Here is a 57,854-nt window from a genome sequence, read left to right on the forward strand (position 1 = left end):
GACGAGAGCGAGCGGGTGAGTGCATACCAGTTTGATAGCACAGAGAGCAACGCGGAGCCGTGGAGGAACTGGAGGATCGGGTGGAATGTGATTCAACAGAGCTGGGAAGATGAGGAGGAGCTGATGAGAGCGGTGAATTTGAGAGAGGAGCTATCTTTGGAGGAGCGTAGATGAGAGGAAGGAGGAGAGGGGAGGGCAGGGGAGGAGGAGGAGGAGGAAAAAGGAAAGTTCTCTGCTACAGCAGCGATTGCGCTGGAGGGGAAAGGGGAAGGTGCAGGCAGGAGGCTGAGCCTGCATGAGTGGCATGGGAGGACTATCATCCTGTTTATTGGGATAAGGATGGAGTGAATGGTTGTGGTGGTGATTGTGTGGTGCTGTGAATGGCAGCTGCGGCTGGTGGAGTTTGGTGAAAACGCACGATGGCAGAACCGAGAGATTCAGGAAGCGGCGTTTGAGCTGGTTAGGCGGTTCAAAACAGATAGCGCAGAAGCTGGTGAAGTGGATGTGGAGGTTGTGGAGAAGCTGAGTGCGCTAGCGCAGGTAAAGGAGGCGGTTGAGATAAAGCGGAAGATCAAAGCTGGAGGAAGTGGAAATGGAAGTGAAAGATGAAGAGAAAGGAGAAGATGAAGCAGAGTGGGGGCTGTGGAGAAATCTGCTGCGGCTGTGGTTTTTTTTCAAACATATTTATAATAAAGAATTTTAATTTTTATTTATTGATAATAATTCTCTCATGTTAATTATACACAGAACAACATATCATATGATTTTTTATGTTTTCATTTACAATTGATAAATTAAAAGGATAAAATTGTTTTATGAGAATTGCAAAAAAACAATAAAAAAATTATGATAATAATGTCAATTTTTTGTTAAAACTGATTCAACATGAAAAATATTTAAAGAAATAATCTTCATAAAAATGAAAATTAATAAAAATGTGAAAATAAAAAAAAAACTTCAAAAACAATAACAAGCGAATTGGAGAATATTGATGTAAATTTGCATTTAATGATATGACTTTTACCGAAGCTAAAAATAGTATAAAAAAAGAACAAGATTTGTAAAAGGTTTGTGGATATTCATTTTTTTCTGAACAATCAGATTTGTTTTGAATTATTGGTTATTTTTTATTATCAATTAAAATAAATATCAATTAATTTGTTTTTATCAAAAAAAATTATTCATTCATTCATATTTTTTCAATTATACAGTGAAAATTTTGCAAATAAGTATTTCAAAGAAAAAAGAATTCTCAAAAGAATCGTTTAAAGATTAATAATCAGAAAGTGAATTTAAAAATGAATTTTCAGAATAAAAATTACACACCTTTGACGTCCCTGTTTCACTTATAAAGCAATTTGAAGAAAATGAAAGATTTGAGTAAACAAAAAATATTTATTTAAATTTTCAACATCTATTTATTTTTGAAAAATATAAAGTTTTATTCCTTTTTCTGAAATAAAAATATAATTTCTATTTATATCATTTCTTTCAAAAACTTTTCTTTTTTTGTTTCTGATTTTTTCAAAATTTTATATTCTATTTCAAACCTTCCTGAGCTATTTTCGCAGCTGATTGGCGAAACGAGAAGTTTCCCTGTATCTTTCTTAAAAAACAAATATTTTTTCATACATTTTGTTTTCATTTCATTCCAGTTTGTTTCTTTTAATTCTTTGTGACAAAATAAATAAATAAATAAATAAATAAATAAATAATAAAAAAATGGACAAATAAGGTTTTTTTTTATTCTCATATGGGACAAAATATATGAATTCAGGAATTTTAATCGAAAAATTATGCACTTCTGATAAGTTTTTTGTTATCTGAAAATATGTTAAAAAATTGGTTCATTTTTTTGATATTCGTTAAAATTTACAAAACGTGATGTTTTGATATCAACGTTTCCCGTTAATAGACAAGAAAATCTCATTTATTTTGAAATCTGAGCTAGTTTAAAAAAGTTATGAGTGAAACAAATTTTCAACGCCTTGCCCAAAAAATGCTTGAAAGTCCGTATTTACACCCACATCTTCATGAAAATAAACTGTTTTATTAATTTTCAAAAAAATTAAAATTTGAAATATGTTATTTTTTCAATAAAAGTGAAGTCAAATAATAACATACATTTTCCTCAGCCTCCTTGAATTGTTTGAAACTCTTGTCACTTTCAATTTTTTTTTTTTAATGGAAAATATCCAAATAGCTTCACAAAATTCACAGACAAACTTTCATGAAAACATCTCAGAAAACCTTCTTCACAATCATTCACATTATTCAACTTCCAAAAAGAAAGAATTGTCTTGTTCATGATTTTTAAGTGGGAATGAAGATGGAAAATTTTTCAAAATTCTCCGATTCATGACTATTGAGGAAAAAAATGCTGTGCAGAATTTATGATAGGTTTTATGAATTTTTGAAAGCATTTAATAAAGTTGCGAGCTTTAATTTACAAGAATTTCTTTACAATTTCAGATCTTAAAAATTCAAATGGAAGTTTTTAGATATCGAAATAATTTTTGAGCATTATTTAAAAAATTAAACTCAATGCTAAGATAATCACTTTTGTCTCATATACTCAAAAACAACAGTTCAATAAAATCAAGATAATTGAATTATCAACAAAAATTCTTTATTCAAAAATAAATAAATAAAACAAAAGCCTCTTTGAAGCAAAAACTATCAAACACAAATTAGTGCACAATTCAACATCTTTGTTTCATTTTCTTTTAATTAAATTATTCAACATTCAGAAAAATTTGCACTCACAGGTTTTTTCTCATCAGCTTTTGGACCTTTCCCCTTCACTTTCACTTTTTCCTTTTTATCTTCAAGTTTCTTTTCTTTTTTCTTTGGAATTTCTCCTATTTCCTTTGCTAGTGCTTTCTTTTCTAAGCTGGTCTCTGAATTCAATTCGATCAGTTGTACTTCCAAGTTTGATTCTCTGTTCAAGCAATTCATTTCTGGTGAGAAATTTATCTCTTTTTCAACACATTTTGCTTCCTTCTTGACAAAACGCATAAAATCCATTACTGATGAATATACACAAATATAATTTACTGGTCTCACCATTTTTTGAATCCCTCGTAAACTTTTTATCATGCTATCACATATTTTCCCCAAGCATTTAACTTCAAAGAAATACGAATTGATAAACATTTTCAAGCGCTTTTCAAAAATTCTGACATTTTCCCACATCTTTCCCAATTTGATTGCGATAATCTTTTTCTCTTCTTCAAGTTCGATAACTTTCAGACCAACGGAACTTGTTGATTTTGAAGATCTCGTTCTAAACCTGCGCATTTTTCGTATCATTGATTTTTCCAACGATGAAGCATTTGCGTATCCTTCATCCTCCTCCTCCTCTTCGCTTTCCTCTTCTTCTATTGTTTCATCCTCATCTGAATCGTTGCTTGAGTGCTTTTTCTCAATAAATTCTTTCGTTTTGCCACTTTCAATTAAATTATTCTCGTCTTCCTTTGATCTTTCATCAATTTCATTGCATTTTTGTCCTCCATTTTCTTTCTCTAAAAGCTCTTTTAGATGTTCTGATAAAGCCATCCTGTATTTGGATACATCACAAATTTCTTCGATCTGATCCTTCAATTTCTTCACACACAAATAATAAAATACAGAAAATAAGCTCTTCCAACTCAGACAATCTTGTTTATTGATTGATTCCTGTTCAATCACATGAACCGAAGAAGAATTTTCCATTTCAGAAGAAGGAAGCACAACTTCAGATGAATGCGCTATCAATCGAAGCAAGCAGCAAAAACTCTTCTGTACAGGAGCAGAAAGAAAAGATGAGGAAGATACAAACGATGCAAAGAACAAATATGAAAAAAGTGCTCCAAAATCGGTCGGTAAATAAGAGTAACTGAACAGCTGAGATTGCTTCATAAACATAACGCCATCATGCCCTCTCTTTCTGTACAATGGCACAATCACAGAATTTTCATCAAGTGCAATTTGTTTCAAAACGCAATCTGAAGCAAATGTGCTTTCTTTTTCATTCAGAGAATAATGCACATCATCAAGGACATTATATCGATTAAGAAACACCAATCTCTTTTTTTGTCTGCAATAGAAATCACAAAGCAATACTGTTACAAATGGCATAATTCCTCTCAATTTACTATCAAAACGCAATGGTACAACAGTTGAGGATACGAACATTTTTAGGAACGGAAATGCGCAATAAAGAGGATGGACATCTAGTTCAGATGCTTTTTCCTCGTTTTGTTTTAATGAGAGAGAAGAGCAAGAGCGCACAAAACTAGATGAACTGGTTCTTGGTAGAGAATGCAACGAATTCAATTGTGAAGTTTCTGCCAAATCATCATTCGTTTTCGGATCTTTATCTGTGCTCACCTTTCTTTCCAGAAATCTTTTCAAGAACAATTCATCAAGATGGCATCCTTCAGCAAAAGCACTGTCTTTCACTTCTGATTTCTCCCGATCCGAGTCCTGTTTTGGCTTCATCGAGATTGATAAATAGTGTGTTGCAACCGCAGCAAATAGAAGCATTCCTTTTGTCATTGAGTTCAAAGTTGATTCAACACACTCATTTGAATTCTTGGATTTCAGTAATGACTCGTCCTTCTCTCCAGCTGAACGTGCATTTCCCTCATTTCCCACTGAATCTTTCTTTTCAATAGTTTGCATCAAGTTTTGTTTGTTTGCTAAATCTGATGCATTTTGAGTAGGCTGACCAACAATACCACTTGAAGGTTTGGAAGAAGGCTCAGAAGACTGCAAAAGATGTGTTGAAGAAAGAGGATCATCAGAAGTGCTGGAAAATATCGTTGTTGAAGAATGATCAGTCAAGAACTGTTGCACAGCAGTCGCCTGCTTATTAGAAACTTTTATTGCCTTCTTTTCAGATTCTTCTTCATTTTGAGGTTTTGTTTGAAGATCCATGCTTGTTTGAATAGGATCTTTGTGCTCATTAAACAATTCTAACTGTCTCAAAGCTTTTTCTTTCCTTTTCTCTTTTTTCTTTCTTTCTTTCTCTTCAATTTTAAACTTTTGATCTTGTATTATTTGCCCCAATTCTCCTTCTTTGCAGGAGTTGATTAAAGAACCTGTGTTGTAATTCCTTGCAACAAAAGATAAAACATCTATCTCTTTCTCAAAAACATCACTTGTAACAACACACGAACCGATATTTGAAATCTCCATGTTATCTTTAAGATTTTCATGCTCTTCTTTTTTATTAATTTCCAAATAGCTTCTCACAACATTATCAAATAACGTTCTCAGTAGATTTGTGGAAGCGTCACAGAACAAAGCTTGTCCAATCACCAATTCCGGTTCTTGTGGAGCGACTGATTGAGAGACAATTGCCTGGGAAGAGCTGTCTTCATCTGTCCATCTCTTGATCCTCTCGAAAAATTGAGAAGATGATGCTGACTCGGACGGGTCAATGCATGGAAGCTGAGAGATGCGCAGTGAGGGGCATCCATCGTAAAAGAAAGGTGGATTAAATTGAACATTTGATTGACTGGCTGAATTTGTTGTTTCAATCATCACAGGAATCACTGTCTTCTTCAAGGAAATGATTGGAGCTAGTTCTATCGACATCAACTTCTTTTGTTCATTTGATTCGTTCTCAAACTTTCCTTTCGTTTCATTTCCTTCGAAATCGAAATATTTCTCTGAATTAAAATCTTCCTTTGTAAGCGCTAATGTTGATAGATCTCTTTCTTCATCCAAATAATGAGCGATATTTATATCCCAGTCTCTGACCATGCACTGCTTCATCACAAGAGATATTTTCGCCGTTTCTTCAAATAGATATTTTGGATGAAGATACACACAACGCGAGCAGCTTGTGTTCGGAATGAAGGTTCTTTTAAGATTGCACTTCATCAAGTCAGATATTAATGATGTCACTTGACTTCTTGAGCTTGGCCGCAGATAGTCAAATAAATCTTTTCCAATCACTGCTTTTGTTCCAGCTTCGTTTGCATCAGGTATCTTTTGCTTATCACAGCTAGATGAGTTGAGCCTTTCTTTCTCCACAACCAACGCTTCATTCTCTAATCCAGCAAGAAGTGCATCCAACACAATTTCTGCTCCTCTGTTCCAAGCAGGAAGAATTGCAGAAATCAAAGAGAGAGCAGCTGTCCGGATAATTGTGGGATACATTGGCAGAGTTAAGTGCAGAAGTGCAGCAACGTCAATTCCACCAGGAAATTGAAGAGAAACAGCTGAATCCGATTCACATTTCGAACTGTACAAATCTACCTGCTGTTTTGAACCTGCCAATCCTGAGCCAATTGTTGTGTTGGCTGCATTCTTTGAAGGATTTGCCAAATATGGAGGATATTTTGGAACAAGCTCTGATTCCATTAAGAGTGGAGAATCATCTTTATGTGGCCCTTGTTCAGTTTTTGACTCACTGCTCTCTTCCTCTTCTTCCTCATCCCAATCTTCTTCCTTTTCTTCTTCATTCCCTTCTTTCGGTTCTTTGGACTCTTCTTTTTGAATATTGTCCGATGACTCGTTATTTCTCTCTCTCTCTTTCATTCTCTTTTCTTTTTCTATTTCGTCTCCATTTAGCAGCCACTGCGCAACAAACTTGTCTCGATCTTTCCCCAAATGCTGTTCTCGTTCCACATTCGCAAGAACTGCAGCCATCAAAATAGGAATAAGAGAATAGATGTGCAACGGAGAAGATGGCATCCAGCAAGAAGAAGCATATGTTGATATAAACTGATCCACAGAGTTTTTGCTGCTTTGTGTATTGATCTGCTTTCTCGTGTCTATCCCTTTCATCGCGAAAAAGCATTGCTTTTCTGAGCCATCAAGGAGCGATTGATTATTCTCAGATGAAGTTAGCAAACTGTGCGCAAGTGATTTCGTCAGTTGAGGAGGATCTGAAGATTGAATCGTGCTGAACAGGAGCCTCCGAACAGAATTGTGGAAAAGAAGGCAAAAACCATTTTCTGATCGATTCATTGCAGAGGAGCAAAGCGCACTTGCTGACGATTCACTTGAAGTTATATTAGTAGCATCATTACTTCTTTTGCTCGAACATTCATCTAACTGACTTGGAGAAAGATACAAATCCCTCACTCTTGTTGACAAGAGATGAGAAAGCCAGCGAAGAAGACGAGGCGGGAAGAGATTGAACAAGTCGTCTTCGCTCAGTGCAAGCCAATAGAAAGCTGTGTTTGGAAGAACTGTTTCCACATTAACATCCTTTTGCACTTTGATTTTTCCTTTCCCATCTCTGCCTGTTTCGGCTTCTTTCCTCTTCCGCATTTGATCTTCTGGTTCTTCTTTTGCGTTTTCTTCTTCTTTGTTCTCGATTTGATCTTTCTTATTCTGCTTCACAAGCGGAATTTCGAAATCAGCTGTCCATATTTTTCCCCTTTCCAAAGCACGCGGTTCAATCAATGCAGCAGAAAGCAAAGATATGATAATCGCAGGGTGGTACATGTTCAGCCTGCGAAGGCACAGCGAAAGAATTCCCCGCCGAACGAAATTCGACGTTTGTGCAGAAGCGTGGAAAAAGCGGAGCAAAGATGTTGTGGTGTGCGGATGGAAGAACAGAGAAGGCGCCGAATCATCTCCATTTTCAAACCATGCAGAGCTGTTGCAGAACACATCAGCTGCTCTTACTGAACCACCATTAATTTCATTTCCTTCCCTTCTGCTTCCGCACATTGCAGCAAACGACGAAGGATAAGTCATTTTGGCAATTGAGATTATTTCTCTCGTATTCATTGTGTTAACCATCACAAAGCGGGTGAAGCAGCGATCAGCCATCCACAGCACCCATCCGCTGTTGAATATGGTGCGAGAAGCAATTGAAGCAGAAGTCATGTTTGAGGAGTTGATATAAGATAAAATGACTGTCGTGCACAAATCAAGCACATTCCGCAGAAGTGTGTCTGTGAAAAATGGTGAGAATAGCGAATTCATATTCATCGAAGCCAACTGACTCCTCGAAGCTGCAACTGGATTTAATCCAAAGCCAGGTGATTCTGCCGCAATAGAAGCTGTTGAGGAGGAGGAAGAAGCAGAAGGAGCCTGCAACGAAAACATCGACCGAGTTTTTCCCACAACAGTTATGTCATGTGCTGCTGCATTCAATGCAATTATCAGGAACTGGTTTGGCAGCTGAATTGACTCTGCAAACTTGCCAAGTAGCGACTCATTCTCAAGCAGCGGATTTGCTATTTGTCCTGCTCCAAACCAAGGGAATGGCACAGGAGTGTTCAGAAACTGGAGAGAAAAGCTTCTTCCGCAAAGCGTTGTGAATAAGAAAGATGCCGGCCAAGGAGACACAACCAGGGGAGAAAACATGTGCTTGAAAGAAGGCTGGGCAAACAGCTGGGAAGCTAAGTCAGACACCATTTCAGAGGGTTTTTTGCTCAGGAATGCTATCATTGCATTTAGTTCGCTGTCGGAAAGACACGAAATAATTGGAGAGCCAACTTCTTCATCCAACAAGTCGTCTATTCGAATATCCTTTGATTTGATCTGCGATCGAGAAAGTGAACCCGATATTGCAGATTTCGTATCGTTCTTCTCATCTTCATCTCCATTTTTGCTTTCGGCCAATGGATCCTTAACTTCTTCCTTCTGCTTTCTGTTTCTGTCTCTTCTGGCCTTCATTCGTTTCAGCCGCTCAATCACTCTATAAGAAGGGGCGCGCCTGCTCAGCACAAACAAGTGATTCAGGAGTGAATATGCTGCCAACACAGAAAAATCATAGTCCTTCTTTGCTGCGATGCTGATGCGGTAGAAGATGAACTCGCACAGCCAGGCGACGAGTGAGACAGGGTAAATGAGCACATGCAGCACGAGGAAGAGGTCAGAGGAGTCAACCAGAAGGAAAGAGAGAAGGCGGATGATCGACTCTGCTTTGTGGATGTCCCTCAGCTCGCTGTTCAGCACAGGCGGCACAAAACACTGCAGAAGCTGCCGCTGCCCAGAAGTGATAGAGGAAGACGAAGAGTTCGGGGCAAATTGGGAAGAAGAAGAAGAAGAGGATGATGAGGAAGAGTAGGAGGAGGAGGATGAAAGAGAAGACGAAGCTCTGACTTTTGATCTTGGCGGAATATTCGCAGGCGAATTGTGCTGATTGATAAGATTTGTGTGTGGAATGCTTGCAGCAAGAGCAGGGCGAGGAAGAGAATTCATAATCTCCATCAGAATGGCTTGCTGTGCATAGCTGTCAATTGGCACCACTTTAAGTTGAATTGGTTGGTCTGAAGAAGAGGATGAGGATAAGGAAGAGGAAGAGGAAGCAGAAGAGGAAGACAAAGAAGATGAAGAGTGTGGAGATATCTTCCTTTGTGAATACGAATAAACAGACTGCCAAAACTTCTGCTCATCATTCAATTTCTGTGACATACTTCCCAACTGCGACGATAAAACAGAGCACAAACGCTGCAGAAGAGAAGAGGAGCTTTCAGGCTGACCAGAAAACGAAGAGAATGAAGATGACATGTTTGAAGAAGATATTGAAAGCATCGAAGACGAAAAGCAAGAAGTTGAACATTGAGGCTGCTTCAACAGATTTTTCAGGGTATCTGAGTTGAAGTCAGAGAGGAGAATTCTGGATTCTGAATCGACTTTCACTGGGAGCATTGAAGGAGCAGGCAGAGCAGATGGGGCATGAGCTGTCAAAGGAGGAGGAGAAGGCGTCATGTATGCTCCATATCCCATTCGCATCAGCAGATCGTTCTTTTTCTCGCCAAACACATCTTCAGCGATGGAGATCACGTTCCTGGCTTCGACCAGTTCGAGCTCAGGGAGAGCTGGCTGGTGTCTGTCAGGGAGGTGGGAATCAGGATAGGAATAGCCACTGGACAGAAGAGAATGCTGTGTGAATGCAACTTCTGAATCATGCTGGGTGGAAGTGAAGCAGTTGAGCGATTGAACCCAACGAGGATGAGTAATACGAGGAACGAGAAGAGAAAGAAGAGAAAGAGACAGAGTGAAAGAAGTTAAGGAAGGCAATAACTGTACAAACGAAGAAGAAGAAGAAGAATTCAAAGAATTGTTGACTTGTTCCACATAATCTAATTCATCTCTTTTACCTTCACTTTCATAAACAACACATTCATCATTCAGCTGGCTGTAGCAAAGACACCCACAAGCACACTCATTCTCACATCTACATTTAAAAGGCGCAAACGCATCATCTTCATCTGTCCGGCAGAAATATCGTTTTCTCCGCTTTTCTTTCCGCTTTTCCCGATCTCCCTCTCTGTGAATTGTGCCCAAAACAGGGAAAATCGATATTTCATCGTCCATTTTCGTGGTTGAACCGTCTTCTACGCCAATTTTGAGCTGTTCTTTCTTCCTTCTGTGCTCCTTTTTATCGTCTTTCTTCTTTCCTTTCCCTTTTTTCACTAGTTTTATTCTGTATTTCTTCGACTTTTTGTCTACATTCGAATTAACTGATTCATTGTCATTCTTTCCAAATACCACTCCAACATTCATTTCGCTCACTCTTCCTTTCTTCTCTTCTTCTGTCACTGTTAGTGTCCTCTTCACACCTTCCATCAGAGCAGCCACAGAAATCTCTTCTTCTTCTGGCAGCTTCAGCTCATGCTGTCTTCTTCCACAGCAGCAACAGAATGAGAAGTTGTTGTCATCCAAATTGCCTTTTTTCTTGTTCATTTCATTCTCTTTGTGCAAATTGATGCGCTTTTCCTTCAAGCGATTCAAAGCAGAATGAGCGAAAATCAGTTCGATGGCAGAGCAAGCGCTGTTGATGGAGGAATGGACAGCATCGTGAATGGCCATGCGGTGTAGAAGAAGCAGAATATTCGAACCGGATAAGGTTTCTTTGGAGGAAGAAGAGGAAGAAGAAGAGGAGGAGGAAGTTTCAGAAAGAGAAAGAGAGAATGGGAGTGAAGATGAAGAAGACGACGACGGCGATGACGATGATGAAATTGTCTGAGGTTGATGTTGAACGGCAGAAAACATGTTATTCTTTTCGCTATCCTGCAAAGAATATCTTCTTCTATTGCTTTTATCAAACAGTATTCTTTCAATTGAAAGCGGAGAAGGAGGAACAAGTTGAGCCAAACTCTGTTCAAACAGCGTTTCGATGTCAAAACACTTCAGAAGAGGCAAAAAGGCTGTGGGTGGATGAGTTACGCAACTTCTACGTTTAATTTTCTCCTTTTTGTGTGTTGTTTGAGGTTGAATGGTTTCGTTCTCTTTTTCTGTCTCTTTTTCATTCTCTTTATCTGCCTCAGTTTCTTTCTGTTCTCCACTTTCATTTTGTTCTTTGATTTCCTCTTTCTTATCTTCTTCTTCTTGTTCAATAATAACCTCCTCTTTCATCTTCTCCTGCTCATCATCCATTCCTTTATCTTTCACATCTTTCTCCTTCTCTTTCTCCTTCTCTTCCCCTTTCCCTTCCTCCACATATCCCCATCTCCACCGCTCAAACTCTGCCTGTTTCTCTGCTTCGTGTCTCGCATTCTCCACAAGGCAAAACGCACCTGCAGCAAAATCGGGGTCACAATAAGTGTAAACCTGTTCTTCCAAAAATTTGTCCATTTTGGATGAAGAAAGAGCAGATGATGTTTTGATTCGCTTGTTATGTCTTCGTTTGTCTTCGCTTTGTTTGTCAGTTGTGAATGATTCTGTGCTAACAACTGATGGAAGAGGTGATTTTGGTTCTGCTTCAGTTTGTGTTCGTGGTTGAATTTGTGGTTGTTGTTGTGGTTGCGTTATTGTTTGTGCTTGTGATTGGCTTTCATCAGCTTCTTTGCTTTGCTCTGTTGGTATTTGCATTCTGCTTCTTTCTTTCACTTCCTTTTGCAGCTTCATTCGCTCCATCTTCATAATTCTTGATTTTTCTCTTTCTCTTTCTTTCTCATTCGTCTTCTCTTTCTCCTTTTCTCTTTCCTTTTCTCTTTCTCTTCTCTTCCCTCTTTCTCTCACCTTCCCATTCTCCCTTTTCTCCTTCTTCTCCTCCCTTTCCCTTTCCTTCTCCTTCTCCCTCTCCTTCCTCCTCATCCAGCTCACTGAATCATCCACCACCAGCAGCCTCAGCAGCCTCGATGCTGCCTCTCTTGTTCTCCAGTGCTTCGAATCAATCACAACATGCACAATTTCTGCTCTGCATTGAGTAGCCAGCCGCAGACGGAGCGGAGGAGAAGAAGAAACAGCAGCAGCTGCTGCATAGAGATGGCTGATGACAGCAAGAGGGCTCTGTTTGTAGTCGGTGAGCGAGGCGAAGGAGCGGAAAACGAGGGAGAGAAGGGTTTGAGGGATGTCACAGAAGTTGGGGGAAATGGATGTGAAGGGAGAGAGTGAATTGGTAGAAGAAGAAGATGATGATGAAAGAGAAGAGAAGGTTGAAGAGGAAGAGGAAGAAGAAGAATATGGATAAAACAATGAAGAAGTTGCAGATGTCATCTTTAATCTATCATTCAGTGGAGAAAGCAGAGAATTGCTGCATTTCGACAGCAAAAACTGTCTTTTTGAGAGTCTCATTGGAATTCCCAGCCGAATTGCGTCTCTTTCGTGATGGGACGATTTCCGTGAGCTCATCGAAATGAGTTGCCAGAAGACAGAAAGATGAGGGAGAACAGCGTCAGACGGCTGGGACTGCTCCACATGGCGCAAAAGAGCAGAGAGGAAGGACTCCAAAATGGATGGAGGGTCGAATGGAGAGGAAGGAAGGGTGATGGTTGTGGTGGTTGAGGTTGTGATTGTGGATGTGGTTGTGGATGATGAAGTGGGTGAAGAGGAGGAGATGAAGGTTGGGAAAGAATAAGATGATGATGATGATGATGGAGAAGATAGGAAAGATGAATGATGTGAATGCAGAGAAGAGCTGATGGGAACAGAAATGCTCGAAAACCCTCCATTAACAGAGGGGCCAGAGAGCGAATAAACAGCAGCCGCGAGGAGAGGCGGGGAGACACCAGAAAGCATCGCAGAATGGAGAAATTGAGTGTTGTGGAACAAGTCGGTGATGGTGGACAAGAGGGTGACGGCAGGATAAGCAGCAGAGAGGGCTGTGTAGAAGGATGTGTGCTGCAGAGTGGAGGAGGCGCCAGGGATGAAGAGAGGGTAATATGAGGAAGAAGAAGAAGAGGAGGAGGAGGAGGAATGAGAAGGAGAAGATAGTTTTGTTGTGGAGGATGAGAAGGAAACTGGTGAAGAACGCAATCTGGATGAGAAAGGACGATGACGAGAGGAAGAAGAAGAGGAAGAGGAGGAAGAATAAGAAGTAACTCGAAAGAGAAGAGGAAATAGAGTTAAGCTTGCCAGAGCATACTGCGAATCCAACAAAAACGGTGCAGTTGGCCTCGGCAAGAGCGGTTTTTTCATTTCTTTTTCTCTCTTTTCGATGTTTTGAGGCAGAAAAGAGAGCTCAAATTCTTCTTCCACACCCAGTTTTGAAGGGTTTATTTCATCCAGTTCATTCATCAGCTCCTTTGAAGAAGGCTGCGGTAGAGAAAGCCACTCAAACAAGAAGTCTGTTTCCAAAGAAGAGAGATGAAAGAGATTTCGCAGAGAAGATAAGAGACTGAGTAAATGAGCGTCTCTTTTTGTGAGATTGTAAGGTGAGGAATGAGAAAAGGGCATTTTGAATGAACTGACAGAGGAAAAGGAAGCAGAGGAAAGAGATTCTTTGAGAGAAGATGAGGATGTGGCTGAGGGAATTGGAGAAGGTTGATGAATAATTGTACTTTCTTTATCGTTTTCATTGTCTTTTTCTTTTTCTTTTTCTTTTTCTTTTTCTTTTTCGTCTTCTTCTTCCTCTACACCATCCCATTCATCTTCTTCTCCATTGCTATTATTGCTATTATTGGTAATGTTATTTTCATTGTCTGCATCTTTGCTTTTGCTTTCTTCAATTTCTTCATCCGTTTTGTTTGTAATTGTTACTCCTTCCATCACATGAATGCTTTCAACTGCTTCTTCTGCTTCTTCATCATATTTTTCTATGTCTTTCATATCAGTTTCTTCTTGTTCTTCCTCTTCATCTTCATCTTCCTCCTCCTTCTCTTCTTCTTCCGTTTCCTCTTCATCACTAAATTCTTCATCTTCTGTTTCGCTTTCTTCGCTTGTTGATCTTCCACTTTCATATTGCAACATTTCATCTGCGTCCAATTCAACATTCTTCCTTTTCTTCTTCCCTTCTTCTCTTCTCTTTCTTCCTCTCCTTCCTCTCCTTCCTTCTTTCTCCACCCAAATCTCTTCTTCTCCTCTTTCTCCTCTTTCTTCTTCATCTTCCTCCACTTCCTCTCTAAATGCATGTGCCAATGTTCTTTCTTTGTATGTCAGGGCAATCAGCTGCTTTCCAGCAAGGCCAATAACACTACATACACACCCAATCATCGCTTCCCACGCATCTCTAACAGCAACAGAGTCAGAAGCAGCAAGAGAAGAGGAGGAAAGGAAAGAGGAAAGAGAAATGGGGTTGGTGGATTTTGGAGGGGGAGAAGACGAAGAAGAAGACGAAGAAGAGAAAGAAGAATTCAAAACAGCATCATTGACCAATTCTTTTGGAACCGCTTTTTCGATTTCTTCATCCAAAGGAGGCAGTTGTATTTCTGTTGACTTGCTTGTTGAATTAAACACATCTCCTGCTTTATCATCAAATGTTTTGTCGCTGTTATTCCCTCCTCTTTCTCCTCTTTCTCCTCTTCTGTCTTCTTCTCTTTTCTCTCCAAGTGTCTCTTTGAAGATTGTTTTCTCTCTCATTTTGTTCCATTCATTCAGGTTTGTCTTCACATACCCTGCCCACTCGTCGTTGAAACTGCGCTGCTGCATCGAATCTGAATGGAATGTCTGTGATTGTGATAGAGATTGTGATAAAGATTGAGATTGTGTTGGAATGGGATGGAAGAAGGAAGAAAAAGAAGGAGAAGAAGGAGAAAGAGAAGAAGAAGTGGAAGAGTATGTTTGAAGAGGAGATGGAGAAATAGAAGGAACAGAAGAAGAAGAAGAAGAAGCAGAAGAAGGCTGCGCTGAATTAACAGTCACCACAGCAGATGAGGCAGAAGGAGAGCCTGTCACAAACTCCTCTATTCTCTTTGGAAAAGAGAGAGAAAGCAGCAAAAGCGACGAAAACGAGCCGATTGAGGCGAAATCACGCAGAAGCAGGAAAAGAGCAGTGAGTCTAACAAAATGAACCTGGTTGGCTGGGACAATGAAAGAAAGCAAAGAAAGCAGGAATGAATGCAGCAAAGCAAGTGAGGCAGACAAGAAAGGGGTGGGAAGAAGCGAAAGGGAAGCGAAATAAGGCTGAAGGGGCATGGGAGGGAGAGGAGGGAAGAGAGAGGAAAAACCAATATCGTCGTATCTTCTTTTCGCTTTTCTTCTCTCTATCTCTGAGTTCAGCCCTTCAAACTCGTCGTTCTCCTGAAGCAAAGAGCTTATTGCATTCATCTTCCTGCTGAACCCTCTTGCTCCTCCTTTTGCTTCGTTTCTTCTTCTGTTTCTCTCTTTCCTCAGCTTCCATCGCAAGTCAAGCTCTTCAGACACACCAACAACAAGAAGAGTTTTCATTGCAGACAGCAAAACGCGATTGAAATACAACACAGCCATTTTATCGTCACATTCCAGATAGAAATAAGTGAGCCAGGGGAGTGGGAGTTTGGTGCTGGAGTGAGAAAAGGAAAGAGAAGAAGAAGAAGAAGAGGAGGAGGAAGAGGAAGAGGAAGTGGAAGGAGAAGAAGGAGATGTGTTAAACAAACCAGGAGAATTCAAACTGTTCAATCCAAAAGTCGATCCATAATGTTTCCCAAACGAAACATGCTGCTGAATCAACTGGAACACACACTCATTCAAAAAGAGCGAGGCAGAATTGACTGAAGACGTCAAAAATGACTCTAATTCTCTCATCCACACAACAAACAGAGGATGATTATTGTTCTTACTGCTAATATTGTTATTGATACTATTGCTGCTATTGCTGCTATTGCTATTGTTAACGGCATTGTTGTTGATGTTACTGCCATTTCCATTCTGGATGTAGCTGTCGAAGAGAAAGTGCATCCAGAGGCGGAGGAGGGAGCCAGCGTTGACAGTGGTGGAGGAAGGAAGGAGAATGGTGTGGGGAGAGAAAGAGGACAAAGCAGGAATAGCTGAAAGAGTTGGGGTGAGGGTGATGCCAGAAACGAAGCTGCGAGAGAAGGAAGAAGAAGAAGAAGAAGAGAAAGAAGCAGAGGATGAGATGCTGGGAGAGTAATAAATAGGAGCAGGAGAAGAGGAGGAAGAAAGGGAAGAGGTGGAAGGAGAAGAAGGGATGGGGCCGATGTGTGGGGAGGAGGCACGAAGAAGAGGAGAAGAATAACCAGAAGAAGAAGAAGAGGAAGAGGAAGAAGAAGAAGAGGAAGAAGAAGAAGAAGGAACAACAATATTAGTGTGGCTGTTGATGAAGAGGGAGAAAGTGTGTTTGTTGGAAGAGAGGGGAGAAGAGGTGAAAGCTAAAGGAAAGACAGGAATTGGCATTTGGTTGAGAGAAATGGATGATACAGAGGAGGAGGAGGAAGAAGAAGAAGAAATCAATGATGATGATGCTTCAGATGTTGATGAAGTTTGTATTTCTTCTTTGGATGCAATGTTAGACAAAGTAGAAGATTTTGCTGTTTCTTTGTTCTTTTTTGATGTATTTTCTGTTTTTGTTTCATTCTCTTTTGTTTCTTGATGTCCAATTGATGACTGTTCCTTTGCTTGATTGTCTGTATTCACTTCTGAATTCAAATTTCTCTCATTCTCATTCTCTTTCTTTGTAACATCTTTGCTTTCTCCCTTTCCTTCCTTTACTTTCTCCTCTCCTTTTCCTTCTTCTTCTTCTTCTTCTTCTTCTTCTTCTTCTTCTTCTTCCTCGCTTCCTCCTTCTCTCCAGCACATCAGCGCCATTTTCATTGCGATTCCGAACGAGACAAAGAAAGATTGGCTGTTCAGAAAGAGAGAATGAAGAAAAGCTTCGTTGCTTTTGTGGATGTTTGATAGAGTCGAAGGAAGAAGAAGAGATCTTCTTTGAGAAGAAGAAAGAGGATGATGAAGGAGAGAGAAGAAAGAGGATGAAGAAGAGTGAGAAGAAGGAGAAGGCGAAAGAGAAGGAGAAGAAGAAGGAGAAAGAGGAAGAGAAAGAGTCGAAGAAGAAAAGGAAGAAGACAACGAAGAAGTAGTTAGTGACATCGAAGACAAAGCAGAAGACGAAAGTGGATTTGAAGAAGATGAGGAAGAAGATAGAGAGGAAGGAAACATTGACTGAAAACGAAGATTGGGGGAATTATTCGAAGTGAGTGAAAGAGCGGGAGAGGAAAGATCAGAAAGATCATTAGAAGAAGCAAGAGCAGAAGAGGAAGAAGAGGAAGAGGAAGAAGAAGAAGAAGAAAGAGAAGAAGAGGTGCGAGGAAACTGATGTGCCAGTTTGCTTGGTGAATTGGAAGGAGACAGATTCAAAGAAAGCTTTCGGGCAGGCACAGGGACGAGAGGAGGACGTCTTTCTGTGTAATTGTCTTCATTGTTACCCCTTTCGTATTCTTCTCTTTCTCTTTCCTTCTCTTTCTCTCTTTCTCCACCTTCTCCTTCTCCTTCATCTTCTGAAGATGAAGCTGACACTGCCTTATCATATGCAATCTCATTGTATTCCATCTGATTGCTTTTCTCTTCATTTCTCGCTTGTTCTGGCTGCAAAGTCGCAAAAATCACTGGAACATTTGAATTTTCTGTGTTATTGTTCATTTTCTCAGTCATTTCGTTTTCTTTGGAGTCATCAACAGGATAAATACGATCATAGAACAAGAGATATGCACACGTTGTCTTTGCCACTTTAAACCTTTCCTTTTCTCTCTTCTCTCTTCTTCTTTCCTTTCTCTCCTTTTCTCTCTCCTTCTCTCTTTCTCTTTCTTCTTCTCTCCGATTCCTCTCCTTCTCCTTCCCTTTCACTTTCACAGAGCCAAAACATTCCTCTTCCAACACACTCACATCCTCCACAACACTCACTTTCTCATCGTCAAACCGGATCCAACGAAACGGCGCTTGCTTTTCTTTCACAAGAGAATAATAACGCCCTCCTTCTGCTTCTCCTTCGTGGCATATGATTCCACTCAGACGGAAGAGGAAGCTTTTTCGGGAGGCAGAAGAAGAAGAAGAAGAAGAAGAAGAAGAAGAAGAAGAAGAAGAGACAGGAATAGCTGTGGCGGAGAGCTTGTGTGGAGTTGAGGAAGCAGAAGAAATGAGAGAGAATGAAGGAGAAATAGAAAGAGAGGGAGAAGGAGATGGGGAAGGGGAAGGAGATGGAAGGGGAGAGAAAGAAGAAGAAGGATAAGGTGAAAGAGAAGGAGATGGAGAAGGCGGAAACGAAGGTGAAGAAGGCAAGTCACATTGCATAAGATAATCGCCTCTTCGTTTTGTACTCAGAAATTCATTGTTTTCTTCTTCATCTTCTTCTGAAAGCATTCCATTTGTTTCAGCAATCTTCTTCTCTTCTGAATAATCCCACATATCCAGCACTTCATCCTCCAGAGGAAACGCAAATGTGTCAAACAGCTTGTCCCTCGCCATCTTCTTCGGATCTTCCTGGAATCTCTTCAGGTGGAATATAAGTGTGTTGGGCAGTTTTCTGAACAAAGAACAGGCAGTTGTTATGTTTTCTGCTTTATCTCTTCTTCCACTTCCATTTCCATTTCCACTTTCTCCTTCTCTTTCTCTTCCACATTGCTGGCATTCAACAGCATTCTCACCTTTCATCTCTTCTTCTGCGCTCATCGCTCTCAACGACTGAACCAATGATGTGTGATATTTCACTTCAATCGGAAGAATTGTGAATCTCTTGCTTTGTGTGGTTACGTGCCTCTTCTGCTGGCAATGGGAATAAGTTACCATTTCTCCGCCAAATAGACGCTTGATAAGGTTGTCTGGAAGAGAAAGAGGAGACAAGAAAGAAGTGGCTAATGACGATGAAGAAGTAGAACGATTCATCGAATTCAGATGAAAACGCGAATTTTTCGACTTTAATGACAGCTTCTTCCCGCTTTCTCTTTCTTTTTCTGCCTCCAAATACAACTTCTGCTTCTCTTTCTCTTTCTCAACTGCTTTTTCCTGCTTTGCAATGCAATATGCTTCAATATCATCAAACAAAACATTCAGAAATTCATCAGCATCTATCTGTTTTGCAGGAGAAAGAAGGCTGCCATCAGAAGAATGGAGAATGGTGAACAAAAAGGAAGGATCTAAAAACGGGAAATGAGTCTCCTGAAGATGAGCAAACAGAGTTTGGAGAGAATGGAACACAGAAGATGTTTGAGAGGTTGAGATATTCTTGTTGCTATCCGATGTTAAAGAAGAAGAAGAAGAAGAAGATGATGATGATGATGATAATGAAGATGAAGGCAAAGAAAGAGCAGTTGTGGAAGAAGAAGACAAAGGAGAAGGTTTCTCAGTCTGACTTGAAGCAAAGATATCAGAGGAGGAAGAAGAAGAAGGCGAAGACGATATTAGAAGAGGAGAAGAAGAGCGAGTGAAGAGGCTTCGATGCTTCTCCAATGGTGTTGTAGCTGATATAATCATTTCTCTGTCTTGTTTGTCTCTTTCTCTTCTCTGCACATCCTGGAGAGTGAATGCGAAAAGTGAGAATCTGAATGGAAGATGCATAAACAGCTGCTGAATAACTGCATTGAAATAGCATGTTGCTCCCAAGTTGACAAGGCCAGCGTAGCCAATGGCCCATCGATTGTTGCACATTGGCAAAGAAGGAGAGCGTAAAGAAGAAGGTGAAAGCAAAGAAGAATTTGAAGAAGAATACGATGAAGATGAAGAAGATATGTTATTTTCCGTTTGTTGCTGATTATTGGAGTTAATTTCATTACCAAATGGATCTGAAGGAGGGATTCCAGTGATGACAGCAAGAAGAGAAGTAGCACTGAAATCAATGGCCGATTGAGTTGAGGTTGCAAAAATCGAATTTGTGCTGTTATTTTCTTGTGTGAAAGTGGATTTTATCATCTTTTGAAGTTCTTTTTGTGCTCTTTTGAAAGAGAAGAAATTATTTCCTGGGTCTGAATATGAGCCAATTTCATCTGCATCATCTTCTTCTTTGTTGATGTTGTTATTATCATAGCAATCTTCAATTCCACAATGAAACACTTGCTCAAACATCTTGTTGATTTTCTCTTTTGCAATGAAAGCACGTTGAGAATCCGATAAAGAATCAGAGGAAGAGGAAGAAGATGAATAGCAAGAAGATATATTGTATTCATTCTGACTCTTCCTTCTGAATTCTAGAATTCTCCCAAACGACTCCACCGATGTGTATCTTTGTGTGTTCTCCTTTTTCCTAACTTGCGCTTCTTTTTCACTCCAAACAGAATAGTTTTCGCTCAAAAGAGAAGAAAACGAATGACTTCTTGAAAGCGAAGAGGTCGGGGTGGAAGGAGCAAAAGGCAGCGATGTGGAAGCAGAGCGAGAAAGAGAAGGATAAGTGAAGGAATAATTCTTGTTGTATCTGTCTTTTCTGCTTCTCTGCTCTTCCCTTTTCTTCCTCGCCACAACATCTTCCTGCACTTTGCGCATCCACTTCAACGCTGAAGAAGGCAGAGTGATGCAAACTGTCGCCTCTCTCCTCTTCTTCATCTGCAAATCAGCACACAGAGAAATAAACAGCGACAGATTCTGCGAGCTTCCGCGGCACAGACAAAGAAGCAGAATAAACGCAGCATTTCGCGAAGATTCCATTCGACATTGAGGAGAAGAGAAAGAGCGTAGAGATGAATCGAGGGGTGCTGGCTCTGAAAGAGGAGAGGTTTGAAATAGAGAACGCAATGAAAAAGAAGAAGTTGCTGTTGATGACGAAAAGGATGTTGAAGGAGCATTTGAGAGATAGCGAACTTGGAATGAAGACGGGGCAGAGGAGAAAGAGTTTGGCAGATCAAAATTAGAAGATGAATGCGGAGGAAGTCCAATGGACGATCCAAACAAAGGAGAACCTTCCTTTCGTGGAGTGCTGTGAGCACTATCAACTTCATCAGACAAAGCGGATGACGATGAAGAAGAGGATGAAATCGATGAAAATCTCTTTCTCTCTTTTTCATCTGCGTTTTCTTCAGCATTCCAGCAGTTCTCGTCAGTGGATTTATCTTGCGCTTCTTCTTCTTCTTCTGTTCCTTTATCCTTTTGATTGCCTTCTCCAAATACCTCCTTTCTTTTTGTTCTTCTTTTATTTTCAGTATGAATTGAAGTGCTGTCTTCATCAGCATCAATCTCTGAATCAATTTCTGTGCCTTCTCCTTCATCAGTCGTTCCTCTTCCACTTTCCATCTCGTCTCTTCCATCAATCCCATCATTCCCTTCGTTCCCTTCATTCCCTTCGTTCTCCTCTTCACTCATCCATTCTCTGGTGCACACCTCTTCTTCTGGTGGAGACACACTCATCAGCATGTGGAAGAAGACATGGGAGATCAGAAAATGAGGAGATGAAACGCCAAGTTCTGTTTTGAACTTTGACGAAAGCTGAGCAAAAGGTGAATGCGATTTGGAAGAAGAAGCGGTTGTTTTATTTGCTTTCTGTGGAAGATTTGAATTGTCTTGTTGATTCAACAAAGAATTCATTGTAATATTGCTTTTGTCTTCATTCTCTGTTTTGCTATCCAATCGTTTTGAGTGCAATCCAATTAAATACACAATAAGATGAACAAGACGAATGAGGATGACATCTTTTCCTTCTTTTCTGTTTCGTATTGTGTGTCTTTGGAATGACTCGATTGTTGGGCGCTGCTTAATAATGCAGATGAGAATGTCAATAACATCCTCCAAATGAAGAAGAGTTATCTTTTCTTCCATCTGTTCTTTTTGAATGTTCTGTTTTTCATCATCAGTTTTTCCTTCTTCCTTTGTGATAGCATTGTGTTTCTCACAAGAAATCGTTAAGTCTCTTCTTTTAACTTCCCATTTTTGAGATGAAAGACTCAGAATATTACGAAAGACAAGGAAGAAAGCATCTGTTTGAGTTGAGGGCTTAATCATATCAAGGTTCTCCAAGCCAAATAGGAAGATTTGGGTAAGAGGATACAAAAGAGGAGGAAGTGATGAAGAAATTTCAGCTATTGAAGAAGATATTTGTGATTTTCTGTTTATTTGTTGTTCATCTGTTAAATCAGAATGAAGATGAATTTCTTCATTCATTTTTCCATTCATTTTTTCTTTTTCTTCCATTCGAGTTGCGAATTCACAGATAACAGCACCCCATTCAGCTCGAATTCTGCTTGAAACAGGCAAAAATATGAGTGTCAGAATGAAAGGATCAATAAAAGTTGATCCAAACAAAGCAGCAAAGAGATTTTCAGATGGATGCTGATTCAATGAAGATGTATCAGCCAATTCTATTTTTGTTCCATTTTCTGTTGAATTGTCCATTTCATTCTCTTTTTCAATTGCATTTGTTTCCTCTTCATGATCTTCAATTGAATTCAAGCAGAATGACAAGGAATGCACAAGTGACATGCAAATTAGCACTGCCTCTTCTGCTTCTGGTGTTTGCACATCAATAGACTCACACATCTGCTGCTGCTTATATGTCTGTTGTGGCAGTTGTTGTTGTATTGGTTTATTTCTTCTTCTTTCTTCTTTGTTTGTTTGAGAAGCAATGGAAAATGAGGGTGAAGCATCCATAAAAAACGCAGAGGAAATCAAAAGCCCGTTGTTCATTGGAACAACACGTTGAGTCTCTTCTTCGACTTCTCTCTGTGTTATGATTTGTGTTCCTTCGAATTCGCTCCTGTCTTTTTCTCCTTCCATTTCTCTTTCTCCTTCTCTTTCTCCTTCTCTTTCTTCTCCTTCTTCTTCAAAAGTATTCCTTGGAGTCAAAATATCTTCTGCAGTTACAGCAGAAGCTGAAGATGCCTGTGTTGAAGACAAATAAGTTTGATACGAATCAGAATGCATAGAAGTCATCTGGTTGATCATTCTTGTTATTTCTCCTTCGCTTCGAGGTGGCTGTGAATGCAAAATGTCAATTGGATCAAAAACAACCTTCGAATCAGTCAAAACTGGTTTGCTATTGTCATTTTTTCTTTCATTCAATATCTTCTTCTGCCAATCATTCATCATCTTCAAGCAAAGGGAAATGGAAGTGTTGCCTTTGAATAGCACACCCAGCTCGATCGCTGCTTGGATTGTCTGAGAAACAGAAAAGAGAACACAAAGAGACAAAAGACGGAAGATGAAGGAGACAAGAAAAGATGAATTGAAAGATGATGATGTTGATGATGTTGAGGAGGAGGAGAAGGAAGAAGAAGAAGAAGATCCATAAGAAGAATGAAGCTGTTTGAGAAGAATATTCAATAAGTCCATTCTGATTGATGTCTTCTTCTCTCTTTCATTTCCTAAAAATCCTTCTTTTTCTGCATTTTTTGAGTGAATTGTGGTATTATTGTAGTTCATACAGTCAAACCCATTCATTATTGATGCTCTTTTCTGAGAAGAAAATGAATGAGGAACGATAAGAATTGAAGAAATGGCACGAATCAATGAAAGAAAGAGAGAGGAACGAAGAGTTGGCGAAAGAGGAATAAACGGAGGAGCAAATATGGAAGACTCATATAATTGAGAAGAGAAAGAGGAGGTTAAAGAAGAAGAAGAGGAGGAGGAGGAAGAAGAAGAAGAAAATGAAGAAGGTACATTTGAATTAGAAGACACAGAAGAAGCAGAAGAGGTGCGAGAAAGAAGAGAGGCAGCGCTTCCAGAAAAGTCGAAAAGACACAGCACTTTCACCAGAGAAAGAAGCCCTCCATTTTCCACAAACCATTTTGCCCATTCACTTTGAGAGCGGAATGGAAGAGGAGAAGGAGAAGGAGAAGAGGGAGAAGAGGAAGAAGAAGAAGAAATAATGCAATTTGATGAAGAAGCAGAAGCTGAAGAAGAAGAAGAAGAAGATGATGATGATGAATACAAATAACAAGAAACTGAAGCATTTCTTTCTGAGTCAGGAAACAAATTCAATCTGTTCTCTATTGCTCTTAAAGCATAGAGCATTTGGTGTGGATGATGAATATCAAACAAAGAATTGAAAGTTTGATCGAAATAAATGGAAGGTTGGATTTTGGCTTTCTGAATAACATTCTTCTGCTCTTCTTCATCGGATATCTCTTCAATTTTCCCTTCTTTTTCATTATTTTCTTCTTTTTCTTCTTTTTCTTTTTCTTTTTCTTTTTCTTTAATTTCTTCTTTTCCTTCTTTTCCTTCTTTTTCATCTGAATTTTGGTCAAAACGAAGCATCGACTGAACAAAAGAGAGAGTCGGAAGGAAAGAAAGAATGCGCCAAGAAACAGCAGAAATTGCAGGGGACAAATCAAGTGACCCAAAGAGAAGGGTTTCTAAGGAAAGAGAAGAAGAAGAGGAAGAAGAGGAAGAAGAGGAAGAAGAGGAAGAAGAGGAAGAGGAAGAAGATGATGATGAAGGGATATTTGTTGATAAGTCAGCTAATTCTTTATCTGCAGTTATTTGTGATGGAGGCGGAAACAATACAGAAGCAGAAGAATCTTCAATTTTCTCTGTTTCTTCTCCTTCTCTTCTCATTTCAATCTTCACATTCTCCTTCTTCTCTTCATATTTTCCTTTAAATCCATTTGAAAAGCTATCAACTTCAACTTCAACAGAAGAGACAAGAGAAGATGGCTGGAGCATCTTTGGCACGGCAGAAAAGGGATAAATAGCAGAAATATGCGAAGAAGAAGGGTTTTTGTCAGAAAAAGGTGAATAATTGGATTGATTAATTGAAGAAGAAGAGGAGGAAGAAGAAGAAGAAGTGGAAGGTATAAACACGTCGCAATCAAAATGGATGATGATTGGCTTTGAAAGAGAAGAATGCGAAAGAGTTGGAGAAACAACAGAAGAAGAATGTTTGTCTTTTGATGATGAAAAAATAGTTGAAAGAGAGGAAGAAGACGAAGAAGAGTTTAATTTTCTCTTCTTGTCATTCAATTTGGATGAAGAAAAGATAAATCCTCTTTTCAATCCAAAGTTTCCTGCTTTTGTTGTCTCAATTTCTTCATTGTCTTCTTCGCCTTCTTCGCCTTCTTCTTTTCCATTTCGATAATTACCCTCATCTTTGTAGGCACCTTCTCCTTCTTCTCCTTCTCCTTCATCGTCTTCTTCTTCTCCATCATCTTCTCCATTTTCATCATCGTCTTCCTCTCCTTCACTTTGATGATTCCCTTCATTTTCATCTGTTTCCTCCATTTCTTCTCCAAATTCCTTCCCATTCTCAATCTCCTTCTCCATCTTCTCTTTCTTCTTCTCTTTCTTCTTCTTCCTCTTCCTCTCTTTCTTTGTTTCCACTCCAACCACATTAAACAAAGAGTTGCTTCTGTTCCTTCGAATTCTGATAAGCTCAGCATTTTCAATAGGAAAAGCAACATCTGCCAAAGATTCCGTCCATCGGGTGACATCTTTGCCATTCAGAGACAAGCGAAGGAGGGAGAAGGGAATAAGAGGAAGAGTGAAGGAGAAAAGAGAAGAAGAGGAGGAAGAGGAAGAAGAGACGGAAGAAGAGAAAGAGGAAAGTGAGGATGATGATGATGATGAATATGATATAATTGGTTCAATTGCATCATTCATTGATTTGAGAAGAGGTGTATTTAAAATAAAGTCATCGACATCTGCTTCAAATGGAATGGAAGGTGGAAGCGATATTTGCGAGAAACCAACTCTGTTATTTTCACCCTCATTTAAATTCTTATTGATTTCTTTGATTTCTTTTTCGACTTTGCTTGCTTTGTTATTAATAAGACTTTCTGAAATTTTATTGTTAACTTCACTTTCACAAATTGAATCTTTCATTTTAAATTCTTTCAGTTCAATTTCATAATTAGGACATAAAGAAAGCCTTTTAGCAATGCTGTATCGAATGCTCTGAATGCAGTCATTTTCATCACACAGGAAAATTAAAGTGGATGGATAATTAGATTGGGAATGAGATAAAGAAGAAGAGGAAGAAGAATTTAATGTGGAAGAAGGAGCTGACAGTAAGTTTTGAGAGTAATTTGATGATGATGATGATGAATTCATTCTCTTTAGCATTTCAGCTTCTTCTTTGCTATGTACATTTATATGCACAACCACCACAATCGTTTTGAAAGGCCCATGAAGAGAAGAACTAGAATCTTTCCTTCTGAACAATGAAAGTTGATTCTGATGAATACAATTGGCAGAGAAAAGTGTGTTTTGTTGTTGGATGTTTGAAGATTTGTTGAATAGATCGGAATTTGCATTGTTATTTTGGAAGTTATTAAGAGGATGTGGATGTCTCAATGAAGGATGGATGAAGCTGTTGAAGATGATGATGAAATCGAGCAGCATTTTCAGTGCATTCTCCGCTCGAACATACAAAAGAGGAGGGATTTTAGGCAAATATTGAGAAGATGGAGAAGAAGAAGAAGAAGAAGCAAAAACAGGATTTTCAACTGAATCGGTCTTAAATGAACTTTCATCAATTTTTGTTGAATTTCCATTTTTATTCGTTCTCTCTCTCATTTTCACTTCCTTCAGTAATGCTGATATTTCCTTCCCCACAAACTTGCACAATTTTGAGGCAGATTCATTGAACTGAATGCAAAACTGGTTGAAAAGAACAGACAAAACTTCAACTGGAACAGAAATGCTGCTTGGAATATTCAAAGTTTGTGTTCGGTTGTTTGAAATTGACTGAAAAGAAGAAGATTTCTGTGGGTCTTCTTTTTCCTTTGGATTGTTGTTCTCCTGTATTTCACGTTTAGAAACTTCTTTTATCTTCTCTCTCTTCTTTCTTCTTCTTTTCTCGCTTCCTTCTGTTTCTTTCCCTTCACTGTTCTCCTTTTCTTTCTCTTTCTCCTTCTCCTTCTTTATCTTCTCTATTGCATTCAGTGAGTAATTCCATATCATTGAAATTGTTGGTGTCTTGTTTGAATCCAGAGCTTGTGATGGAACGATTGGAAGAGACAAATAAGAAGGAAAAGAAAAGAATGGAAGAACTATGCTTGTATTTGTTTCGCTTCCGAATTGAGCTGAAGGAGAAAGATGTGAAGTTGACAATGAAGAAGAAGATGATGATGATGAAGCAGAAGCAGAAGTTGAATTCGAAAATGAAGAGATTTTCTCTTCTTTTTCAGAAGAACTATTCGATTCAAGCTGCAATTTTCTCATTTGGCTGCCAATTCTCCTTTCTCCAAGGTGTGTGATGAGCTGATTGATCAGATGAAGATTGTCAAATGCATTTGGAACAAGAAAAGACAGTATTGTTTCGCGAGAAAGAGAAGAAATGCATTTTAATTCGTCTTTTGTGGTTGGAAAAGTCGGAGGAAGAAGAGAAATAGAAGGGAAGATGGTGGTAACACGGGAAGAAGAAGAGGAAGAAGAGGAAGAAGAGGAAAATGAAAAAGATGATGTTGATGGAGTTTGCATTGTTATCTCCCACATAATTCTTTTTCCTTCGTGTTCAAGTCGTTCCAGCGCAAATATTTCAGAATCTATTTTTTCCAACATTTTCTTCTTTTCCAGTTCATCAACTTCATCTTCTTCCTGCTGCTTCTTCTTTCTTTCTTCTTCTTTCTTCTTCTCTTCTCTTCTCTTCTCTTCGTCTTTCTCAAGTTTCTCTCTCATAATCACAATCATGTTGTGTATATGAGCCAACTGTTCCTTCTTCTTTTTCGCTTTCTTCATTTTCTCTTCCATCTCTTCCTTTTCATCGCCACTTTCTGTGTTGCTCTGCTCTTCCTCTTCTTCTTCTTCACTTTCATCATCTTCATCTTCTCCATCTTCATCTTTCTCCTTCTCCTTCTCCTTCTCCTTCTCTTTACCTTTTTCCTTTTCCTTTTCTGCTTCTTTAACTTCATCCATCATCTTCTTCAGCTTCATTTCCTTTTTCTCCACTTTCACTTTCAATTTGTTCTCTTTCTTTTCCATTGAACTTATTCTCGTTTTGATTTCTTTCGTTCTTTCGTCTTTTTCCTTCTTTTCCTTTTCAATCACTTTTTCTTCTGCTTTTCTTGCTTCTTCCTTCTTATATCTCTTTTCTGCAAACATTTCCAAAATTTTCCTTCTCAATTTAAGCTTCTCATATTTCATTATTCTGACTTTGTACCAAAGTGTCTGGAACAAAAGATAAAGAGGAAGCGAAAGAGACAAAGCTGGCAAAGTTGACTGATGAGCAATTGACAATGTTGTTGTTGTTGTTGTTGTTTGTTGAGTTGATAATGAAGAGGAAGGAGATGAAGAGGAAGAAGAAGATGATGATGAGGATGAGGATGACGATGAGGATGACGATGAGGATGACGATGAGGATGACGATGAGGATGACGATGAGGATGACGATGAGGATGAGGATGACGATGACGATGAAAGAGAAAGATCTTTTGGTGAAAAAGTTGGAATAGACAATTGTTTTGAAGATGAAGATAAAGATGAAAAAGAAGAAAAAGAAGAAGAAGCAAAGATACTTGTGCTATTAGATTCAATTTCGGCATCATCTGAAAACAATGATTCTTCCTTTCGTTTGGATTTTTGTTCATTTTGCTTGTTTCCTTTGCTTTCTTCTCTTTCTTCTCTTTCTTCTCTTTCTTCACTTTCTTCACTTTCCTCATCATTTTCGCCCAGCATTTTCATCACTAATTCATCTGCTTTCAATCTTTTCACAGCAGAAGTGTCGATTCGAGAAACAAGAAAGGCATAAAACTGAGAAAGAACAAAAGGAGCATTGGGAGAGAAAAAGGAAGAAGAGGAAGAGGAAGAGGAAGAAGGTGATGATAATGTTGAAATGTTGTATGTTTTTGAAGAGTTCCAAAAGAAAGAGCTTAAATGTGACAGAAGAGGGGAACTGGAGTTTGATAGAAGCTCAGAAGTTGTTGAAGAAAGAGATAAACCAGACAATTTCTGGATCAAAGAAGAAAACTGAGAAGAAGAAGAAGTCAATGATGAAGTCGATGAAGAGGACGAAATTGAAGAAATTGCATTTTGCAGAGTTTCCTCGTTTGCTGTGTCCAAAAAAGAAGAAGGAGAAAGAGAAGGAAAGAAAAGCAGGTTGATTAGGAATAGCAAAGAAATCTGTCGCTCATTCGATGTGATTGCATTGTCAACAGTTGTGCGAAAGAAAGAAAGCAAACGAGAAAGTGTCAAAGAAAAGCATGAGCTTCGGATAAGATGAGACAAAAATGAGAGTCTTATTGCAATGTGTCTGGAATGCGAAAAGACAGAAAAGGACAATCTGTTAGCTGTCACTGTGATTGGAGAGGAAATTGGCTTAAGCTTGTTTTGAGGGGATGCTTGTCTCAGGGGAGAGGAGCGGGAAGATGGCATTGCAGAATTTGAGGGAGAATCATTAGCTGAGAGAGGATAAGGCAATGATTGCTTTTCAGACTCAATTGCAATATTTGTTCTTCTGCTTCTTCTTTCTCTTTCTTTCCCTCTTTCTTTTTCTTTTTCTTTTTCTCTCTCACTTTGCATTGTCAGTTTCTTTGCTGCTTTTTTGTGATACAACTCCATCTCCTTCAATAACAAATCTCCAATTCCATATTTCTTCTCCAAACAGCACATCATCTCATCAATCGTATTGAAATCATATTCACATTTTGCTTCTTCTTTCTTGTCTTTTGCTTCATCCGCTTTTCCTTTCTCCTTTTCCTTCTCTTTGTCTTTGTCTTTTCCCTTCCCTTTTCCTTTCCCTTTCTTCCCTTTCATCTTTTCTTTCTTCTCTTCATTCAGAATATAAAATAGCGCTTTTCCTGAAAAAGAGAAGGAAGAATAAGGTCTGAGATCAAGCATCGTCAGCAGCTTCTCCTTCTCTTCATTCACAAACCCTCTTCTCAGCATCAAAAGAACCTGTGGAAAAGAAGAAAAATTAGAAATAAACGACAAAAGCAAAGGAAGAGGAATATATTTCTCTCTCTCTGCAGCAGATGGGAAAATTAATATGAAGCAGATCAAATGGTGTACAAGTTGATCCAACAGGCCAGGGGCTAAATTGTGTGAGGAAAGGAACGAAAAGCAGTTTTGCTTGCGCCACTGCTGAAGTAACTGGCGATTTGATTGAGAAGAAGAAGAAGAAGAAGAAGAAGAAGAAGATTTTGTTTTCCTTTCTTTCTCTTTTCCTTTTTCTTCTTCTTCCTCTTCTTCCTCTTCCACTTTCTCAAACGGAGGGTCCACCACAAGCGACAAGACGAATTTAATTCCGTCTTCGATGATTGATTTTATCTTTGAATGAGCGTCCGAAGCAATCGCAGCCATCGCCAAGGGGTTTGTGAGTGCTTCAGAAAGGCTGCCGAGTTCGGGTTGCATTCGTGAATGGGCAGAGGAAGAGTTGGCAGTTGTCTGGGCAGAAAAGATGGGGGAAGAGAAAGAAGAAGAGAAAGAGGAAGAAGAGGAAGAGGAAGAAGAAGGTGTTTGTGTTTGTGTTTGTGTGATGTCTGGATAATACATTCTTTTCATTGCTTCGCGAATGATGGCGCAGAGCAATGAAAAGCAGGAAAGATCTGAAAGGAGTGGAGTGAATGAGGAAGAAAACTGATGAAATGGCTGTGAAAGAGAAAGAGAAGAAGAAGAAGAAGAAATATAAGGAGAAGAAGAAGGAGAGGAAGAAACAGAAGTTGAATGATGATCAGAAATTTCATCGTATTTGTGAATGAGACGAAAGGGAAAGGGGAATGGAGAAGAAGAAGAAGAGGAAGAAGAAGGGAAATTCAATGGAAACGAGAGATTTGAAGCATTTTTTGTTGATTTTTCTGAAATTTCAGCAATTTTCAGGAAATCCTGCAGTTGAATTGCAAGTTGTGTGGAACCAGAAAGACGAAAGCGTCGAACTCTCATCTTTTTTGAGGGAGAAGAAGAAGAAGAAGAAGAAGAGAAAGAGCGAAGAGGAGAGGAAGACAAAGATGTGAATGGAGAACGAGGAAGAGGTGATTGTGATTGTGATTGTGATTGCGTGGTTGATAATGATGAAGTGACAGATGAAGGAGAGGAAGAAGAATATGATGATGATTGGAGTGAAAGAGAAGGAGGCGGAGGCGGAGGAGGAGGAGCAAGTGCTGGTGGGTGTGGTGATGGTGTGTGTGGTTGGGTGAATGAACGGTTGGGTGAATGAGATGGAGAAAGAGAAGAAGAAAAGGAAGAGGAAGAGGAAGAGGAGGAGGAAGAGGAAGATGATGATGATGAAGAGGGAGATGGAGGTAAATCTATAATTTGAGGAGGGCGAGTGGGCGAAGAAAGAGAGAAAGAGCGTTTGACCAATGGAGACGTACGAAGTGGTGAAGAGGAAGGTGATGATGAAGAGGAAGAGGAAGAAGAAGAAGAAGAAGAGGTTAATGAAAGAGAATATCTTTGTTTAGAGTCTATTGCTCTGTTGTTTTTGATACTTCTGTCTTGTTGTGACGAAAGTTGCATCTGCATCTGCATTCTTCTTCCTTTTCCAACACTTCTCTCGCTTCCACCTCTTTCTTCTCTTCCTCCTTCTCTTCCTCCTCTTCTCCTCCTCTGATTCATCCATTTCCCTTTCCCTTCTCTTTCTCTTTCTCTTTCTTTCTCTCTTTCTCTCTCTCCTTCTCCTTCTGGAAGCAAAACAAGAGAAGAATCAAAGAGCCATTCGAGACAGAAATCGAATATAATTCTCAAATCATCCGCACTGCAGATGGGCAAAAGCTCAAAAAACAGCTTCATCATCACTTTCCCTTGCTCTTCTGTTTGTGAATTCTTGGCTCTGACTTTTCGTTTGGATGAAAGTTGTTTTAGTTCTTCTTCTGCTTCTTCTTTTGCTTCTCCTTCGTTTTCTTCGTTTTCTTCATCATTCCATGCTTCTTCTTTGAAACTTCCTTCACTAATACGTCTGATTGAATCAATATTTCCATTTTCACTCCCTTCTCTTTCTCTTCCTTCTCCTTCTCTCTCTCCTTCTTTCTCATCATTAATATTCTCATCCACCAAAATACTATCAACTTCCACAAACTTTGCCTTCTTCTTCTCTTCAGGCGCTCCTCTTCGCCCTTTCGTCGCGTCCCACAGAAGTTTCAAGTATTGACTGCCAATTCCTTTCACTTTCACCTTCACCTTCACCTTTTTCTTCTCCTTCTCCTTCTCCTTCTCCTTCACTTTTGATTTAGACTCAGAATTTAACTGAACTTTTGATTGAGATTGAAATTGATTATTCGTTTTGTCTTTCTCTTCTGCCATTTTCTCGTTTTCTCTTCTTTTCTCACTCATTTTCTTCTCCTCCAGTTGCATCGTCTGCATCTTGTTCACAGGCAATTTGTATGGCAATCGATAATTCCTCATTCTCGATGCTATTGTTGGTGCTAATTGTTCTTCTCCTCCACTTCCATTGCTTTCTTTGGGAGAAGAAAATAAGGAGGAGGAGGAGGAGGAAGAAGAAGAAGAAGAAGAAGAAGAAGGAATATCATTCAATTTATCTTTCTTTTCTCTTTCGCTTGTTTCTTCTGTGCTTTCATTAACAGAATTTGTCCAGAAATTTCCTCTCACTCCTTTCATAAACTTCCCCACGCTTCCTCTTTTCAGAATCTTCATCATCTTCTGCCTGTTTCTTCGTTGATATTCCCTATAGCTTTCTTCTTTTCCTTCTCCTTTTTTTTCTCCTTTTTTATCATCATTTTTATCTTCTTTATTAAAATCACCTTCTTCTTCTTCTTCTTCTTCCTCCTCCTCCTCTTCTCCTTCTTCCTCCTCTCTCCATTCTTCTCTTTCCCCCAGCCAGCACATCCTCTTCACCAGCAGCGCCATCTTCTCCGCCACTTCTTTCGTCCATTTGTTCTCACCAAACGTGTTCTTCATAACAGAATGGCGAGACAAAAGCTGAAGAAACGCCTTTTGTGTAGTGGCAATAGACTTGTCTAATGCACTGACTGACTCAGAGGAATAAGAGGAGGAAAAGGAAGAAGAAGAAGAAGAAGAAGAAGAATTAAATGAATACACGTTATCCTTTGAGGAGATGGATGAGTGGACTGCAGAAGGCTTCAGAATTGAAGAAGAGGAAGTTTTGCTGCTTTCTGAAGATGGCTTAGTCAGCTGATGGGAATCGGGTGGAGTTGAAACAGAAGATAAACCTATTGAAGAAGAAGAGGAGGAAGAAGATGGAGAAGAAGGTGAATGAAAACTATCATCCACATTACTAGCAGAAGAAGAAGAAGAAGAAGAAGACTTCTGGTGAAACCGGAGCGAAGGAAACGAGAATCTTGATTTTGGAGTGTTTTGTGGAGAGAACGAAGAAGAGGAATAAGAACGAGTCAATTTGTGTTTTTCGTACAGCTGGCTGTCAGGTGTGGAGGAGCGCTGGGGCTCGAGATAAGGAGAGGAAGTGCGGGTGGAGGAAGGGAGGGGTGTCATTGAGCGAAGAGGAGAAGAAGAAGAGGAGGAGGAGGAAGAAGAATTTAAAGAAGGAAATGCATGTGGCATAAAAGGAGGAAGAGAAGAAGTTGATTCAGAAGGGTGGAGCAGCATCGAGGGCGAGGCAGAATGAACCGGAACAGGGGAAAATGGCCTTCCACCTGAAATGTTTGGAGAAGACAAGCCAGATCCGCCCACAGCTCCTCCACCAACGCCAAATCCGCTGCCCCTCGCATACGGCGATGATACGCTTCCACTTCCACTTCCGATTCCTCCTCCAATCCCTCCTATTCCAATTCCTCCTCCTACACCACTTCCTCCACCTCCTCCTCCACCACCTCCTCCTCCAGCCATCGCAGCCGCTGCCGAAGCTGCTGCTGCTGCTGCCAGTGCTTCTAGTTCAAGGTCGTTCTCCTCTTCCATCTTCGCGTCCACCCACATCCTCACGTCCCTCCCGCAGAATGTGCGTGCCAGCTGCTCTGCACCAGCAGCCTTCTTCTGTTTGGAGGCTGCTGTTAAGAGAGAAGAGCAGAGAATAAACAGAGTCGACTCGAGCGATTCACGAAGCACTTGAAGCTGGTCTGGTGGAGACAAGGCAAGGGAAAGATACTCGGCTGTCTGGAAGAGATGGAAGAGGTTTGGTATTTCGCTGGAGAACACGTCGTTCAAATTGAGAGGGAGAGGAACAGAGGCAGAGGAAGAAGAAGAAGAAGAAGAAGAAGAAGAAGAAGAAGAAGAAGAAGAAGAAGAAGAAGAAGAAGAAGAAGAAGAAGAAGAAGAGGAAGAGGAAGAAGAAGAAGAAGAAGAAAAGAGACCAGAAGAGGACGACAGATGAAGAGACATTGGTCTTCCAGCAGAGTTGCGAAAAGGCAACTTTGTGTTTATGCGATGTTTGTTCTTCATCTCAGCTTTTGCTGTTGCTGTTGCAGTTGTTGTGGCTGTGGCGCTGTTGAGGAAGCGGACGAGGCTGAACTGGAGCGGCGCAAGGGGAACAGACGGAACAGGCCCGTAGAAGCGCACGGCGAGTTCGAAGGGGGCAAGCAGGGCCTCCAGACGAGTGACAGATACACAGTGGGGCATTTGTGGTGTCAATGGCAATGTGAGGGAATCGTGTCGAATGGACGCATCGGTCGATGGTGGAAGGTCATTCGAAGTTTGGCGAAATGTCCCCATTTCTTTCTGAATAGCAGCCCATAGAACGTCATATCCATTCAATAAAAACAGGCTTCTTAATGCAGCTTCTTTGAATGATGATAACTCTCCAAATGCGTTACCAAAGGCCATTTCATTCGGATTTTCTTGATTTCCGCGAGCGTTGCCATCCGTCTTTCCAAAAGTTTGAGTTCCAAAAGTAACTCTTGGATCAAAAATTGTTCCGATAGCAATGCATGCATCATCATTATTTCCATAAGAATTGATGTAATCAAGCAAAAAAATAATAATTGGATGAAGGCTTTCGCATATTGATTTCCACGTAAACTCTGAAATTGTTCTAAATTTGGTTATAAATTAAACACGTGATTAAAAAATTGTCAGCAGACTTTGCAAATGATCTATTTTGAATAATGCTGAAAAGCTTTGTAACCGACTGAAATAATTGTTTATTTGTTAAAAATGACAATTTATCGTGTTTTTCGCTTTTCATTATTGAACAAAAAGCTGATAAGGCCACTGAGCTTGTTATTATCTCGGATTCTTTTTATATTTATCGAAAATAATTCCAGAAAAAACAAATAAATAATATTAAAACGAAAAATAATAAAACATGTGATAGTGTTCTATAATAATATGTACCATTTTGTACCGAGCGATGAGGAGTAATTTCTCGAATTGATTCAAGAAATGCATTTTCATCATTAAGAAGCTGCTTATACTCTAGTTTTCTCGATAATAAAAATAATATAAAATAAATCTAATTCAAACTCTCAACGTGAAAATCGAAAATGGATTGTGTGGCCATTCACTCAAAAAAAAATAAGTGATCCAATCCTATAAATGAATATTTTTTCTTTTTGAGAAAAGATTAAAAAATACAAGTATTCTGAAGAGCATAATGTAAACAATATATTCTTTTTTTGAATATATACAAAGTGAGAGGCAATATTCAACTTTCATTTTTTGATTTTTTTAAAAAAATGAAAAAATCGTACATTATTTTTTTCGTAAAAATATGCAAAAGAGAAATTCAAATTTTTTTTATTTTATTTTCATTTTTTTTTAAGGAATGAAATAATAACACTTTTAGTATTTTTGAATTGAATTATCAAAACTCAGAAATGATGACAAACGTTTCTGACTTAAAACTCAAGTTGAAATTTTGAAAAAAATGGTTACATTAAATAGCAATGAAAGAATTATGATGTTGTGAAGATTATTTTTAAATATTTTTTATCTTATTTTTTGTTCTTCCGCCCTTTATTAATATTAGTTGAAGATTTGAATGAATGAGGCTGAAAATGAAAAAGAAAAGGAAATGGTTCAGTTTGAGTTGATGCATAGATGCCTTTGTGTGCATTTTTAATTATTCTGCAGATTTGTTAAATTTTGTTTTCCCTTAGCAATTCATGGAACTGACTCAGCTTTGCCAAGCATTCTTCTCCTTTTATCTTTCATTTGCGCCCTCTTAGCCTTTTTTTTAATTGTTACTGAATTTCAAAAATCGCAAAAGAAAAGGAGCTTTTTTAAAATTGGAACTCTTTTGTCCAATTTTTTATGCATGATGATATTACTTATAAACATGATTGTTCCGCTTCCTTTCAATTTAAACAGCGGATTATTTTTTTGTGCATATTCATTTGATATTCTGTTTTATACTGCTTGGGGTTTCAATTTGTTAACTGCATGGAACGCTACTGCAAAATCATTATGGAAAAAAAATCATAATCTTGCAACAAAAATTCTGACAATTGGACTTTGGATTTCATTCATAGGCGGAAATGTTTTTTTGTTGTGCTGTAGCTTGTATGATTCAATTGACACAAGTCATAATCGTGCAGAACCTAAAAAGAGAATTTTTTTAGATATTCGTGTTCTATATGTTGATGCTGTTTACATTTTTTATTCTTTTCTAATTGACGGAGCTCTTCTATGGATTTGGAAATTTAAGGTTCAGAAGAATAGTCATTCAGAGCAAATGATTCGATTTAGACATAGCGTGATGGCTTATTCTGGAATGATGCTTTTTCTTACAATCCTTTTTGTCGCTGTAATGATTTTGAATTGTGAATTCTATTTTCAAAGTGGTTTTATATTAAAGGAAAATGAAGTTCGTGATTGTAAAAATGTAAGTTTTGATGATCACGACCATTGGTATGCTATTCAAAACTGTTAACCATTAAATTTATATTCATTTTCAACAACTATTGTTTTTATTCTTTTTTTCTCAGCAAACCAACAATCAACAGAAAAAGTGCATATAGATTGACAACGACGATCTTTCCAGTGACTCTGTATCTTGGGATGTCGATGGTTATCTACCTGATTGGCATATCTGCAAAAAAGGGAAGGAGAACGCCTTCTTCTGGAACAAGAGAGCGAAATCATCAGGCAAGCAAGCATAAGCAAACGCTTTCCATGCCTCTTCTTGAAGACGGGAAACCAAGCCAAAGAGAAAGGATTGGAGGGCATGGAGAAGATAACAGAAGCTTGAGAAGGAATCGTCGTCGTCAGTATCATGCTTCCACTATCCAAGGAAATGGATCGGGCGAAGGGTATGAAAATAATGCATATTCGACAGCAAATCTTTCATTGAAATCAAATACAATACATTCCATTCCAATATCATTTGGCTCGTCGCCCAGTTCGTCTCCTGTGCTGTATTCTTCTTCTTTGAATGAGGAAGAGTCGTTTGAAACTGACGAAAAAGAAAGTTTAGCTTCAATAACTTCTCCAAGTTTTCCTTTATCATTCAGCCTGAGTGGAGAAAGTGATTATCGAGGAAATAAACTGGAAAGGCATTTTGAATCGGATCTGGAGACTGAATCATTGGCGATGTCAATGATGACTATGAATTCGTTCTCAGAAGATGAAAATGAAGTTGAAAAAGAAGAAAAGCTCATATTATCACAAAAGAAGAAGAAGAAAAAGAAGAAAAAGAAAAAGAAAAAGAAGTTTCCTGGAGAAGTATCTATCACAACAGAAAATGAAGAAATAACATACGGATGTTTGACTGACGGAGCAGAATGCAACGAATCAAGTTCTGTAACTGATATTTAGGGAAATGGGTTGTTTGATATGTGTTTGCATTTTTTGATCATTTGAAAGCTAAAAGTTGAGTTAATACGGAATGTCATTTCAATTTCGAAAATTATAAATTTATCATGAAATAAAAACTCTGTTGATTATTGTGTTTAAAATATTTTTTTTTAATTTTTGTCTGAATTTTTGCACCAATTTTCAATCATATTTTTGTTACAGAACGTTTTGAGGTAATTTATTTACATTTTTAAAAGAATATGATTGCAATTATGACTTTATAAGTTATGAATTGTTGAGTTATTAAGAAATATATACTTTATAAATTTTTAAAAGCAAATATGTTAAATTTTAAATTGTAATTTGAGAACATTAATCAAAAATCTAATTGGTGCATACTTTTAGTTTTGTTGGAAAAAAATAGTAATTCTGAATATTTCTCGATTATATGTGTCTGATACTTTTGAAAATCAATTTTTTTTTTGAGATCAGATAAATATTTATTTCTCAAAGAGAAAACAGAGGTTTGTTTCCTTTTGAATGAACAATAAAAATAATAATTCTTTCAAGTGTTTTAAGCTTTTTTCTAATGATTCCCTTTCAAATAAATTAATATCAAAACTCCAACTAAAGAAAGATAAAAAAAGAATCAAATAAATGGGTTGAAATTTTTTGCTTTATGAATTGTGCTCAACTTGATTGAAATGAATTTTTTTAACTTTCTATTTTCTTTTTTTTTCTATTTTCCATTTTCTTTCTTTCTTTCTTTTCTTTTCTTTTCTTTTTTTGTATTGGAACGATGGACTTAAATTGATAATATGAAGAAAAAGTCAGTTGTAAAGCAGGGTTTTTTTCGAAATTTCAAAAATTAGGCCCAATATCTTTATTGAACAAACAATGTGGGTGACTATTTTTGAAATCATAACTCTTTTCGGGAATAAAGAATGTACCAAGTTTTTTGATTATTAGCCTCTAAATATTTAAACAAATGTTGAATTCATTAAAATAACTACAAAAGCCAATGATGGATTAGAAAAAATAAACATAGGAATAATTATATAACAACAGTCCTTTTCAGTATTCTTGAGTTAATATTTCATAACAAATATTATAACCAGAATATTTAGATATAACAAATGTGATTTCAAAAATAATTACACACATTTTACCAAAAAAAGGATGAAAAACAGGGAAAAAAAACAAAAAAAAAAAAAAAAAAGGGGGTGGGGGGGGGGGGGAGGGAATAAACAGACGATAGTGAAAACGGAAAGAGGCAACTGAAAGGATCGCAGTTTTTTTCGTTTTATCCATGAATTAATTACAAAAAAATGCAATGTTAAGATTTTTCAAATGTGTTAGGTGAACAATTACGAATAGAAAAAAATCAAAAATGACTAAATGATTTTTTATTCACATCTGAATTTTCATGGGTTTTTTTTCAAATCTCATTTCAAAATTTATAAAATTATCATCTTCCTCAACAATTGTGTATAGCACAAATATACATATTTGAAAACCTTTGAATTTCCTTTAATTGTTATTCAAGCAACTTTTTTAAATTTTTGTTGAAAAATTTCAATTAGGGTGTTTTTTTTTGAAATCATAAAAAAAGATCAAAAATCGAAAAAACAAAAACAATTGTGGTATTTATTGATCAAAGACAAAATTTGATTTTTTGCAAGTGAAAAGCAATTTTTCTGTGATAAATAATTGTTTTATTGCTATATTCAAAAAAGCAAACCTATTTGACATTTTTAATGAAAAAGAATTCACCAAAAATATTAAAAGAATATATTACGCACTCATCAAAAAGGAAATTGAAGTTTCCAGACTTTATAAACAGTTCTTATAAATGAAAAATAATATTGATAGATATTAATATATAAAATTGGTTTGTTCAAAATGGTATGCAATGCGTTTTAAATTAATTGATGTGAAACTTCATCACAAAGTTCCTGTCATTGCTGCGCAGTTCAACGACTTATTATAACAATGAACGAAACGGCAGCGAAACAACAATGGACGATGACAATGGAGTCAATTCCACTTTTCTTTCCTTATTATTCTTATGAAATGATATTCAAGCATTCTTCTTCATCCGCTGCCCATCTTTCTTCTGTTTTTGCTCCACTTCATCTGAATCCCCCATTTGAAAATGCTGCTCATGTGGGTGATTTTTTTTGATATCATAAAAAATTCCGAAGTTTGATCTAAAATATTTTTCATTAAGGGTGGGGTTGAAAAGGAAATATTTTTGTCAAATTATGCGAAAATAAAGTTTTAAATATTATTATAATAGATTATTTGTTGATTTTAATTTGTTTCCAATAGTTTTTATTTCAAATATCGAAAAATAAAAATTATTTATTAAAAAAAAACCGAAAATTTGATGAACCTAATAAAACATAAGTTAACTGATTTCCAAAACATGATAACAATAATTATAATAATGTTAAACATCAATTTCATATTCAAATATATGAAACATATTGTAATTGAAAAGGAAAAAAAATTGATTTGTTGAAATAGAAAATTGCAAATTGAATCAATGAATTTCCACAGATCTGGCGGCTTACTAACATATCGTCCTTTCTAATAGCCTTTTCTCCTTTTAATGTTTCTTCTTTTCTCGAAAAGAAGAGGTTTTTGTTTGTTTCATAAATCCAACTACTTCTTTAGAAATTATCATCTCAAATTCCCTTCCCAATCCCTTCATCCTGGGCACTTTCCATATGAATTCGCTCTCCCAACTCGATGGTCAGCCTGCATAACGAGATATAAAGCTTTCATTCATTTTCATTCTTTTCCACCTCCTGCCTTGAAAACGACACAAAAACATTCAAAAGGCAAATATTCATGTAAAGAAAAATAAATAAACGCCAAACTGCCCTTCGACTGTTTTTTTCCAGAATGCATATCTCCACAACAATCATCATTCAAAAAATCAATCTCTTCATTTCAGCCTCAGAATGGTCAAATTGCAGCATGGAATGCATCTCCATAAAACACATCGTGTATCTCACTGGAGTGTCTTCTCAGGCTGTACACATTGTGGTGGATGTTCAGAGGTGTTTTTTTCTGTTTTTGGCATGATCATCTCCTTTAATAATATTCTCAACCACCCAAAACAGTATTTGATGTTTATCTCATCAACACCAGGCTCAGGAGGGATATGGAGCAAAGAAGAGATGGAAGAATATTTTTTGTGGCAGGGGGTGGGAGTTGAGTGTTTTTTTGAATGTTAATGTTTCATGAGGGGTTTTTGAATGAAAGAAAATCTGAGACAAGGGGGTGGCGAAGAGGAAGTGGAGATTTTGAGCAGATAATATAGTAAATATATAGAGAAGTTGCTGGGGATGATGAAGAAGGTGATTATTGTTGATGGGAGAAATGGATTTTGAAAAAAAGGAAAAGAGGGCAAAGGCGGGAAAGAAGAAGAATATTCTGAAGTGTTTGATTGGGAGAGGGGTAATTTTTGAGAGGAAAAGATTATTTGGAAGAGACTGCGAAAGATGAAGAAAAGGAGAGGATTGATATTTTCTGATGATTTTGGGGGTTGAATGGAAGATGAAAATGGAAAAGAAAAGGAAATTGAGAGATATTTTCATTTTCAATTTTTGAAGAGAAAGGAGAAGAATTTGCAAAAGAAAATTAATTTATTTGAAGAAATACTGCCACATTAATTTGCATCAGTCTCTTTTGCGCAATATAAGCGATAGCGAATTTCTACTCTTACAGAAATCAACTTATCGAAAAAAAAATATTTAGTCCAATCACGACTTCGTACAAATTATTTTCAACTTCTTGAATTTCGTAAGACTGATTTCACATTTTTCAATTGCTTCTTCTTCTTTGCCTTCTTTCACATTCATCTTTGTTGATCCTCTTACTTCCTGCTGGATCATAGAATCGAACCAATTGTAGATTATCTTGTCTTTCTTCCGGATCATGAAAGTTATTGGAATATGAGAGTCTGTTTCGATGACACTCACGAATCATTTTTTGGAGAGCTATTCGGATTACAACATTCGTTTTCTGAGCCATCAACTGGAGTTATTGCATGTGTGATGAGAATATTTTTTAAAAAAATGTTTTTAAGGACTTCCATTTTGACTATTATTTTGTGTTTGTGTGTGCGCTTGCTGTTTGTACTGTTGTGACCAGAAGAATTTGAAAGCATGTGCTTCTTCGTTGTGTTCTGAATTGGAAGGACGCTTCAAACTATTTCTTGGGACTTATGATAATTACCCCGTGGATAGAGAAAACTTGGAGTGGTTTGCATTTTTGTCATTTAATTTTAACTGATATTTTTGTCAACTCGTTTGTTATTTCTGTTGCTATTTTCTGTATTTTTGCGGTGCTTGGCAAACAACAAGCTTTTCACTTCAACAACACAGGCTTCAGTCATTTGTTGGGCGTGAACTATCTGGCTTCTTCAGCCTTGCAGGTGCTCGGCATGCTGTGTCATCAGCCTCTTTGCAATTGATCGGATCAGAGGCTCCAGCAATCTCCATTGCAGAGCAAGAGAGGCGGTTTATTGAGTCGCTGGGGAAGCGGCAGGAAACACATACAGCCAACGATCACCGCTTTCCAGCACAAATTCCTGCTGAGTTACCACTCCCTTATGCAGCATGCCCTCCTCACTTACCATCCGCACAGCCTCGCTCTGATAGCATGGGCAGCTCATTGGCTGGGCAAGACAAGACAGACACTTCTCTTTCAGCTGCCAGAGATAGAATATCTGACTCTGTTCATATCCTGCAGATTCCTTAATCTTCAAACAGATCGTCATGTTCCTCTCCCTCTCCCTTTTCTTCTTCTTCTTCTTCTTCTTCTTCTTCTTCTTCTTCTTTTTCTTCTTCTTCTTCTTCTTTTTCTTTTTCTACTTTTTCTTCTTCACATCCTCCTCTTATTTCTTTATTCTCATCATCTTCATCTCCATCAATGCATTCTGCAGATTCGCTGAATGTGCATTTGAACTGTTTTCCTCTTCCCCAGAGGCGCATTCCGCTCTGCTTCAGCACTTCGTACGGCTTCCGCGCTCCGGCTGTGCTGAACAGTGTGAATGAGGCGAATGGGCATCGAATGAGAAATGGCAGTGGAAGAGGGAAGGAGCTTCAAGGCACATTGCGTTCATCAGCTCGCTTTATGACGCCGCCAAGGAGCAAAGAGCGAGGAGTTCGCGATCAAATGAAAGAGGCAAAGAGAGCGGAGTACAATGGCAAGATGAATGCGGTGCAGAATAAAGGGAGACGACGGGAAAAGTCAAAGGCGAAGATGCAGACGAACGAGAAAGACGTATTTTGCACATCGCAAATTGACTCTTTCGACACAATACAAGAACAGGCAGCAATAGAAAGGAGGAGGAGGGACAGGGGAAGGGAAAGAGAATTAAATATCATCAGAAAATTTGCCTATTCGATAGTGCACTCTCATCTACTCGTCCGAATTCTCAAAATACCACAGCCTCATCAACATTTGCTACTTCCTCTTTTTATCCATTGACATGCACTAAGTTGTTTGTCACTTCTGTTGTTGTGGGAAATCCACCAAAGCCATTCACTCCATCATCTCCCACCGCGGACTCCTCTTCGATAATACAGAAGTCCCTCTGCAAATCTTACACAAGCTCCGCCTATTTATCGAACATATCTTCTTTGCATGCATCTTCAACTATTTCTTCATTCTCGCTGTCGATTCCCTGTGCGGTTCTCTGGAAGAGCAGATTGGGCAATGCATGTGTATTTGCAAGCAGCATGTAAGCGACGAGGGATGTGTTTGAGCCGCAGAGCATCCTTCTGAACTGTGCAGCGTATGTGGCTAGCCAGGGGATTCAGGTGGGTGGTGAGGAGGAGAAGAAGAAGGAGAAGAAGAAGGATGAGAAGAGGAATGCATATAAGTTTGTTAGTTACAAAGATGAAAAGGGATTGTTGTATCTGACAGATAAATGCGTCGATAATGAGAAAAATGAAGAAGAGGAAGAAAAAGATGGATTTGGCAGAGATATTAGAAAGGTTCAGAAAGATAGGGGCTCAAAAGAAAAAATAGAATGAGATAAAAGGAAGAATAAGCCTGTAACGATTCTAACCACGCTTTGCTCAGATTTTCTGCCTGAAATCAAAAATCGAAGAAGGATTCAGCGACAGAACATCGAAACACCATTCGCTTTCTCAACATTTGCCTCTGCAAGCACATTAACTTCTTTCACTTCTTCTTCATTTCCAACTTCATCATCATCATTTTCTTCTTCTCCTCCTCTTCCTCCCAAACCCTGCCATTCATCAAGCACAGCTTGGGGGGTTCGTTCAAAGTGAAGCGGCAGAATGTGATTGATCTATGTACCAGTGTCGTTTGTAGCGCTTTTCTGTCGATGGACGTTCAACCTTACCTGCGCTGTGCGTTTCCTGTTGTACAGTTAATGGTCTGCGGCTTCGACGACATCTGCAGGCTGAGGGGACTAAACGCAATGACCCACATGGTGAACCAGAATTGTATGGAAATTTTGAATTTTTCTGTAAAATAAAATATATTTCATTCATTGTTTCATTTATTTTTTTTTACCTGTATTTTGCGTTTCAAATATTTATCTTAATCTAAATTTTTTTGTTCACTCTCAAATGATGAATAGTTACGATTGTGGACTAATGGCAATGATTTTTCAATCGTCTTGCAAAGCAATAAAGACTATTTGCTGAATGATGCTGTTGCAAAGCAATTGATCAGATTCATGAGGTTTGTCAGAAAATATTTATTGAGATTTTATTCACAAGTTTTTCTTTCTTTTTTCTTTTTTATCAAATTCTTTTTCTTCTTCATTTTTACACCCACTTTTTCGCTCGTTCGTTTCATTATACAAAAATACGCAAATATATTCACATTCAGTTTCCGATGGTATCCTCTTATCTCTTCTTCTCTTCTTTGACCAACAAATTCATCACCAACGGTGAAGTGTTCCACTTTTCATTTCTGCACCACGGCATTCTCCAGCCCATCCACCGCCTGCTGCACTCGCCGCGCGCTGAATACAGCGGCAAGGCCTCCTCCAACCTTCTCTCGCTATCTAGCAAGACGTTAAGCTGTTTGCCAGCTCGCTTGACAAGGCGCTGTTTAACGAGCTTGTCGAGCTGATGTACTCACCACAGGCGATTGTGCGGAACAACACGTAGGAAATCATCGAGGTGCTTGCAGAAGGAAGAGGGCTGGCAGAAGAAGGAGTTGGAGAGGGAAAACGAGATGAAGGATATGGTGGAATGCCACGGAGGGGATATGATGGAAGTGTGATGTTTGGGGATACGAAGGAGAAGAGAAACGAGAAGGATAAAGAAGCGAACAATGAGCCAACAGTTACGAAGGAAGAGCTGCTGCGCCGTTTGCTGAGCTGGGGCGTTGGTCGAATCTTGTTGGCAAACTGGCTTCACCAACGGCGACTGACATAGCGAAAATAATAACTGCTGGTGCTTTGCTTAATCTGTATGCACCTGTTGGGAAAAAGAGGAACAGAAGAAGATACGGAGGATGATGATGATGAAGAGGATGAAGAAAAGGAGAGTGTAACGAAAGAGATGAAGAAGAAGAAGAAGAAGATTGGTGTTCATGTCCGTCTTCTCCTCGCACACAAGGTCATTCGCCCACTTTGTCTCAACTGCGTTCTTCCCTGTACTAACCTTTGTTGCAGATTCCAATGATTGCCTCAGTACTAATTTTATGCCAAACCTATCCCACAATTTCATGCCCCACCCCCTGCCGGAAGAACGCACGCAGCTTCTCCACTTCAGCAGAAGGCAGTGCAAAACAGCCACATCACAACATATTCCAGTGAGCACAGCAGAGCAACCATATCTGAGTCACTGAGTGCGCTCTTCAACAACAAGAATGATTTTTTTCTTTCAGTATCGTATTTGAAAGAGGGTTATATCAATCCCTCAACCATTTGCTCCTTCTCCTTCATTCCCTTCCTCTTCTTCTTCTCCCAAGCCGCAACTTATTCCACAATCTTAACTCATGTTCATATACAGCGCTCACAGAACAGCAAATTGAACAGAACTTGTCAAAAAAAAAGAGGAGTCGATGAAGCTCAACCCAATCAATTCTGTAAGCGAACATGGGTGAGAGCAGTAGAAAGGGAAGGGAAAAGATAAAGTGTTCAGAACGTGTCAAACTCCATAAGGGAGGGAAGAACTGCGCATGCCATTGTTTAATTGCTGCTGATGCTGAGAGCAGAAGAGAGAAAAGGGGGCAGATTTAAAGAAGAGCTGAAGAAAAACAGTTTTGTCTCTCTAAATGGGTAGCTCGTGGAGAAAAGATACAGTTGCAATTGGGGGAGATGAGAGAGATGATGGAGAGAGAGTGAAATGAAGAGGAAGCAAAAACGAAAGAAAAGGATGATCAAGAGAAAGAGGAAGATGATGATGAAAGAGGGAAAGAAATGGCATAAACAAAAAACGAATGATGGTTAAGGCGAATTCAATGTTGATTTCTACACAGAGCAGCAAGAGCAGGAACTATGGAAAAGAACGCAGTTTACGAAATGAGATTTTAAAAAATGTCGAGCAGAAATGACAGGAAACGATGTAATGAATCGAAAAAAAAATTAAAACTGTATTTTTAATGAAGAATAAAAAGAGAAGTGAAGGAGTTGAGTCAATTATTTTTATTAATTGCAGTTTCCTGAATAACACAATTTTCGTTTGCCGAATCTGTTGAGTTGTTCAGCGGATAAGGGAATTTTTTAATGAGGTTTCAGCTGGATTAGTGAAAAGCACATTTCTTTTTCTACGGAAAAATAAAAATTCACAAATTTGTTGCGTTTTTTTAAGTTCTTTAAATATTTTTTCCCTTTTATTGGCTTTGTTTAACATGTTAAGTATCTTTTTTTCCAGTCTAGATATTTCTGTTGACCTTTTAAAGATAGACTTTTAATTTTTTTTTGAAACTTTATAAAAAAAAATTTTTTATCAAAACATTAAAAAGGTATGCTTTTTTTCATATTAACAAATTAAACAAATATTTATTACAGAAATAAAAGCCAAATACTAATGAATAACCAATTTAACTCTTTGATCAATAAATACCAAAATAGATATTATTTTTTGATTTTTGATCTTTTTTTATGATAACAAAAAAAATCACCCATGTTGTCTTCTTTTATCTCCAATGTTTTCCAAATTAATCTTTCATAACACTGCTTAATCACTTCTCAACGAAGAAAAAACTTGTTAATCTTTTTCTATAAAATCATTTCGTTCATTTTCTTTGTTTTATTCTCCTCTCAGCCAACTCAGTCTTCTTCAACCACATATTCATCACCAGTTTCAATTTTAACAACCTCAGCTAAATCCACCTCACTTCTCTCTCAAACCGCTTCTTCCTCAACTCCTTCAACAAATCCAACTGAAACATGAGCGGTTTCATCTTGGTACACAGAAACCAGTAAACTCCCTCTAGCGATATGATTTCCTTGAAGCAAAGATCAGCCTGTTCCGTTTGATTGAAGATGCGAACAAATGAAAAAGAAGAAAAAGAAAAAGAAGAAGGAGAAGAAGGAAAAGTGAAAAACATATTTTGCCAATAGATATGAAAGAAATATTATAGGCGGTTCATTTAACTGAAAATGACAAACAGATTGACTAGTGATGATGCGGGAAGAGTGGTATCCAAGTGAATACTTCAATTTTTGAGCTTACAAAAACATCGTCTTCCTCATTATTCTCATTAAATGTTCCGATTTTTCAGATATTTGATGCATCTTCACTCGTCTCTTTCAGAATATTCGTATTGAACAAAAGAAAATCCAAGTTATTCTCGAAATTCGACAGATGTTTTTCTTCCATTTCTTTTATTCGTTCTTCAACTGGAACAGCATGCCTGTCTGCTTCGCCATTCAGGAGGCGAAGAAGCGAAGAGAAAAAGGTGACAGGAGATGATAAGCCATCTTCATCTTCATCAACAGCATCTGTTATTGATCATTCGGATGCATCGGTCTTGTCAGCAACATATACGTTAGCAGCAGAAACTGAAAATATCGAAAGGCGGCTGAGGTGAATTTGAGTAGAATGCAGCTGTCGCTGCTGCTGTTGCCACGGGTATATGATGTGGTAATTTGCAATATGCTGAGTGGGGTTGTTGCGCATCCCTGTGATGTGGCGCTTTGGAGATGCTTTATGTTTTGCAGGTGATGCGGATTCTTTCGTTTGTTGCTTCGATGGGAACGAAATCTGAGGCTAAGTATCCTTTTTCGCATTGGATGCGAATGCGTTCTTTGAGGTAATAATCTGTTTATCCCTTAACTGCTTCCGTCTGCGATAGCGTTGATAGAGTTTTTATCACTGTAGCCAAAGCGTTTTGTTACTAAGATCGACGACGATGCGATTTGGTAAGGGATTACACAATCTTATGCAAGGAAGAATCTGAGGAGAAGGCGATGAAGAAAGTGGGGTTGAAAATGGAGGCTGTGGTTCTATCACCAAAACCTATTACGCCAGCAGAACTTGAGGAGTGAGAAGAGGCAGAAGAGAATAAGGAGGAAAAAGATGATGAGAAGGAAGAAGAAGAAGAAAGAAGAAATGGGAAATGAAGAAGAAGTGAATGAAGATGATGTACTTGCAGACGCAAATGTTGAGAAAGTGAATGGTGTTTCAATAATTTGCTGCTGAATCCTTTTTCGATTTTTGATTTCAGGCAGAAAATATGAGCAAAGCGTGGTCAGAATCGTTACAGGCTTATTCTTCTCTTTTGTTGTTTTCTTCTTTTCTTTCGCTCCTCTTTCTTTCTGAGCCTTTCTAATGACTTTGTCAAATCCATCTTTTTCTTCCTCTTCTTCATTTTTCTCATTATCGATGCATTTATCTGTCAGACACAACGATCCCTTTTCATCTTTATCACTCACAAACTCATTTGCACTCCTCTTCTCCTCCTTCCTCTCTTCCTTCCTCTCCTTCTCCCCACCCACCCGAATCCCCTGACTAGCCACATACTCTGCATAGTTCAGAAGGATGCTCTGTGGCTCAAACACATCGCTAGTCGCTGATACGCTGCTGCTTGCAAACACACCAGCATTGCCCAATCTGCTCTTCCCGAGAATCGCACGAGGGATCGGCACAGTTGCAAGCGGTGGAAGCGAGAAGGAAGTAATAAAAGAAGGAGAGGAAGAAGAAGAAAAAGAGGAAGAAGACATGTTTGATAAAGAGGCAGAGCTTGGGCTAGTCATGTCGAAGGACTTCCGCGTGACTGAAAAGAAGTATGTGACGGGAGATGATGAAGTGGATGGCTATGGCGAAGTTCCAACAAGAACAGAAAGGGCTGACAATTGTGTGTGTGGCAAGGGAGAAAAATGAGGAGAAGCAAATTTTGAGGAGGCTGTGATGTTTTGAGTGTGCAGCTGGGCAGATGAGAGTGTGCTGCCGAACGAGTAAAATGTTTGCTGCTGTTCATCATTTTCATCACCTCCTTCTTCTCTTCCCCTGTCCCTCCTTCTCCTTTCTGTTGCTTCCTGTGGAAGCCTTGTGTTTAATGCATCAATTTGTGATGTGCAAAACTCGTCTTTCTCCTTCTTCTTCGTCTTCGCCTTTGGCTCTTCCTGCTGTCTCCCTATCCTCTGCTCTGCGCTCAATTTGCTTCTGAAATCCGCCTTCTTTGCCTCTTTCATTTGATCGCACACTCCTCGCTCTTTGCTCCTTGGGGGCGTAATAAAGTGAGTGGATTTTTGAGATGTGCTTGCAGCCCCTTCCCCTTCCCACTCCCATTTCTCTTCTCATTTCCGTTCATCCCATTCAGGAGAGCTTGTGTGCTGAAGAAGAACGAGCTCTTTAAGAAGAGCAAGATGTGCCGCTGTAGAAGAGGAAAGCCGTTCAAATTCATAACCTGAAATCCAACAGAACATATCGACAGTGATGATTATGAAGAGAATTAAGTTAAAGAAGGAAGATGAAGAAGAAGAAGAAGAAGAGGCAATATTTGACTGAAGGAGATTTTGTGTGTTTTTGGCTATGCAGTTCATAACAGGCGTGCTTGTCGTTAAATAAGTAGGTGAATTGCGAGAAGGCGAATTTTGTGTTTGCAAACCGAAAAATGATGAAGATGATTGATTGATTGAAGGAGGGTTATCAGAAGACGACGAAGAAGAAGAAGACGAAGAAGAAAAACGGGTTGAGAAATGCAAAAACAGTTGAACAACATTTATGATGTTGAGAATAATATGTATGAAGTTGTTGATTGGCCAAAAGGGCTCACTTGCTGTATAAACTTCAGATTGGTTAGAATAAATTCAATCACAAAATTTGTGACGAACAGATTGTGAAAATCAATCAAGTTGGATTTTTCAAAGTCAATTGAATTTCTTTTTGCGATTTCCTCTCCTTTCCCCTGAAAAATAGAAAATATTAATATCCCTCTATTGATTTTCCTTTCCATTCCCCTCTTCCATTCAGCTCATGAACTTCTCATTAAATATCAATCCCTTCCTTTTCTTCATCTTTCCCATTCTCTTCCATAAAATCTTTTCTTCTCATAAAAACACACTTCTTTCAAGCCTCAACATTTCTCAATTTTCCTCTTCTCATCGGCTTTCACCCTCTTTTCCTTTTTTCAAAATCCATATCTCCAATCCAATAATCACCTTCTTTATCATCCACAGCTACTTCTCTACATATTTTCTACATTTTCTTCTCAAAATCTCCACCTGCTCTTCTCCACCTTTTTGTCTCAGAATTTCTTCTATTCAAAAGTCCCTCTCGAAATATTAACACAAAAGAACACTCAACTCCCGCCCTCTCCCACAAATAATCCTCTTCCATCTCTTCTCTGCCCCATATCCCTCCTGTGCATGGTGTTGATGAGATAAACATCAAACATTGCTTTATGTGGTTGAGAATATTATTAAAGGAGAAGATCATGGCTGAAACAGAAAAAACACATCTGCACATCCACCACAATGTGTACGGGCTGAGAAGACCCTTCGGTGAGATATACGATGTATTTTGTGGAGATGCATTCTTTGTTGCATTTTGACCATTCTGAGGCTGAAATGAAGAGATTGATTTATTCTGAATGATGATGGCTGTGGAAATGTGGCTGTTTGGCGAAAAACAATCGAAGCGCAGTTTGGCGTTTATTTGTTTTTCTATATTTGAATATTAACCTGTTGAATGTTTTTGTGTTGTTTTCAGGGCAGGAGGTGGAAAAGAATGAAAATGAATAAAATTTGGATTTCTCATTATGCAGGGTGACTATGGAGTTGAGAGAGTGAATACACATGGAAAGTGCCCAGAGCGAAGGGATTGGGAAGTGAATTGGAGATGATATTTTTGCAAAAAATAGTTTTCGGATATTGAGTGTGGAATTGAAAAAAAAACACAAGTTACACATTTTTCAGAAGTGCAAGAAATAAAAGAAGTTGGAAGCGAAAATACTATTGGGAAAGATGACAAAACAGCTGATAAATCTGTTGAAATTCTATTGATTTTATTTTTTATTTGAAGATTATAGCTCCAAATTTTATTTTGTTCATTTTCTCTTACATTATTAAACCAGTATTTTTATAAAAAATTGATTGATTACTTATTGTTTTAATTATTATCATGTTATATTAACGATTGAACAAATATTTTATTCTGTTTTTTTCTGTATTGATATTTCGTGAATAATTTTTTATGTTTTTTTGAAAACAAGCACACCAAAAATTATTCAAAATCGAAAAACTTTCAACCAAAGTCGAAAAACTTTAACGAAATCGAAAATTATTATTCAAAGTCGGAAAACTTTCATTCAAAGTCGAAAATTATTATTCAAAGTCGAAAAACTTTAACGAAATCGAAAATTATTATTCAAAGTCGGAAAACTTTAACGAAATCGAAAATTATTATTCAAAGTCGAAAAACTTTCATTCAAAGTCGAAAATTATTATTCAAAGTCGAAAAACTTTAACGAAATCGAAAATTATTATTCAAAGTCGGAAAACTTTCATTCAAAGTCGAAAATTATTATTCAAAGTCGAAAAACTTTAACGAAATCGAAAATTATTATTCAAAGTCGAAAAACTTTAACGAAATCGAAAATTATTATTCAAAGTCGAAAAACTTTAACGAAATCGAAAATTATTATTCAAAGTCGAAAAAGTTGCAAACGAAATCGAAAAACTTTCAATCGAAATCGAAAAACTTTCAAGCAAAGTCGAAAGTTCGAAAAACTTCAAATTTTCAAAACGATGACAAAAATCAATAAAAGTCAAAAAAACATTGTGATTGTTAAAATATCAATGATATTTGTTATTTTAATGATTTTTCATGTTTTTTCCGATATTTTTCTTTGCTTTCTTTTATCCAATTACAAAATTTATAAATATGAGAGAAATAATGACACATTTTGATCTTATTTCAATTGAAATAACACTGCTTTACGAAAGATTTACAAAATTTATTTATTTATATGGGTGATTCTTTTTGAAATCATAACTTTTTTCGGTGTATTGATTTACAAGGGTTGTTTGTCTTCGAAAAATGATTTTGAATTCAAATTGAACGTTTGTCACAACTGTTTCAAAAATTAAAGTTGAAGCACAAACAAAGAAGAGGACATTTTTATTGAGCCCTTTCACTTTTCAGTTATCAAAAATTTATGTTCTAGGTATATTTTTGAATCGAAAAATTTGAATGAAAAAATAAGATTTCAAAAATAATTACCCATATTTTTTCTCAATTAATGAAGAATGATGCACGCAATATTGGCTCTCTAATTTCGCGTTTTTAATATCAAAAAACTTATTTCTAATGGAAGGCAACAAATGTTATAGCTTTTGTTTATTGTTTATAACTGAGTTTATTTTGGTTCGAAATCTTCAAAATTTGCAGAAATCAGCAACGCAAACATTGCAGATAATATTTCCGAAAACAAAAGAATATTATTTTTCTATTGTGGAATACTTTTTATTAAACGGTTATTTTTTAGTGAAATTTTCGATTTCGATTGAAAATTTTTCGATTTCGTTTGCAACTTTTTCGACTTTGAATAATTATTTTCGACTTTGAATGAAACTTTTTCGACTTTGAATGAAAGTTTTCCGACTTTGAATAATAATTTTCGATTTCGAATGAAAACTTTCGACTTTGAATAATAATTTTCGATTTCGAATGAAAACTTTCGACTTTGAATAATAATTTTCGACTTCGAATGAAAACTTTCGATTTTGATTGAAAGTTTTTCGACTTTGAATTATTTTTGGTGTAATAAAAACTATAAGAAACAAAATAAAATCAACAAATAATTAAAAACTATAATAATAAATGAAACAATGTTTTCGTATAATTTTTGAAAAGTTCTTTCTAATCAACCACACCCTTAATGAAAAAATAATTTGATCAAACGTCGGAATTTTTTATGATATCAAAAAAAATCACCCATTTGGGGACAGACATTTTATAGAAATAAAACCCTGAAAAAGAAAAATGATAAATTAAACATTCAGCAAACACCAAAAAGTGCTGATGAATATTGACTAATGAACACAAAGCCTTTTATATTGTTAATTGTCATGTTTATAGGTACACTTAAAGAAACCTTATGACGTGAAAACTTCAAAAGACTTTTAGAAGAACTAAAGAAAAGCTTTGTTGATAGCATCTGAAAGATCTTTTATTTTCACTTTAGTCACTGACAATTGAGACAAATTAATTCCTCAGCTGACATTTCCAGTCAACAAATGAATTAAAAAAATCATCAGGAGTTTAATTAACAATAAAAAAATCTGGCGAGATATTATCTGGTTGACAGACGAGTTGAACAAAAAAATATAAAGAAAATGATTTGTTCTTTTGTTCTAATTATTAAAAAATTATTATTATTTAGCGAAACTTCGTCTTTCATGGTTGGTTTTATTTATGAAAAATTAAAAAAATAATGTGTATGATCATTTGCATAACTCACAATTTATTGTATCTCTTTATATGATTTTCAAATTTTGCTGAACAAGGATGTTTATTATTAGTTTTTTGTAAATTTTATCTTTGATAAATAAAAAACTTCCAAATTGTTTCCAGTGGTTGAATCATATCCAATTTTTCAACATCATTTGATTGAGAGCACGCAAGTATTACATAATATTTAGCACATACAATAATGAAGAAATTTTCGTTTCAAGTGAGAGTTTGTGATTTAAAATATTGAATATTTGTGATTTTGATTATCATCAGTTAAAAACAATTCTTAACGATTAATTTTGCTTTTTGCGAATTAGAAACACACAATCTAATGAATTAGCAGATTTTCAAATTAATTGGATAAAAAGAAACGTGAAAAAAAGAAATGTTTGTTCAATTCAATAAAATGTGAAAGAGTTGTTGAAGATCAGCTGCTATTGGTTCATAAGCCTCTTTCATTGAAACAAATATTAAGTTTCTAAGTTTTGAAATACATAAAACATTTATGCCTAAAAAGATCATCAATTAACATTTATTTTTTGAATGTGGCTGTGGATGAGATGAATGAAGAACGAAACAAAAAATATTTAATTATTTTGTGGAATCCCAAATCGAATTTTCGAAAATTATCTTCCATTCAAGTTAATATATCATTGAATTTTAATACATGAGATTTCATAAAACTTTGTTTTGTTTTGTTTTAGAAACAAGATATGAAATGAAAAAAAAACAAAAAGTTTTTTTCATCATCACAAATTTTCAAGTGTTTCAAAAAAAAAAGAAGTTCATTTGAAAGAACTTCTTCCATGCTAATATCCAAAAAAATACTTTTTATCATGAAATGAAGAAGGTTGATTGGAAAATCGAGTCAGATTGCGATGTTCTTGCTGACACTGGATGGTTTCTTTGATCTCGTTCATAAACAGTTCATGCACTATTTCCTCATAAAATAAGAAAGAAATTTTAAAACGTCAATAACAAAACAAAAACGTTAAAACATATTGTTCGTTAATGCAATTCAGCGCTGAAAGTGTTTGTTCCACTTCTTTTTGAGCTTCCTCATTTTCCTCTTTCATCAACGCAACTAATAGCAGACAAAGCACACCAATTGATATCGGCTTTATGAAAACTCATTAAAAAACAAAAGATTTGATTTGGAAAAATCTTTAACACATTTTTCAATCCTTCCTTCGTTCTTTCTGGCTTCTTTAATTAAATTCTCTTCTTCAATCACTTTGTTCATAATATAGTTTTTTTTCTGCTCCAATTAAAATATTTCACTATGTCATTTGCAATGACTAGTGAATTCAATAAGGCACATACGCTCAGACAATTCGTTTTTCTGTTTAAAAATATAAATCTAAAATTATTGATGTGATCGATTATTTATTCAAAAAACAAAATGATACCAGTTTTTAATCGAAAATCTTATTCTGATGAGAACATTTCAAGCCATTATAAAAACATATATCAATTTATTTTCCAAAATTTCATCTTTTTTCAAAATTCAAACATGTTTTGATAATTTCAACCTGTGCAACATTAATTAAACCACAAAACAGAAGAAAAAACAGACATAAACATGTTATTTTCATATAGCTAAATTCATTTATATTAGCTTGCTATATGAGGAGATATGTGAAAGAACATATTTTTTCAATAATCACACCCATTATTTTTTCAATTTTTCATAAATAAAACCAACCATGAAAGACGAAGTTTCGCTAAATAATAATAATTTTTTAATAATTAGAACAAAAGAACAAATCATTTTCTTTATATTTTTTTGTTCAACTCGTCTGTCAACCAGATAATATCTCGCCAAAAATCTTGATATTTAAAGAATAACTTGAATTGTTATTCAGTCCAAACCGGATATAATCACATCGGTTTTTGTACAACTTTTTGTGACGATATCCGATTGTGATAATATACAATGTGACATTTCACGGAAAAATAAAAATATTAATTCTAAAATAAATTAATTTTGGGTTAAATTTTTAATTTTTGAAAATTCTTCATAAAAACGCATTTTTCACTTGCGAAATGAATTTTTTTAATAAATATTCATTATTTTGACTTTTTTGAACACATTTTTGAAAATTCAAAAAATTGAGATTCTTGATCAAAAAGTCGATTTTTCAATGAAAAATCCTCCCATAATGAAAAAAAAAGTGATTATTAGGGTATTTTTTTGTAAAGTTATAAAATATTAATTGATCTGAAATTCAGATCACAATTGATCAGAAAAGTTGATCAATCAGTTCCCATCATCTGTTGTTCATTATTTTCTTATTATTGTTTTATTAGCTAATTATCAAATATTGACTTTCAATAATACAGATTTTCAATAAAACTTATTGCTTTTTATTATATTTTCTTTTCAAAACGATTGCATTCAAGCAATTTGTGACTAACTTTAATATACATTGTTTTTGTCTTTTTCATTTAATGTATTCGAGCATACGTTTGATTCTTTGTGCATTTTCTAATTATTAAACATTTTCTTTTGTTTGAAAAACAAACAGATAATGCTGCGCTTTTCTAATTATTTTTATTGTTGTTTTGCGTAAATGAGAAATTTGTCATCGTATTGCTTCAAATACTTAAATGCCTATCAAAGAGTTATCTGCATAGAACAATTAAAAAAAAAATGAAAATTAAAAACATAATGAAAAACACAATATTCTCTTTGAAAGATTCAAAAATCGAAAATTTAAAAAGAGCCAGAATTTCTTTTTTCGTTCCAAGTCAAGAATCGCATAACCAGCTTTATTCGTTTCCTCATATGCCTTTTGCTACTCTTTTCCCTGAAATATCATTTATTCGTTTAAAAAAATCTGTTCATCATTTTTCGTAGATCAAAAACAACTTGTTTTCAATGCTTTGTTGATATTTATTTTTGAAGATAAATTATGTGATCACAATGTTGGTGGAGCAGCTGCCAGGCATGGTGTGGAATCACAAAAATAATATTTTTTTTTTTGAAAATTCGGGTTTGTTGTTATGTCTTTACACATCACCAAAGACTTCTTTTCCGTCAGCCTTCCTGACGCTGCATTCGGCTCTTTTTTGGAATATAGGTGATGTTGAAAAAAAGATGATCAGCTGCAGTCGTTGGTTTATATTATTTGGTCATTAATCTTCATTTTTGATGCTATTTCTGTAGAGGTTTAATATGTGTTGGAAGAGGCTAAGAAACATGTGTTGTTTTCTGTAATGTTCAATATCAAAAGTCTTCTGAGGATTGTTATGCATGAGGCAGCTGTGAAGAATGTGCTACGCATGCTGCTGTAGTCGCTGCTGCTTCTGTTCCGATGAATGCTACAGACGCTGCGAGAGCTTAATGCAGTTCAGCGTGTAGATATATATGTGTGCAATTAAATACATTCGATGCGGCGCATTCGTTGATTCTTTTAGTTCCACAGTTGGCACTGCTTCCATTGCTTGCAGCTTCGGATGTGAATGCACTCCAATCAATCAACGATCAACTTGACCCATCATAGCTGCAGTTAAAGATTGCGAAGCTTGTGTCACGATCGCGTCATCAGAGTCATGTGATGGCGAAGCAGGAAGACGAAATGATGGAGTGTGAGTGATGGCGTGTGAAGCAAGGGAGATCAAAGGAAGGTGCTGGATGTTGTGAGACTGAGGATGGATAATGCACTTACGTAGCATGCGGCGATGCATCTGTTGTTCTGAAAGAGTGAGAAGAGGAGGAGGAATTGAGATGTGGAGGAAAATAATAAGAGAAAGAAAAAGAAGTTGATGGACAGGCTACAGAAGGAGCAAAATCAAGTGCATGGCTGTGAGGAGAAGAAGAGGAGGAAGAGGAGAGAAAGAGATCGAGATAAATGAAGAGGACGAGGAGGAGGAAGAGGGCTAGGAAGAGGAAGAGGAAGAGGAAGAGGAAGAGGAAGAGGAGGAAGAAGAAGAAGAGGAGGAGGAGGAAGATAATAATAATGAAGAAACTGATATATTTATGATAAAAATTGAAGAAATGAGGAAAAAGAAAGAGAAGGAGATGATGATGAATTTTTTAAAGAAGGAGAAGAAGGAGAAGGAGAAGAATGATGAAGAATAAAAAAATGATGAAAAAGAAGAGGAAGAGGAAGAATAGCAAATCCTAAATGTGGATAAATCATTTTAAAATTTGTAGCACTCTGAAAGCTTTGCAGAAATTGATATAAGTCAAGGTGTATGCTGGAAAGGCAATCTGCTTATGAAGTTAATTTCAACATCTCTTTTGATATTATGAGCTTTTGATATGTATCTGGAGAAATTTTTTAAAAAAGATGCGATAAAAAAGGACCAATCAATGATGTTAATATTTGTTGAGGAGAACAAATCACTTGGATGAACGAATTGGAATAAATGTGACTTTGCCTCCGTTGCAGTTATTGTTCAGTAAAATTTGTTCCTTTTTTCGGGGGACTTTGAAATTGCCTT

General features: G+C 37.2%; 8 protein-coding genes across 8 annotated transcripts; 5 read left to right on the forward strand and 3 right to left on the reverse strand.

The window, feature by feature from the left end:
- Positions 1–348: 348 nt before the first annotated feature.
- On the forward strand, positions 349–609 carry MONOS_4688 (uncharacterized protein; the record flags this gene model as incomplete). Its single annotated transcript, XM_067874781.1, has 1 exon — positions 349–609. One exon carries the CDS (start codon positions 349–351, stop codon positions 607–609), a length of 261 nt encoding a protein of 86 aa, XP_067727263.1.
- Positions 610–2,440: 1,831 nt separating this feature from the next.
- Positions 2,441–35,263, reverse strand: MONOS_4687 (putative Ubiquitin carboxyl-terminal hydrolase; the record flags this gene model as incomplete). The annotated part of the gene is made up of 7 exons (XM_067874780.1): positions 2,441–15,140; positions 15,288–26,116; positions 26,333–33,917; positions 34,119–34,795; positions 34,845–34,998; positions 35,098–35,178; positions 35,227–35,263. 7 exons carry the CDS (start codon positions 35,261–35,263, stop codon positions 2,740–2,742), a joined length of 31,764 nt encoding a protein of 10,587 aa, XP_067727264.1. The 3' UTR covers positions 2,441–2,739.
- A 457-nt stretch (positions 35,264–35,720) lies between these two features.
- Positions 35,721–38,040, forward strand: MONOS_4686 (uncharacterized protein). The gene is made up of 3 exons (XM_067874779.1): positions 35,721–35,810; positions 35,862–36,612; positions 36,690–38,040. Exons 1-3 carry the CDS (start codon positions 35,744–35,746, stop codon positions 37,516–37,518), a joined length of 1,647 nt encoding a protein of 548 aa, XP_067727265.1. The 5' UTR covers positions 35,721–35,743; the 3' UTR covers positions 37,519–38,040.
- Positions 38,041–41,478: 3,438 nt separating this feature from the next.
- On the forward strand, positions 41,479–42,270 carry MONOS_17601 (uncharacterized protein; the record flags this gene model as incomplete). Its single annotated transcript, XM_067870536.1, has 3 exons — positions 41,479–41,559; positions 41,662–41,771; positions 41,874–42,270. The coding sequence occupies 3 exons, from the start codon at positions 41,479–41,481 to the stop codon at positions 42,268–42,270; spliced, it is 588 nt and encodes a 195-aa protein (XP_067727266.1).
- A 171-nt stretch (positions 42,271–42,441) lies between these two features.
- MONOS_17602 (uncharacterized protein) lies at positions 42,442–43,550 on the forward strand (the record flags this gene model as incomplete). The annotated part of the gene is made up of 2 exons (XM_067870537.1): positions 42,442–42,795; positions 43,287–43,550. The coding sequence occupies 2 exons, from the start codon at positions 42,442–42,444 to the stop codon at positions 43,548–43,550; spliced, it is 618 nt and encodes a 205-aa protein (XP_067727267.1).
- Positions 43,551–44,747: 1,197 nt separating this feature from the next.
- MONOS_4685 (uncharacterized protein) lies at positions 44,748–44,933 on the forward strand (the record flags this gene model as incomplete). The annotated part of the gene is made up of 1 exon (XM_067874778.1): positions 44,748–44,933. The coding sequence occupies one exon, from the start codon at positions 44,748–44,750 to the stop codon at positions 44,931–44,933; it is 186 nt and encodes a 61-aa protein (XP_067727268.1).
- A 3,023-nt stretch (positions 44,934–47,956) lies between these two features.
- On the reverse strand, positions 47,957–48,703 carry MONOS_4684 (uncharacterized protein; the record flags this gene model as incomplete). Its single annotated transcript, XM_067874777.1, has 1 exon — positions 47,957–48,703. The coding sequence occupies one exon, from the start codon at positions 48,701–48,703 to the stop codon at positions 47,957–47,959; it is 747 nt and encodes a 248-aa protein (XP_067727269.1).
- Positions 48,704–48,763: 60 nt separating this feature from the next.
- Positions 48,764–49,141, reverse strand: MONOS_4683 (uncharacterized protein; the record flags this gene model as incomplete). Its single annotated transcript, XM_067874776.1, has 1 exon — positions 48,764–49,141. The coding sequence occupies one exon, from the start codon at positions 49,139–49,141 to the stop codon at positions 48,764–48,766; it is 378 nt and encodes a 125-aa protein (XP_067727270.1).
- Positions 49,142–57,854: the final 8,713 nt, after the last annotated feature.

Source organism: Monocercomonoides exilis, assembly GCF_001643675.1.
Source record: "Monocercomonoides exilis strain PA203 chromosome Unknown scaffold23-1346700, whole genome shotgun sequence".
NCBI classification, from domain to species: domain Eukaryota; phylum Preaxostyla; order Oxymonadida; family Polymastigidae; genus Monocercomonoides; species Monocercomonoides exilis.

Excerpts from the sequence above, each read along its gene's own strand:
- MONOS_4686 (XM_067874779.1), top strand. The coding sequence starts at position 35,744 with ATGAATGAGGCTGAAAATGAAAAAGAAAAGGAAATGGTTCAGTTTGAG. Across the intron at positions 35,811-35,861 it reads GTTGATGCATAGATGCCTTT|CAATTCATGGAACTGACTCA; the intron begins GTGTGCATTTTT and ends GTTTTCCCTTAG. Across the intron at positions 36,613-36,689 it reads TTTGATGATCACGACCATTG|CAAACCAACAATCAACAGAA; the intron begins GTATGCTATTCA and ends TTTTTTTCTCAG.